The sequence below is a fragment of the Excalfactoria chinensis genome, chromosome 6 (assembly GCF_039878825.1).
Source record: "Excalfactoria chinensis isolate bCotChi1 chromosome 6, bCotChi1.hap2, whole genome shotgun sequence".
NCBI lineage: Eukaryota > Metazoa > Chordata > Aves > Galliformes > Phasianidae > Excalfactoria > Excalfactoria chinensis.
This window is the reverse complement of record NC_092830.1, coordinates 28,741,136-28,803,024: the sequence shown is the minus strand read 5'-3', so window position 1 is coordinate 28,803,024 and position 61,889 is coordinate 28,741,136. Positions and strand designations below refer to the sequence as shown.

At 46.7% G+C, this 61,889-nt stretch overlaps 1 protein-coding gene across 3 annotated transcripts; it reads right to left on the bottom strand.

The window, feature by feature from the left end:
- Positions 1–5,275: 5,275 nt before the first annotated feature.
- MXI1 (MAX interactor 1, dimerization protein) lies at positions 5,276–56,576 on the bottom strand. 3 transcript variants are annotated; one of them, XM_072339789.1, is made up of 6 exons: positions 48,479–48,774; positions 48,098–48,230; positions 31,127–31,156; positions 10,608–10,722; positions 9,233–9,404; positions 5,276–7,466 (listed from the first exon to the last, which is right to left on the bottom strand). In XM_072339789.1, the coding sequence occupies exons 1-6, from the start codon at positions 48,597–48,599 to the stop codon at positions 7,303–7,305; spliced, it is 735 nt and encodes a 244-aa protein (XP_072195890.1). In that variant the 5' UTR covers positions 48,600–48,774; the 3' UTR covers positions 5,276–7,302. The 3 variants fall into 3 exon arrangements, with proteins under 3 accessions (XP_072195890.1, XP_072195889.1, XP_072195891.1); XM_072339788.1 differs by lacking the exon at positions 48,479–48,774 and adding an exon at positions 56,253–56,576 and having other exon boundaries at positions 5,280–7,466; XM_072339790.1 differs by lacking the exon at positions 48,479–48,774 and adding an exon at positions 48,856–49,233 and having other exon boundaries at positions 5,286–7,466.
- Positions 56,577–61,889: the final 5,313 nt, after the last annotated feature.

Sequence of the window (61,889 nt, the reverse complement as noted above, 5' to 3'; positions counted from 1 at the left end):
GCACCTACCCCTGTGCTAGCAACTCCTAACACTGACACTACTGCAAAGATAGTGAAAGGAAGGAGGAAAGGTTTGTGTTAAGCAAAACAGATGCCATGGTAGAGACATGGTAGAAGAATATGTCAGCATATATATTTGTTTCTTTACTGCCCAAGACTAACACTGTAGGAGCTCCATCTCTTGCTCCAGAAAAGTTTATCCAGAACAGTTTCAGTCCTGTACAGACTGATCTGCTGAGGAAATTAAGACAGTATAAATCTGAGTCTCTTAATGCCGGCATTCAGAGCAGTCTTAAGAGTAACGATTTTAAATGCTGTGAATGTTGCCACTGTATCAGTTAAAGAGGTAATTACTGATTTTTACCAGCAGCTCAATACGTTCAACATAAAGAAGTAAGAGAATTTATACTGACCACTGCAAGTTTCATGGTCATGGCAATCCACTGTGACTGTTGTCTCACTTATTTCTGGAGCTGTTTGGTCTCCAAGCTGTTTGTAAATACAAAGAAGGAATCTGAACTTAAGCAATTACAATTCAACATGGGAGAAGCTTCGAAGGCAAAAAGATGGTAAGTTTCTACACTTCCTCTACCAGCCTGAGTTGGCATATTGGCAGTATTTTGTTAAACAGCCACCATTGTCTTTTGCAATAGTTACATTAAGAATGGGATTACTGAAAATGTTCTTGGGTCAGGCCCAAGGAAAGTACTGCTGCTGTGCAGGTGGGCACTGCTCTCTGCATTACATTAATTACATTACTTGTCCAGTCTTTATCTGCTCTTTAAAAAGCTTCATTTAAATCACACTGCAAAAGAGACAGAGATGTTTGCATCACCAGTATGGTAAACATCCACGCCATACAGCCAAGCTGGCTACATATGACCTGAGTGATTAAACAGTTTCTTATGACTTCAGAAGTTCTGAAGTTTCAGTGAAGGCAGCTAAACAAAAGCACTCTGTTTCCTGCTGTAAAGGAATGATCTTTCTAAGCTGAACTCACCTTGCTATGACTCCTTGGTCCATGCAGAAGTGCAGAGCTTTCCCATGATAAATGCTGATGGAAGATGTTTGGAAATGTCTCACTCTTGCCTAGATGGAAAGATGACACTGCTTCCCAGAGAGAAATTCTCACTGAGGAATCAAGTGATGTAGGCTTTAAGCCTTATGTTTTTAACAGACCTAGTGAACGTTCATGGGGAAATACTGTTCTGTACAGTTGACCACTACTCCAGAAGAGCAGGGAGCATTTCCCTACCAAACTTTCCAGGAGGAGATCCAAACCAATTCACTGTTTTGAGGCAAATTGCTCTGAAAACGGAATACATGGAAAGGATTTCCAAACCTCAGCAACACTAAGTACAAACTAGATCATTGGTAGCCCAAGTCAAGGAATGAAATACGTGCAAGTTCCGACCAGCAGCCACACTTAAAACCACCATACAGTGATTCATGTTCATTTGAGATCATCATTATTCGTTGCACAAACGCAGCCCTGCTGCAACATTCACAATCTCAATGGGACATTACAGAAGGGGCAGTCTGCCCACCGCTGACAGCACACACATGGAGTGCCATTCCAGCTCACTATGGATGCTACATCCAGCTTCTCCCAACCTACACCTGTAATTACCACCTTGTGGAGGAGGCACGTGAGAGCTATGGCTAGCTGGAAGGAAATAGGAAATGCCAGTGTCCTCCAGACCCATACACACAACAGTCAGATCCGTATGATGAAACATCCCAGAGAATCTCACTACTGAAAAATCCCAACCCGGGAACATCCCTGGAGGTGGGATTAGCACTATTAGCAGTCCTCAGACATATTCACTCATTATTCCTCTCTGCCCAATTTCTTAGCTTGGTTAACACCATATCTCCAGCATCCAAACACACCTCATGGCTCCACAAGTGCCGACCAGAACCATTCTTCACTCCCTAAAAATGTGCCCTCCCTCCACCAGCTGAAGCCTGATGTAAATCCAGTGTAGTGCTTTGATTCCTCTGAGTAAACGTCATATTAAAATGAAGCTTCTCTGCATGACCACAGCACAGCAGACTGTAATCCACGTTTTATGGGTGAAGACACAGAGGCAAACTAGGTGTCAAATGATTCATTAAAGGCCAAATTCATCAGCTCACCCCACCAGCTCACTCTGGAAATCAGGATGTTTGGAAGTGGATGTGTGGAAACGTCAGCTTGGTCCCACTGAAGTCAGCATCGAGCCCCCCTTAGGCAGCAGCATGGATTTTGGATTTACATTTGGCCTCATTACTTAACAGCAGAGGATCCCAACAGGCAAGTTCATGTGAGCTCCTTCCCAGTGGGCCAATGTGCACAGAACAGCACCCTGCATGTTGAGCCCAGCTGCCAGCCCTTCTATCACACACACACGTACACACAAGCACGACACTAAGGAGGGGTAAAAAAGGTGACCTGCAAAGCCCCAGCCTCTGTCCACATCCCAGAGAGCATCTGCCTCTTCCCAAGGCAACCCTTGGGCTTCATGTGGGTGCCACAACCAAAGGGGACAACTTCTTCCTGTGTGGTAGGATACTATTAACAAAATAATAATAATAATAATAATAATAAATAATCAAATATTACCCACAGCCCTAACAGCATGGTTAACATTGAAGTCATTTCTTAAAGAAAACACTTCACACCTTTGGCCTGCAGGGACATCTGTTACAGCCCCACACAGCCAAGTGCTGCAGGCAACGCGTGCATCACCTTTCCATCCAGCTCTCAGATGTCTTTCCTGTACCCCGAGGAGCACAAGCCTCTCTAGACCTCTAACAGCATCCTCCCTTTGGAGAGAATTCCTCAGCTTGGGTCAAACAGAGCATCATCACCACCAACAGAAACGCTAAATAATACATACTCTGTAGTATTCAGCACAGCCACAGCACCAAAACCCGCTGCCTCTGTATTCCTATTTCTGCCTAATAATTAAACACATCGGTCCTCTTTTCAGGAGGAAATGAGCAGCCAATCAGGGCTCAGCACAAACGTACCATCATCAGTTAAACATTTCTGTAACGTGTAGCTCCAAAGGGAGACACTGAGTATGCAGGCAGCCACTCTTCTGCCCCACGTTCATCCTCCCAGCCATCACTTAGATCTATTGGCCAATTTCAAACGCGTCCGACAGCACATCAGTATTTTCAACAGCATTAACTTCCTAGATACCTTGTGCAGACTGAAGAACACAGAGGAAGAGAGATGCACTCCTCTTCCCTGGGGGGCTGCGGGACAACTCAGAGCATTTATCTCGGATGCAGAGGAGTTTCAGTTGCTATCAGAGCACAGAATTAATCGCTCAACAGAGAATCTGTCCACAGGACAAAGCCCCGGGAAAAACAACAGAAAAACAGATTTTATTCTGTTATTTATGGACTTTTTCTGCCCCTCCCCACCTTTGTTAATATTATTAGCGCCCTCTCTAAATTCAGAACGAATTGCCTTAAATAAAACACAAAACCCCACGACCTTCCTGGAAGTCACCTGAATTTCTCATTGCGGTGACACAGAGCTGGTGCCAGAAAACATTTAGCAATCATAGTTTACAGTTCTGGGGAAAACAAGACTCTTCCAATTAGTGAACAAGGCGGTGAGACCAAATATTTCTTCAGTTTCAACAGAGCAACACGAAAACTGTGGGTTACAAACAAGGAGCAGCATGGAAAAGAGAACAAAGAGCAGCAAAGGAGAGAATGGAGCCCAGAGCCCAGTAACAGACACAAGCAAACAAATGGAATGAAAGCACAATGACAAAACCTGGAAAATGATCCATATGTGCAGTTAACCCCATTCCCGTTGACCTACAGATTTCTTCAGACAGACAGATTTGCGACCACCTTCCGTCAGTGACAGGCCTCTAATGGAACGGACATTAAAATGACCTTCAAGTGACAACTCATCACAGGATAAGCGTGACAAATGCAGCCAGATAGTCATCTCCACCTTGTGTGCAGACACAAGATGACATACTGTAATACGCTCGTGTCAAAAGAAGGAAAATGCTGGATGGTCTTTTTAATGGGTTTGTCCGTAGCAAAAGGACCCATCAGAGATGTAATTTGCAGAGGGAGGACATGGCAGAACGAGCTTACGAAGGAGCCGTGTGTGTGTGTATGGGTGCGTGTGCTGCCTGAGGAAAGCACATCTGATTCTGTTTCACGGGAAAAGGCACCGTATTCTTGTAAAATTACATAGGGAATAGATCCAGGGCTTCTGTTACACTCCTAACATAAAAGTAGGCCACAAAACAATAGCATACAAGAAGAAAACCATACAAAGACTGTCACTCCATTTCACAAATACAGAAGGGAAATGTGACTCCATGCCCACATTACGGCATTACTCCTGGTCAAAGCAATCCAGTGGGTAGACATCTAGGGCCAGTAAATCTCGCTCTATGGATTCTCTCAAAGTTATGCAGTACGAAGGACCATCTCAGCTTTCAAAAAGATGAGAAACTTGACCTTACAGAAGTCCAGGTAAATGTCATCAGTTGCCCTTATGTTGTCCACAGATGCCACCACACCACTTCAGAAGGCCACCAGACTGGTCAGGCATGATCTGCCTTAGGTAAAGTCATGATAAACTCATCTCTCCCTGTTACATTTTCCCCCAGTACCTGCAGCTGACACCAGACTCCTCCAAGCCAACAATGCTATAAAGGGTGGGTGATACTGGCCCTGTTGCATGCAAGCAAACATTTCAATCACATTTAATCCAACCACAGACACGTGACAGTTTTATACCAGCTAAGAGAACAGAGCAACTCTCGAACTTCAGTATTTCTCAGGTGTGATATTTCTTTCCCCCGTGGTCATTTAAAAGAAACAAGAATAACAGGAAGGAGGAGGTGCTGAGACAGCTAAAGAAAACGGCCATTAGTTAAGTAATTTCCATTGGAATTCAGCTGCTCAGCACCAGGGCTGCCAGTGATCAACACTTTCAAGTAGAGTAATAGTGAATAATGAATAAATGAAGCTGAAGATTTCTCTTCTTCATCACTACCCCAAACTGCTGTCATCCAGAGGTTATATGGACCCCAAACAAATCTGAGCAGCACATTCTTCTTCCAAAACCCTTGGGCCCTATTAATTAACCTAGCACTCATTTCAGTCTGCGACAGACTCCTGTTCCTTCCAGGTCACCTCCCAGAAGGAAGAACAGATGTACGGAGCCACTGCATTACATACACACAAGTGAAGACAGATTTAACAACAGCTACCTGATCCCCTGATCCAGAGATAATAAACAAAGTGAAAATACTTTAAAATTAAACAAAAACAAGTACACAGAACAAACAGAAATAGTTCAGCCATGGAAAGATTATTTCTCTACTCAAGTGTATGTGTTGTGCCTCTTACAGGGGATGACACGTTTTGAGAAGAGCGGGGAAAACAGCAGAATAGTTAAACAGGCAATTCATCGTAACGCGTAACTCGACAGCAGAATCACTCAAGATCTTCTGACCACAGGATCAAAGGGCACAAGAAGAACAAAGTGTCAGCTAAAGTGATACGAATGACCAAGATGGAAGAACACAACTCATTTCAGATACAGAAATGTTTAATGGCGTTAAAGTGCTACTTTAATGGGGACCATATGCTAACATTTAAACACAATTCCACTGCACTGCTAAATATGGTTGTTTTTTATTTTATTTTTTTTTTTATTTTATTTTACCTTTTTGCCCAACCCTACCTAAAACAATAAAATAAAGTCTAAAGGACTGAAAATTAACAACCCATTCAAATCAGCAATAAGTTATGAATTTTATAAAGCATTTTTTTTTTCCTCTTCTTCTCTTAGTAATGAGGGGTAGTTAAATTACTTAAGGATAATACAAAGTTTCAAACAATGCCATAGGTGAGAACTCTATTAAGGTTTTTTTTTTTAAACGTGGAAAATGAAATAATCCTGGCCATTAAAAAGACACAAAATAAAAAAGCAAAGCCCTCAAAGTGCAGGTTAGAACGCTCGTCTCTGAGAAAATTAGAAAACATTCGCTAGAACAGCTCTTAACAGCACCTGCACAGGTACGATGGCAAGGCCCTTGGGAAAAGGACGTGCAGTCAAAAACATTACATCAACGTGAGAGACGTGCTGAGCTTAACTAGGTTAACTACTGGACTGGAAGTTCAAAAGTCAGCAAAGGGAATGATTCTAAAAAGAAATTTGAAGAAACCCTCACCAAATCTGGCCTTCTGCAGCTAGCACAGCCTCCATCCACTGTGTGCATGACAAAAAGCATCTTTGCATTTCATTGGGTCAAGTGCTTCATCAAAACAGGGATCTTTTCATGGCATAAATTCATATAAAAGACATCTAAGGTTTTGTATGGACAAGCTCTAAAAAGACGCATCAGACTTGGGGTGTTTTCTCTCCCAACACATTTACAAATGTTTATCAAAAAATCTCATCAAATAAAAAGGTCATAGTGGCTCAGTATCTGGGCATGACTTTCTGGCATATCACCTCTTCTATGTGCTGGTTTCTTTCTGTCCTCAGCTGGCTGTGTGCCGGCGTATGGGCACGCATCTACCGGGAGATCTGCTGTTGGTGTCACAGCCTGAGGCGTGACACAGCCCATGAAGTGCTGGTAGATTACAAGTGTGTACCCCTTGCTTTAGCCACGCATTAGAGGTACTTGCTTTTTAAATGATGTCCAACAGAAAGCTGAGCTAAATGGTATTCTTTCCTGAACATCTCTTTGCTGCCCCTCTCTCTGGGCACAGAATGAGACCTTAATATTATTGTTGATGTTGTTATCCCTAGGCTACTTATGTCCTCAAAAATTTCCTAGTACATTACAACAGCATTGGATTGTGATAAATTGTAGGACATGGTCCTTTTAGGACCACAAAAGCTCTTCAGAAGGGCCTAAATTAGGTTGTTCAACCTGAATGCAACATACAAAATTCTGACATTTCCCAGATCTCATGACAGAAAGAGAGGGATGATTCTCTAGTATCCTCTTTCAAACAAATAAATTCAAAACAAAATGTTTTGTCACTAAGGTCTATATCCAGGTCCCACACAAACAAATGGTTATCGCTGACTTCAATGGGACTACAGTTTGGTCTAACTTTTTGCCAGCAGGAATTGGAATTGGTAACGTGACCGAATGAACATGTGGGTTTCTTCCTTTACCCAAAAGGTTTTATTTACAGGTCTCTTCAGGACTAGCTGTCAATATGTCGTTTCTGAAAGAGGATACTGGCATCTAGGACCCAGTTTGATCACCCCAGTGAAATCATTCACCCTGCACTGTCATCTCACTTGGTTCTAGGAAGCAAACGAGAGCTTGACACTGGCGCTGGAGTAACCCTCGTCACTCCCAATACTCTGCAAGCTGCTGTGATCATCAATGTCACTGATGCTGGTTGTGCTGATATTGTCCACTTCTCCATGGGAGAACTCTGTGCTTTCAACGTCCACTTCAATCTCTTCTAAAAAAAGGAAACAAGAGAAACACACAGATTAGCACCGCAAACACAACTGCTTTCAGGCCAGCAAGCTGCCAGGACTCCCTCGGCAGAGATGAGGCAACACTCTAGTAGGAAGACTTTCAGTGTTCCTCCTTGAAGCAGGATAGGCTATAGAAATGATTTATAAAGAGTAGCTACCAGCCTGGAGTTTTTCTTAGGGAGTTTGCAAAGGGAGTTGACTCCCCAAGCATGCAGACCACACTACCAGCATAGATGGGCCACCCCATGCACTAAGCTTGTTATTCTACCTCTGTTCTTTGGAACTGTATCAACCCAGGATTGGAAACAAAAGAAAAAAATAAAATAAAACAGAGGATAAGAGAGAAAACAGAGCATGAAGTTACCCTTGTTCCACACTACTTGCTTGACATCGCTTTCTGAAAGCTGGGATCACAAATAGAGGGCATTACCAGGAGGATTTGGGTTATTTTCTGATGGTGGAACTAAAAGCTTAAATCCCTTTTTTTTTTTTTCAAGAAGGAATTAGAAAGCAGGAATCGAGTCAGCCAGGCATCGCGGTTTAAAAACAGCATTTAAAAATTTTCCAGTTTCTTTTTTGTTTTTTTTTTCTCCCCTCAAACTGCAGATTCAGACACAAATTACACAGGATGCTTGGCTGTCAGTAAATATCGAAACATCTACTGTGCCTACCCAGGACCCACAGCTGAGATGCTTCAAAAAAGAAAATGATCCAAATTCATTTAGCTATTCAGATGATCTCTATCCAGTTTTAATTGAGATGAACCGATAGCAAGCTTAGAAAAGAAAGGGAGGTGGTGGTAGAATGATTCCTGGAATTTTAAGAGTCAATTTGCTTAGTTCTGTTTGTGCTTGGTTACGCCACAGTGGGCCCAAAAACAGGAAATACACGGGAGGGAATGAGATGTTAGATGCTGCCTTGCAGCATGCCTTTGTGATGCCAAAACATACAAAATAAAAGCACAATGGATATTCCATCTTCGACAAGTATTTGGCTACCACCTTGTGACTACAGCCATTTATGCTTTTTAAGTTATGCTTTCACTTTTTGGAGAGCTCTTCAGAGAACTGGTCACATTAAATGCCATAGGAATCCATATGAGTTGACAAAAACAGTGCTTCTTCCAAACTACTAACAGTTCATGCAAAAGACAAAAATTTTCACGTATGCTATAGAATCATAGAATCCTTAGATTTGGAAGGGACCTTTTTAGGTCATCTAGTCCAACTCCCCTGCTGTGAACAGGGACATCCACAGCTCAATCAGGTTGCTCAGAACCCCATTCAGCCTGATCTTGTCTCCAGGGATGGGCTTGCACCACATCTCTGTGCAATCTGTTCCTGTGCCTCACCATCATTCAATGTAAAAGACTTCTTCCTTATACCCAATCTAAATCTCTCCTCTTTTACTTTGAAACCATTTCCCCTTGTCCTGTCACCACAGACTATGCTTAAGAATCTGTCCCTTTCCTTCTTATAGCTCTCCTTTAGATACTGAAAGGCTGCTATCAGGTCACCTCAGAGCCTCCACTTCTGCAGGCTGAACAGCCTCGGTTCACTCAGCCTGCCCTCGTAGGAGAGGATATGTGTGTATGCGTATGCATGTGCATACATGTGTGAGCAAAATCAGTAGCCTAAATACCAAAGACCACAGAGCAGGGCATAACTGAGAGACAAGAAATAGATCTGTCTTCATGCTTCCTCCTCTCAGAGCCCTGGAGATTCAACACCAGTTCAGAGACACCCACCTCGCTCAGAGTCCGAACGATCAGAGGAAATGGTAGATCCAATGCTGTCCATTCGTATTCGCTCTATCTCCTGAGGACCCTGTAGTTGTTCCAGTCTTCTCTTTAGAAACCTTTGTTCTCGTTCCAGGTTCTCAAGCTGGTGTTGGCTTCTTCTCTCAACCTCTTCAAGTTTCTGACATGATCAAATACATCTCAGTAACAAGTTTCATCCTTTTATGCTTCCCTCCCACCTCTACTGTCCAGCCTTATTTAAGGCATTTCCAGATCCTAGAAGGATTTAAGCTGTAAGAGCACTGAAAGAAGCTGCCTTTCAGGTTCCAGAAGCCTCTCTTGGCAGTTTCCATGCTATTTCTTCACAACTTCTCCAGTTTCCAAACCCTGATAAATCATATACGCTGGAAAGGCTTTGAAGACAGAGCCTCTCTAAATGAAACTAATCTAAGTGTAGCAGTTCGTAGTCACTCCGCACGGGTTCTGCTACCTGCATTACCACGGATGTCCACAAAGGGGCCTCAATTCCCTTAACCAAACCAATCTACTATTTGTTATAATTCACTGTAACATAAAAACGTGCCCTGGGAGTTCCGCATTCCTTGCTGCAAGGTTTAGTAGGATTTCTCAAAAACAGTTTTCTATTTAGTGAGTGATTTACATAACCTACTACAGATTTCTTTGATCACAGCTGGGAAATCTACCAGGGCACTGTTCTTTGTTTCCTACAACAAGCACATTGCGTAAGGAGGAGTCATTTCAGGCTAACCCTGTCCCTCCAGCAGTGCTTTTTCTCCTTCACCACCCATCCTCCCTCCCACTATCCTGAGCTATGACAAAGGATTTCAGCTTTTTCCAGATACTGACAACGTTGTATTTTTCTTTTCATGCTTCACTCTGCCAGAAGTGAAACTAGAAAAGTGCTGGGCTAGCTGGCTGCTTCACGTATGAAACTTCAGTGAGCCAACCCTGTCTCACACTCTTGAGGTTTTGTGCTAATGCTTCAGCAATGGAAACTTACTAGCACATCATAAAAAAAACACACAACAAAAAACACATTTCCTATCGAAGTGGAGTTATTCAGCAGTAAGCATGTTTTTCTTTTAAGAGCTTCTGTTGTCAGTGGCTGATCGCAATACAAAACAAGACCCTCAGCCTAATCAAACGTTTTCATAGTTAATGGAGTTCATTATGGACATTCTGCACAATGTGGCTTGTAGTAGTGATTAATGATTTAACAAGGGGGCAGCACTTATTTAATACATCTATATATTAAACAAAGGTGCCAGTCAACACAAAACCATCTCTCAGCAGCAAGAGCGAGCAACTGAATTGCACTTCCAGACAGCCCAGATGGAAAGAAGCTGAGAAAAGCAGCCCTTACCTTGATATGTGCTTTGGCTTTGTTCAGCAGCCCAAGTGTCGTGTGCCTGGTGCAGTCTGGTCCGAGTGGTATCAGAACTTTTAAGCGCTCTAGACACAGGCGGAGGTGAGCTCGGCTGTAAGGGGAGAAGGGGATCAGGGGATCAGAGTTAGCTTGCAGAAATGCAATGTCATTTCCTTCTCTGCTTCCATTCTGTGAGCCACTTTCCATATTTCCTTCCCTTCATGCATCACAAGATTCTCCACAGGTGCCAGGACAAACTGCCACTAAGCTATTTACACTGCAAACAGCATCTGCTCACCAATACTTGCACGATTGCTAACCCCTGACAGACACTGTTTATTTTCTTGCTGTCTGAACTGATAATCTGATTCGGTGGATGAACTTTGTGCAGACACAAGGCACAGTCGGTACAAATATCTTAGGGGTTGCATTTCCCTCGGCTACTCGCTGTTGTGCTGAGAACTTTGTGAGAGCACTTTCAAATGACTGCTACTACTGCACACTTGTGCATTGTCAGTTCAGGGTCAGTTCAGGGACATTTGCTATGAACCAATCCAAGCAACATTTCTAACATTTCTTTGCACAAAATCTGAAAGAGCAATGAACAAAACCGGTTAGCTTAACACACCCAAACAATCCCTGCTGGCAATTAAATGGCCCAAGCACTGCACTGGGCCTAAGTCTGAAAGGCTGCTGGGGTGCAAGGTCAGTGGGAACAAGAGAGCTTGAACCCCTCCTCTGGGCAGCCTGCTGACCTTGGATCACATCTCCAAAGAGAGTCTCAAGCACGACAGCATCGCTGATGGTTTGAGCCATTTTCTGCAGAACATGAAATGTGGGCAGCAGAAGCAAAGCACGTCATCCTCAGGCTGCGTAGGAAAAGAAACCCTCCTGATCCTCCTCTGTATCATGTATGCAGGAACAAACAGCAAATTTATGGAAAACTATCAAGCAAGGGTTGCCTTTTTTCTCCCCTCCCTTTCCCTTTCTCAGACATTAATGATTTATGTCTAAACTTGTCATCTCAATCAATAACACAATGACATCAGCTTTGCCATTCACATGCAAGAAACACCGGTGCAAAAGAGTCCTGAAAGCCTATCCCAACCCCTGCTCATACACAAAGAAACTGAATCTTAGCCTGATCCACCTCAATACAGGGAGGAAAAATACTAAAGAGCATGGACAGTTCATTTCCATTTGTTTTTCAAATTCACTATTGCTCCCAGTTTGAAAGGGGTGGGGGAGAAGAGTCTGTAATCAGGCAATTATGTCAGTGACAAGCAAGGATGATTAAGGGTGGAAGGGTCAGGGGTTTTGCTGATGAACTGTCAGCACAGAGGAGTGTTTGCTAGCAGTGCCGTAGCTGTGAGCTCCTCAGTATTTCTATTATAAATCTCTTTACAAAGGGTCCAGCATTCTGTCTCAAGAACAGCCACAGGGCCGCGCATGACCAGCAAGGCCCTTGAAGAACACAAGTTTTTCATTAAACGTTAACAACAAGGAGGGCAAGAGCATCACAATCAGAAAAATCAACAGAAAAGAGATATATCGCATCAATCTCATCTCTTCCTTCCTTAGAATGCTCTAGGGCAAACTCTACTAATATTAAGCACATAGGGCTAACACGAGCTTTACCTTTTTGGGTTTTAGCTACCTAGAAGCTTATCTTCAACATACAGGCTGATCAACAGGAGCTGTGTGCACTCACTGCAGGTGCTTTGTCCAGTGTGGCCAGCAATGAAGCAGCAGTGCTGATTTGATGGCACTTGTCATCCCAAGTGACACCGGGCACTGACTGCTGGCTGGCAGAGCAGGGACTGAGGAGCAGGGCCAGCTCCACTTCATAGGGAAGTGGAAATAGGAAATAAGTTTGGGAAATCAACATCTGAGCAGTTTCGGGTGTAACACGATACACTCCTAAATGCAGAGGGAAAAGCACAGTGCATTCACAATCTGAGCCCCAACCACTGCGGGGAAGGCCCTGCACCAGGAACTGTGGTTCTAGGAACAGAGATCAGGGCTGAGTAGGAATAAGCACAGACAGGACTGCCCAGATGAAGTTAGATGGATGGCACCATGACCTGCTGTGTCAAAAGCTGGATTCTTTTTGCATTTGGCAAAATCAACCTTGTCAGGCATCTGAAAGCTGTGTGCAAAAATCCAACCATTTAAAGAGAACAAGTGCTGAAACTCCAACTGGATCGGTCTTGCTTCTGCCCCAGGACCACAGCAGACCAGAGAAAATAGCAGCACCCTGCAAGCAAGGGCTGAAAAGTGAGATTCAGAGCTCCCACACTGAGCCATCATGTGAGCACGTTGCTTTCCAAGTCTCAAAAGCATCAGAGCAAACTTAGCAGAGCCTGTTTCAGGGTGAGAGTAATTACAAGCCTATTAATCTTCCTTATCAAGTTGTGTAGCCATACCTGGACAGCCATAATCCCAGAGTCAGGCCACAATAGGAATGCCTCTCCTACTTGCTTACCTGGATCCCTACAGCACGGCTTTGACCCTGCTGTAGGCTCTCACACTCAATGAAAACGCCAGCATTGCGCAGGCTGCAGACAGAGCCTGCCGGCTTTCCATGTAAACCACTGGGTTATGCCAATATTTGATGCATCTGCCAATATCTGGGAAAACAAGTCTAAATGCCCGTATTGTTATGTAACAGAGAAACAACTCAGGCTGGGCACAGAGGGCTGCTGCCTCTCACTTCCTGATCCCAGAAAGAAAGAGAAGGACAGGAGAGCTTCAGTTCCAGTTCCTCAGCTAGAGGGAACCGACCCACAGCGAGCCATGGGGGGCTCCTGGTGGGAGAGAGGGTATCAGCCTTTGAAATAGCAGCTCTGTCGCTGTGTGCTGGGCACATGCTGCTCTCTCCTTTCCACCTTGTGCTGTGTGACAGCTCCAGACTGTATGTGAAGTATCTGCTTCCAATAGCGCCCTAGGTCTCCTCCAGCCTGAGCCCCTGGCCTCTCCCAGAGGAGACTAGCCATTGCTCCACATTGCCCCTGCTTGCACTTGGCTTTGCTTGGCTGCAGAGGGCTGTAATTTCACAGCCTGCTCTCCTCTCTGGCTCCCAATGACATCATCCCTTCTGATTATATAAGGTACTGGGAGGAAACCTTTATTTCTGCATGCTTTTTGCTCATAGATTCAGCTGTCTCACTGCACAACCCGCATCTAAATCCCACTGCGGAAACTGGGCTCCCCACTGCCTGAATCAAAACTGCAGTGCAGGAAGTGGTTTGGGTGCAAATACATAAACAATTAAATAATTAATCTCTGTTTCCTTCATCCTACTCTGCCGGGGACATTTCTGAGGGGTAGCAGTAAGAGTCCACCTCTGCACCACAGCCTCCTCCACACCTGGGGATAGTCCCTGCCCCAGAGAGCTGGGGACACAGCTCCAACCCTTGTACGTGCTGGTCACAGAGGGGCTGGGAGCCCACCTGCCCTCAGTGCCTGAGGAGCCCTTTTAGAGATAGCACTGCTCCTTGTGGCATGTTCCCTGATGAGCTCAGCCTCTCTGCTTGAGTTGTCTCTCTTCCCAGATTGCAGCAGTGACAGCACAGCCATTGGGTTCAAGGAGATACATGGCATCCCTTGAATCTGCTCCATACCCCTTGGAGAGCCCAGCCGAAGCTCACTGCAGCCAGATCTACCAAGAGATCTCAGTTCTAGCCAGATTTGGGCAAGTCCCTGAATATGAGAATCCTTGGAGAGACTGCAGCCATTCTGCTGATACAGGCCATTTTTTGTTGTTGTTTGTTGTTTTTTTTTTCCCCCTTTCCATCTTCTACCATTGGCAGATGCAATGGAAACTGAGAGAGAGAAGAAAGTATTTTCTGCCCAGAAGTCATTAAACCACGTACATGATCAGCTCTGAAGCAGCACTTTGCGGGACTCAGCACTACCCTGCAGCCAGGCACTGCTGAGAGACCGTGCTGAATCAAGGCTGGAACATCTGCAGAACACACACACGTGCACACTGACACAGACACTGCCCATCTTTAGAAGATCAAGCCTCTCTCCCAGCAGGAGATGACCAACAGCATTTCAAAGCGCTGAATTCCAGTTTCTCTATGTTGAAAGAAAGAGCATCTGAGGGAAAAGGAAAGCACTTCACAGACGTTTCTGTACTATGCCTGCAGGTCTATAGGGCTGAAATTCAACAATCAATTTCAGCTTGTGCTCAACATTAGGGATACCAAAGCTCAAGCCCCACTGAAGCTGGATCAGACACCTGATCTCCAAGAGAAGTTTATATATACACACTTATATAAAATAAACAATACAAAACCAAAAAAACCCAAGAAGCACTGAAAGCATCAGCACAAGGAAGATCCTAAGATGGAAAAGAATATGGTCATCCTTCCCCTGTGCTCTCTTCCTTCATCTTTTCAAAGTCGAGTCCAATTTAACTCTGAAATTAGAAACCACCAACTTTGTTTGGATTTCAGAGCTAATAGATGGCTTAAAAAATTCAGGAGGGATCACTGGTTAAAGAAAGCAATTCCTGGAGCGACGCAAGTGACCCCACATCAATAATTCATTGGACCAGAACGATTTTGAGATAAAAGTAATGAGAAACACATGCAGAAACCACAGGGCAGGGAAAATGGGGGAAAATACGGTTTCCTCCCATAAGCAATTCACAGGTCAGGGACTTGCTTATCTGTAACAGACATCACACAACAACGGGTCTTGCCTTGTGCTCATCTCTAATCCTTCCCCTGTCCGCAGAAGGATTTGAGCCCTGCCTTCATGTCTCCAGAGAAGGAAGAGATGCTGCCAAGTGCCTGAATAAGAAACTGAAAGCCAGGCAGGCGCTGGGGCAGAGCCTGCGCTGCTGCAGAACGTTATGTAAGCAGAGAGCGGTGTGCTCCCCCAGCCTGCAGCAGCACGCACTGCTCACTGCGCAGCACAGCCGGGCGCACGCTGGGAAGGAGATCTGGTGCACAACAGCACCGTTAAAGCTCATCTTCCCCACCTGCACTGTGCAATCATTCATTCTCTCTGATTTTCCATCAGGTCTCTTTACATGATTATTTATGTTTTGGTGCTCACCCCAAGCTGAACACAACACTCACTCATCCACTTCTCTTCCCTGCCCATTTCTACCCGTGGCTCCTCAGCACATACAAGCATTTGTATTGCAAATGTTAATAAACTGCATCATAAGAAAGTGATGGGGGGGGAGGGGGAAGCCTCCAGACACTTTTTTTTTTTAAGCCTATCATTTGGAAGAAACAAAGAAGTGAAACTTGAGGAATGACAATAAAAAGCCTTGACAACATGCTGTACGTAGGGATTCAAGGGGATGGAAACGTTCTGCAGGCAAAATGTTCTGCCTGATCTTAACCAGATCAGATCTGTGTGCAAATGCTGAGAACTAACACGCATCTAACTGTGCTCTCAAACCAAGGGCGGACAAAAAACAAACCACAAATTAAGAGACCTGTAATTAACAGCAGTAATAACAATAGCAATAATAAAACCAACAAATACATCAGGGCAATGCGGCTCTGCCACATAACACACTGCCTGACAGGCAGGTAACTGGTGGTGCATATCTTGAAGCTTTTCTCTTTAATCTGGAGGGCTGAAAAACAGATTATTCATTTAAATTAATACCATAATAAAGTGACCATCTGTAATCCCATGTCCCACAACTAGGATGCTGAAAGGAGTGGCAAAGAAAAGCAGTGTGCCCAGAGGAATAAAAACATGGCTCAGAAAGTATCCTTTCGGAAGGTGCCTCCTCCAAAATGAGCTCTCAGCTGTTCACTCGCTGACTGCTCATCCTTCCCTAACCTCTCTCATCTTCAGAGCGGCCGATGAGACAGGCTGCACAACTCAGTAGTAAAAGATCAAGTATAGCAGCCTGCACTTCGCAATGAGAAGGTGATGACAGCAGCAGAAGTGGCCATCTGCCCAGCAGAGGAACTGAGGTAAGCAATGCCTGGCATTTTCTCTCACTCCTTCATTTTCACCCAGCCTGAGCACTGCGCTCTCAGCGCCTCTTCATCAGTTTCTCCTCTTCCCTCACAGCTCCCCTACAGCTTTCTGCCTTCCTTTGGAAGGTAATGAAACTTGGGCAGTTGTTAAGAGACATCAAAGAGCAACAGATGGAGTAGAGTCTATTACAATTTATCAAAGTTAATCTCCCCCTAAAAATATATATCGAGGGTCTATTATTATTGATCTTGGCCATTACCCACAAAGTATTTTTAATCCCCGGTGAATCTAATTAACTGAACTTCAGCCTCACATAGCACAATACACAGCACTGCCAGCTAAATCCCTGTCGGGCTCAGCTGTGCTTCCAACTGTTCTATCTCCCTACAGCCACCGCAGACTATAAATGCTCCACGTCCCATTCACTTTCTGACCTATTTGCTGCCAGTACAGTCACATCCAGGAGTCTTTTGCAGGAGATCATTTGGCACCAACTTTCCTATTGTGCTTGTTCCCAGTGCTGCAAGTATCACAGTTCCACCACCTAGCAATAAGATATGGTCACAGTCCTGCATTTGTCTACTGAGGAACACACAAAGCAAGCCTTAAACATCAACATGCAGGCCAGTCCCATTAATTATAAATAGTCTGGTCTAATAAATCTCTGGCTTTCTTAAAAGGCAGTTAAAAATAGAGTCCTGCTCTTTAAATAGCCAATGGTGCCCTATGCCCCTGTTCTCACTAATACTGGTCTAATCACCGCCGGGGACACACAGCGTGCTCCTGCTCTGTGACACCACTCCAAGCAGAGCTGCGTGCCACCAATGCTCCCATGGAGCAGCTGCACTGGCCAGCAGCAGCCTCACTGCAGAGGAGGCAGTAACCTGCTTTGCTGCGACCTGCGGATTTTCAGCTTTACTGCTAGAATTAGGTCAGCGGCAAAGATAGCCGAGATTTGCCAAACTCGCCTGCTATTCTTGATGATTGTGTTTGGAGGTTTCCTGGCTAAGAACCACGCCTGTGGAAAGGATTGCTGAGGTACTTTGGGCTCCTGCTGGGGTTGCTGTAGTCAGTTGCTGGGAACAGGAGATGCTCACCCCCAGCTGCCTCCTCCAATGCCACACACCAAGCTCTCCTGGTGGGACCCACCCTGCCTTGCAGGTATGGCATGCCTGAAGGCACGCTGCTTGCACAAGGATAGGAAGAACCCGAGGTATCAGCTATTCCTAGCTAGACTTCTCATGGCTCCAGCAGAAAAGCCCTGTGGGGTCCACAGCAGCAAAGGCACTGACAGAACTCAAATCACAGCCTGTTTCTTCATAACACAGAAAAGACCCCAGATTTTGGTGCCTACTAAATATAGTCAGGCTTTAAGCTAATGACACCACTGCAACTGGTGTTACTAGCTGCGAGATGCAAGCACTTGTAAGATATACAGTTGTCCATCAGTGAGAGAGCAAAGGATGCTGCCAACTTACTATTTGGGAAAACACTTTTCTCCTTTCCAAAATGATGAGCAGGGAATGTGCCAGTGTCAAGAACACATTCTGTGTGGTGCCAGTTTTTATTAAGATAGGACAGAGCTTTTCCAGCCCATGCATTTCTTTTCTCATATTGTATTCTGGTTTCCTCACCTTGTGGAAGCAAAACAATCTTAATTTCTAACAAAAAACCCATTCCAAGAATATAACCGTGTGCAATATTTGTTTACACAAAATCCTTTACACCCGAAGGGAAGCATGTGCTGTTCATCTAATACCACTCTGCACTGTCAGAAATATTTAAGGAGTCATCAAACAGCCGCTGTACCTCTCAGGTACAGAGTGCATGCATCTGGAACAGAGGAAGCAGTGCATGTAATTTAACCTTGTAAAATTATTGTAAATTTAACCTCGGACTTCCCAGGGAAAAGGAATTAGCAGCCAAGGTCGTTATAGGATATGCAGTATGCACAGTAAGAAAGAAGGAGAATGAAAGAGACCCTAACACTGTTCTTCCTTTTGGATACATACTTTTGCACACAAACAGCAGTATTTCAGAAGCCCAGGAGTGAGCTGGCATTAAGCGCCAAGCAGCTGTAACTTAAATTAACTCCACGTGCTGCTCAGCAGGAGAGCCTGAACAGGGAAGGGCGGCTTCCAGCATTACTGCAGCAGGTGGGCTGCGTGCTGACCTCGCACTTACCAGGAAAGAAAGGAGGTTCTGAGAAGTGGTATCAGAGAGCACAGAACACACCTTGTTCCTGCTCACCCAGTGTCATGTGCGAGCAGAAACTCACCTGTCAATGCAGCTCTTCCAACAAGGAGCAGGGCTTATCAGCAGAAAATTACATCTATTGCTATCTGAGAATTATAACAATGTAAACTTCAGAAGAAAAAGCAAAACCAAACTAAACCTGCACCCTGCCCTTTCCCTTTACTACCTCTGATACCTTCCTTGCATTTACTTTCTCTTCTCTGGGCATGAAAGCAAAAGGATGCAGGACAGCTCAAATCTCGAACAAGGAAGAAGCACAAAGCTGGCCACTTGGAAACTATTTCCTTGGGCAAGAAGTAAAGCAGAATGCAGCTGTAAGAAATGAAAATCGCTTCAATGTTTGTTCAGCTCAACTACAAAACTCCTAATGCTTCCAAATGCTCAGAAAGTCACTCTCTTATATGCAGGACATTCTTCCTGGTCAGCTGGAGAAGATCAAAAGAACCCCTGCCTTGGTCAGCAATGCCACAAACAGATATAACTATTATTCCCCCCAGCCCAAGAACAGCTGCAGATGAGTAAACTAACATTTGTGGAAGGATTACTGCCTGGCGCTTGCTCACCCTGTGCTCTCCCAGCAGGAAAAGTTAGGATCCCACCTGGGAACAAATCAAACATTGGATGGTTTGTGGTTTGTTTTGGAAAGGAAAAAGGAAAAAAAAAAATTAAAAGAGGAGGAAGAACACCCAGTCCTCTGGTGCTGGGGGAACTGGTTTCCATTTGCTCAACTACCAGGCAAACATGAAAAACACAGCCACACAAGCTTATAGAAATACCTGCAAAGGCACTGCATTACTGTTGCAACCAGTAATGTTATGGAGAGCTTATGACCCTCGCAGGGCCTCCTGAGTTTAAGCATGAATTAGAACTCCATGGTCAGATATTTCCTACATGTTGTCCCATCCTGAGATCACTCCTTGTTTGTTTCAAAAATAAATCACTAACAACAACATAAAAAACGAAAACAAATCCACACAAAGAAAACCAAAAACAACTAACAGAATTTTCTACCAACCATTCACCTGGGAAGAGGCAGCAGTGGGCTGAGCATCAAGAGAAGCAAAAGGCATCTCAAAAAGCACAGACTGTTTGCTCTGCCCACTGCTGTGCTAGCCAGGAGTCTGCAGAACCTGCACACACTCTCAAAAAGGGCAAAGCAGCAACAAAAAGGGACCAACATTTCAGCCCTCCCCACACCCAGGGAAAGCTTTGCAGCAGGCAAGATGCTGAAGTGAGAGTTGGGAGACCTGTGTGCAGCCAGCCTGTGTGACCTCAGGTAAATCCCTCGAGGAACTGAAGCACGCACCACACATCCACAAAATGGAGCTAAGCCTAATTCCTTCACAGGGCATTGCTGAGCTAAATCCACTCTTGTTTTTCAGGTGCTCACATAGCTTGGAAATGACACTGACATTTGGAGACTTTGGAAAGCTAATTCATTCAGCTCTCCCTGCTAGTTAGCAATACCCAGAGCACGAGACAGCCATGTTTTTCAGAAAGAGTCAATAACCCCTCGCTGCTTCTCCCCAGTTAGGCAGCAAAAAGTCTCTTACAGCTGTCCCAAGGAATTCCTAGGAGGGAATTTCAACAGAGTTCAAAGCAGCCAAGTTTGAACCAGGAGTATAAGATGAAGGCTGTACTGCTAACTTTGCAATCAGACAGTCACAGAGCTTTTTATTTCTTTATAATATTTAGTCTGTTCATCAGACATGCCCAGATTATGACTTAGGCCCCATAAAATAAATAGATCAGAGTGGTTCAGACATTACATGATCATAAAAAGAAAATAAACCGCTCCTTCCTGTGTTTTAAATACAGATGTTGCACTACCTCATGCTTGGGATCCACGGTGGGGACAGAAGATACCTCACTCCCAGGTGCTGCGATTTGAAAGTCATAGAATGTCATCAAAATTGCACTGAAGAAACTCCAAGGGACACTCATGCCTCCAGAGGGCCTTAGCATGCTTTCCACAAGTACAGCACAACACAAATTTCCCTCCTCCTCCCTTAGCAACCCCTTCACTGAAACACATCCCCATATGTGCTTCTCCCAGTGAACACCAAGCCTGTAAGCTGCTTTTCCAAGCCAACAAAAGTTTAAAAGAGGTCATGCCGTACAGAACAGTATCTGCATTTTTTCTTGGAGAGTCGTATTACATAGAATATGCACTGGGAACAAAGAGTTCCCAGGCACTTTCCTACTTCTTTTGGCATTAAAGTTGCTCATCTGGGTAGATGAAGTGGCAAACACGTATACTGGGAAAAGGGAAGTGGGATGCTGGTGCTTTTTTCATATTCCCTTACTCAAACAGAATTCCCCAGCGTATTTCTGGGGTCTAATATTTATTCTTGCTGTGAAAACTGATGACTATATCCAGCATCCAGGACTCTCCCCTTCAAACACAGACACGCTCAACTTCAGGTGTTTTTTCATTCCCAGAACAATGCTGAAAACATTTTCATAATCAGACATTAGGAAAAGCTTTCCAGTGGTACCAGCGGTTGATTGACGCAATTTGGCTTCCCTAGGCAGCCCTGCTGTCAGAAGCTTTTAGCACCATGTTAGATAAACATCTGTCAGGTAAAGGTTTAGATGGAGCTTATCCTCCTCTGGGGCACCAAATGAACTGCGCAGGCCTCAACCCCATCTCTGACAATGCTGTGAGATGCTGTGTAAATTGGAAGGGTGCCCTCTTTTAGGAATAGGTCTGAGCCAGCTGCAGAGACACTGCACAGAGTCTCTGGAATGCAAAGAGGTATTTTGTCTCTCTGAGCTACAGCCCTGGTGAGAGAGTAAGACTTACTCTGCAATGGCAGCTCTTGCCGCTGCATGCAGCTGGGAAGGGGCAGTGATGCCACGTGTAGGCAAACAGGCAGCCAGAGGGAAAGGGAGAACCAGGAGACATCTGCAAGGCAGAATTTCCACTACCAGCATGCATCAAATCCCTGCCCTACAGGTTAGTGAGGATAGGACAGGAAAAAGCAAACACCAAGAGGCTCTGCAGATGCTGTGATAGCACTGTAACTTGTAATTTTCCAGATCGGGTTTGGCTGAGGAAGAATTAGCTGAAGAGAAACGTGCACTACAGCAGGTAGCAGGAAACAGGAGGGAGGTGTCAGGAAGCAGAAGTCACAGCAAGCAGTGGGTCATCAGCACAAACAAGCGTTCCAAGCTAGACGAGAAACAAGAGGAAGCAGGGGAACCTCAAAGATGCAGGAAGCAGTCTCAGCTGCCACTGCTCTCACTCGTTGCCTAGTGCAGTTTTTATTGCACAGGGAAGAGCAGAGATCCCCCCCCAGCCAATGGCAGAAACTAGCTATGCTGCAGATACCCCTGCTAGCCTCTCTGCATGCAGTTTAGCAGCTGCAAACAGGCAAAAGAGCAGCCAGCTCTGAGGAGTGCCAGGATCCAGGCTATGAGAACACTGGAAACACAGATCAAAGGGAAAAACCACGCTGTATACACAGCTGGAGCTCTGCCTTCCCTTTTTTAAAATAAATGGGCACATAGATTTTAACTGCAAGCTCTTTGTGTGTCCTTGCACGTAAACTGGGTGCATCTGTGCAAGTGTGAGTACTCACCCCGCATTTGGCCTCCTGACATTACTGAAGTGTAGCTAATGAATGGCATTCTCTGAGCTGTATGGAAGATTCCCACACAGCTGGGCAAACTGTGACTGGGCAATGCACAGCTCAACCTGCCCTGAGGAGCAAGGCCAAGTAGGTGGGAATTAAAAACAGGGAAGATACAAAGCAACCTCTTTTTAACCTCCAATTTCTGCTACACAGCTCCCCTTCTCAGAACTCATTTGAAGAATTCCCCCCAAGCTTCCAGAAGGAATAGAATCTTTCCTGTTGAAGAAATCATCTTCGGCCTTGAGAAGTCACAGTGAATAACCCCAAGTGTTCCACAGGTTGTGCCTTCAAGTAGCATTGGAAAGACCCTCCTGAGTGTATAAGGTGCAGGACACACCACTCTGAACCTCCAAGGTCACAGAGAGCCTCAGCAATCCCTCCTGCATAATCCAGCTTTGAGTAAAAAGAGAGAAAGAACACAGCGCTGCTGCAGATGAAGTGCTGGCAGCTGCCTGCACCCAGGTCCTGAAACACTCTGGGTTGACCAGAATCTTCACAGCTGAGGTCAGTCACAATGTCCTCAGGCTTCATCTCACCTCTGAGCCCTCCTACTCTGTTCCTTTTCTCTCCTGGGCTGCTCAGAGAGAGGTCTACCCATACACAAGCACCAAAATAGATTCTGACATCACTCTTGTCCACATACTCCTCTGATAGGTATGTGGTTTTGCTAGCCTTTACTCTTATAAAAATACATTTTCCCTTCCTCTAAAAATACATCCACTTACTCACATGCAGAGTGACACCCATCAACACCCTCCCTCCGTTGTAGTATCATGCATGCCTGGACAGCAAGGCGTTGAGTGTAGGAGCCCTTGGCACTGCTCTCAGAATGACCATGCACAGATACAGCACTTTAGGGACAAGCAGAGGGAGCACTATGTACCCAAGCAAAGGAGCAAGTATTTATTTGAAAGTCATTAAGAGCTGTGCTTCTAAATGATTCAGATGCTTTTAGATATTCCACCCTAGCTCAGCAACCAGTCGCCCCAGAGATAGCAGGCTGCACTTCACTTTATAAGCATGACTAAGTTTTGTGCAGCTGTTTACTACCTGCCATGATAAAACCACACCCTTATCATATGCAGCGTTATCAGCTTGGACCACACATGAACTCGCTGATACTATACGCAGCCTGCTGATGTAACACTGCGTTTCAAGCTCAAGTCCGGTTTCCAGTGGAGGTTTCAGTGCATGGGCTTTTTGTATCAATTTCTGCTGTGCCTCCACCTTTCCCTCAGCCCCTCAAGGGCAGGTTTTTTTCTGCATGCAGCTACAAGATTGCTAGATTGCTATGCAAGTGCTACATTCCCTCTCCTGCCTCAAGTTCTGCAATGCCCATTTGTGGAACCTCCCATTCATGACAATCCCTCCATCACCTTGAAAATTCTGGTTCACAAACTCCTGGGCAAAAAAAAAAAAAAAAACAAGTACAAAATGCGTCTGACAGGAGCTTTTCATTATTCTCTAAGTCACGCATGCTCCTTTCTGAACGCATTTCTCAAAGGTAAATAATTAACATGCAAGAGGGACAGAAAATCTTCTTACAAAGCTAATGGAAAGTGATGCTTAAGCAGCAGTGTATACATAAAGGGTACCCTCAAAAGACAGCCACTAATTTTTCTGATGGTCTATCAGGCAGAAGACCTGACTCATGCCACCATGCTGAGATCCAGCAGATCCTCAGCATTCCTCCTGACTCTGAGGAGTCCCAAACCTTTCTATGAGATTGTCTGCATCTGACAGATTAAATGCCTTTATAAAGGGGGATAGTCTCACTTTGCAAAGGCACAGCAAGGATTCACCAAAAAGCACAAAGAGTGCTAGACAGAGATAATCCGTATTTCTACACAAATTAAAGCTGTCAAGACACACGGGGAGGCAGGTTATGATTCCCTTGGGGCTCCATGGTGTCTCCCTAACGCAATGTTCTGTCATAGCCCTGGCTTGGCCCTGTCTATATTATCCAGTGGTTTTATGGGAGAGGAATTCCTGACCCTTGGTTGCACACTGCCCATTTAATTGTTTTATGGTTGTCATATGTGCTCTCTGGGAGGAAACCTGCCTGGTCTGTTTGCCCACAGCTATGCAAACTGCTCAGCACTGTTCGCAGCCAGGCAACAACCACAGCAACTGCCAGGCAAAGTCTTTTGCTTTCATTTCCCAGACGAGGCTGGGAAAGTTTGTTACACATCTGCTTCCAAATGAAGGGGCTAGATCATTCTGCATGGAGCACTGCCACTCCCCGACAACAGCAAAGGTACTTCACTTTGTGCCACTCTGCTCCTTCCAAATGCATGGAGCCTCAAGGGCAGCCAGACAGCATCACTCAGCATGTCCCAGCCCTGGGCAAGGGAGGGCAGAGGCAGTTGCCTTACTTTATCCCTCCCCTCATTGAAATATAATTAAAGGATACAGATTCTCAATGCCATAACATCCACAAGGAAGAATGCAGATGTTTCCACACCGAGTTTTCCTTTGCTTATCACCAGTAGTATGGGATATGTTGCTATAGTACCCTAAGCACACATATCAGAAACAGATACAGATAATCACATACACACAGCTGCAGGCAACTCTAGCTTCTACCCAATGAGTACAAAGTACTGAAACTTGCAGTTAACACATAATTTACCTCAAAAATTGTGTTCCTATTACCTCACCTTCTTGAAGACAGGAAGTCCCCAAGTGGTATTCACTAGTAATGCTTTCAGGCCCACGAGCAGCATTAGTCACTTGAACAAGACAAGTTGTTGCATCAGAATTTCTGGCTCTCGACACTTCAACAAACAGCACCCCATGAAAAAAATAATAATAATAAAAAAATAATAATAACAACAAAACAAACCTGAAAAGCTTCCGGAGGCACATTTGGGAGAGATATGGCAAGTACCTGTGACAAGTGCCCTGATGTGACTGAAAACTGAGTTCAGAAAGCTGAATGTTTGACTTACTACTTAAGACCAGACCTGCCTGGTTCAAGCTCAGTGGTTACAGGGCGGATTTGCCTGGCCTTTATTTTTTGAGAACATCCATAAACAAACAAAAACAGAGTTGGTTCAGCATGAAAAAAACCAAACAAACAACAAAAACCCAACAACCGTGGCAACAGCCCCAAAGAAAATGTGAAGAATGCATATTTGGGAAGAGATTGAAGAACCAGAGCTGCTATGACAGACTCCAAATTAGGTATTTTCTAACTACATCTGACTGCTTTTATTACACATCTACAGGAGTGACAAGACCCCCTCCTGAAGATCTAAAACAGTAAAAAGCCCGTAAAGCACCACATGATTCCTCTTCTATTCACTGCTCTGGAGATTGTGGGTACAGGATGCTGAATGCCAGAACTCAGCCTGCAAGCAGGGAGGCCCTGTCATAAGAGAGATGCTTCTTCTGAGAGTGGGGTCTCCATTCTGGGAAACAAAAGGACAAATGAGTTCTCAGCATCAAACCACTGCAGCCAAGGCCAAGCAGGCTGTGCTAACATTCCTTTCTATACTCTGGGAGGAAAACACACCAGAAAGTGTCCCTATGACACACCCTAGTTGAGATGAGTTCTGTGATAAATGCTGTTTGAGAGCTGGCATATGACAGTGATTTTATTGTGCAACATGGCTGAAACAGTTTGCTTTGAGATAGTTAATTCAAAATAGCAGTACTGTTCTTTTTCCTCTTCCTTCTCCATCTGCTGATTCACGGGGTAGTGGAAAGACCTGGGAGCAGAAAGGAAGCCGTGCAGGCATCTATTCCTCAGTTCATCACTTGGAGTTTAAAAAAACAAACAAACAGACAACAAAACAAATAAGCAAACAAACACTGAAACTTGAAATTCTAATTCCAACAGTGCTGAAGAACTTTCCAACAAAATGAAGATTGTTTTGTTTCCTTTGAATTTTTGCATGGAAACTAACTTTCCCTTTTCAGCAGCTTTACTTAGTTCAAGATGTTCCGCTGTTTGGCAAATATGAAACAAAGCCTTTGCAGAGTTTTGACTCTAAGTGAAACATCGCTTTTGCACAAGGGGACACTCTGCATGAACAAGTGTGGGGGTCAAAGAGATCAGATCCCAGTATCACAGCATCTGACTGCTGAGTTCCTGGAGCAATGCACTGTAAGTAAGAGCACTGTAGCAAAAGACAAACTGACACTAAACAACCATGACTGCACTTGAATGTATGCAGAACGAACACCTCCCTGATAACCTCACTCCACAAACTAGACTTCCCCTTCTGAAGGTTAAACCAAAACAGGCAAGGTAGCATAAGTTAGACAAACCTCCTCAGAGAGTGGAGCATCTTTCAGCTCATTGAAAATTGTTGGTCCCAGCTGAAAATGAATGCATCTGTCATCCAAACAGCAGCTGAAGACAGCTAGCTACCTCCAGCTCTTGTTCCGTGCTAGCCATGGAGACAGCAGGGCTTAGCCTCAGTTCCCACAAGGAGCAAATCGGATTGTGGCACGCTCCAACCTTTGGATGTTGTGTCAAAAACAAAGATGTATGTCCAGCTGCCTTGGCCACTTTTTGACTGCAGGGAACATCACAGGTTCCAAACTTTATAAATGAGAAAAATAATATGCACCATCAACGTATGCTAACATGAAAACAAAGACCACTCCAGAGAACAAATGAAATTTACCGGATTAGTTTCTTGTTCCAGCTCTCCTGGATAAATAGCAGTGAATTCAACACCACTTTGATTAGTTACTTCAAGACAAACACTGATCAGATTGCCTTGGCAAGCATATATAGCACAACAAAAGCACAATCATCCCTGTTTACTCAGAGCAGCAAGGATTCACTGCACTTTCATTTCCTTCCCTCCATCTTCCAGCCTAAACAGCACATCCCCACTATTTAATACCCAGGCTATTTAAATGCAGTGGTGCACTCTGTTCTGTAGTTAAATGCTTTCCCCCCCTCTTGCTAATACGGACACACTCAAGCAAGCCCCTGTTCTGCAGAAAGAGAATCAGATTGTGCCATTGCTGGGGACCCCAGAAAGCCCCATGTTTCAGTGCAAACTGACCCAGGTAATGGTTTTGTCCTCAAAATTCAGTAGGTTTTTTCCTTTATCTCATTTGCTACCTCAACTATGCAACATACCATAACTGTCAGCTCCACACGAGAGACCAACTTGGATAAAGGCTCTGCATTTAACAGTCTGTCTCATGTTTAAAATGAGAATGCGTGGGGAAATCACAGAAGACAGAAGGGAGATCCAGATAAGAGTCAGAACATCTAAAAACTACAGTACTCGAACACTGCACAGCACGTGTGTCTTCTCTGCTTTGTTTCTGATCATTTCAAAAGAGAGGATCTTACGGCACTTTACTCTGTGCTTTCTCAATAAGCTCACAACACTTCAACTTGACTTCGAAGCAGATCTTCACTTTGCTCTTGTTTTGTTTTAAACAAGTTACCTTTTGCAGAGACAAAATCTCTGATATCTCCACAAAATTGACTGTTGTTCCAATGCCTCTTTACCTCCTCAGATCTATCTTCCAAGCTACATTGTTGTTACCAGAAGCAAACTCTGCCCTAATAACTTGCTCCTCACCCAGTTACTCAGGTTCGTTTCACTTCTTTTTACTGTATTATAACACCACCATCACTAAAACAAATAGGCCAATCTACAATATATAGAAAAAGGTTAAAAAAAAAAAAAAGTAGTCAGATCAATAGCGTTATAAACATCTCTCATTCCACCAGAAGATGCAACTTGTCTATCGGGCATCCCCACGTTGGTCTACCAGAACTGCCACTTCACAGAAGTGCAGGAAAGCCATCTCTGTGCTGTGCACCTTCTCATCGCACCACACTGACCACATCCTTCCAAAACTGGCTTGGCCCTGAAATGTTCACAAACAGCAGCTCATTCTGCTGGAAGACATATGCACACGCAGATTAACTTAAGACTGAAGTTTGTTTTTTATATCTTTTTGAGAAAATTACACTACCGCGGTTTGTATTTCACTCGCCTGCTTTATTGTGTTTTCTCTCAGAAAATGATGGGGGTTTTGCTTAGGAATCAGTTTTTGGTAGGTGTGTTAAAATACTAAGAAATATTGTTTTAGTTACGACTTGCAGCATATGAGAAACACAACTCCGGCTCCTTGCTTAAATGCAAGCTATGACTCATCCTGGGCAGAGGGAAACTGTAACGCATACCCATTAAATAAAAAACACAAACAATTTTCCAACATGAGGATTAATGACAGATAATAACTATAAATTAACTTTAATCTTTCATAAATCAAACAAAGTCCCTTATATAAACATCACTGCAATCTCTTCAGACAAAAAAAAAAACAACCAACCCAGTAACATATCAAAGCAGAGAGAGAAGCCACTTCAATATTACAGTTAGCATTCGGTACCAAATCAAGCACCTTCTTAGCAGAACCACTCCAGCACTCATGAAACATTTCCATACTTAAGGGGCAGCTTAAGACTTTGTTTTAGGTTTTGAAAACATATTGTTAGTTACTTTCAGACACCAGGAGGTACACGATTCTTAAACCTGATACACTGAAGCTTCTTAGCTCTGCAGAATCGAGTCCAAGTTATAATTGCTTATTCAAAAAGGAAGAGAAGAGCATTTTGGTTTTGTACTCATTTTCTGCTACTGCTTGAAAGAAACTATTTGTTGAAGGGGTTAAAACACAACTTAACTGAATAGAAAGCGGCTGCTGTTCACAGACAGGAGGGGGAAAAAAAAACAACAGAGTCAGAGACCTAATAGTGGACAATTTTGAAAATTACAGTGTGTCAATAATGGAGATAACAGTGAGACTCAAAAGGAATAATCTCAAATAATAGGGAAAATGAGCACCTGCCAGCCACAAAGCCATTAGTATCTGGGCTTTTATCTTTGCCACAGTTAAGTCTGGAGACACTGACAAACTTAAGAATGCTGCAAATAAAACATGGTGAAAATCTAACTGGGAAGCAATCTCACTGACTGGGAAAACACTGCCACGGAGTTTGAAAATAAATGCTTCTAATATGAAACTCACTGCCAAGTTGTTGATAATAAACAGTGTAAAACCCAGTGCAGCCACTTTGGGCTCTGGCTGAGTTTGCCCATGCTACAGCCTGATCAGCTGCACACACCTGCATTAAAAGATCTCACCCACAGAGTTTGAAGCTCACTGCCTGCCCCGCAAGCCTGAGAACAGAAAAAGATGGTCACAGTTCCGCACAAACTGGGTCTATGCAAGAAGACCAGGTTGGTACAAGTGAAGACTGGGACAACTCTGCTCTAAAGCTCTGCTCAGGGCAAGCAGCGTTTGCTGTAACAATTAGATATGCAAATAAGCACACTGAAAATTAGTGACGGTTTACTGTTGTCATGGAGAAGAAAGCAATCTCCATTCTGGGTCCAACCCATTTTCTTTCTCTCACTGGTGACTAAAGCTGCAGAGAGCACTAAAAAATCCATGGGCCAGCACTTTTTAGCAGAGCCCTACCTGGGATCAGAGAGGTCAAGGCTCAAGGGAAAGCAACATAACCAAAAAGAAAACCTCCCTGCATCACTGTGGAAAGGCAGGGCTGTGAAAAACTCTGCAGGACACCTTCTGTAGGAGGTACAACCACAGTCAGGGAGCTACATAGAGGGCCTAGATAAGGCATGGGAAGCAGAGGACAACATGGCACACAGAGTACTCAGCTCCAACTTTCTTGATGCTACATGGGAAGATCCTGCCTGAATTGAAATGCACAGCTGACCATATTTATAATGCCCCCATCCCATCATATGAGGGCTGCTAAAAGGAAAGAAGAGGCAATCAACTTATTTAGACTCAGCTTTCCCACCCTGGGGGCTTCTTCACAGGAGCAGCTGGCCAGAACGCTGTCTTTGTTCCAACAGCCACAAAAAACACAACCCTTTCCCCCCCCCCCCCCAAATCCCTCAGAAGAGCCACGATAAGTTTATAATGGAAACCCTGACACAACCTTAACTATAGCATCCTGAATGGAAGGCGATAATCTGATCTGTGTGTGAATTAGCTCCCCTTGTCTCAATGGTATTTATCTTACTTTAACTCCTGTTACAAAAGGGTTGAGTCATATAGCAAAGCTGGCCAAGTAACAAAAGTGCAAGCTTTGCTAAAACTCCAGATTCAAGGATAAACAGGCTCAATCCTAAAACAGGTTAGAGGAAAGACTCTCCACAGGCACAGTGCTCACCAGACCTCATAGCCTCTGGACAATGGCATTCGCTTCTGCGCTGCAGAGATTACTACAGCCCAGCAGAGGGGTGGGAGGGAGAGGGTGCAGAGTAAATGGGCTCTGCCCTTCACTTCATGGTAACACGTATTATCCTGGGCCCAAGAAACCTGATCCCGTAGCAACCTCATGTATGGAAAGTGCCCCAATCAGATTTCACTGTGTCAGGAGAAGAACAGTATTTACTCTGCATACAGATTAGTCACAAAACTGGGTCACTTCTTGCCTTTTCAGATAGCAAAAAGAAATAAAAACAAGGCTCCTTTTTCAAATTCTTTTTGTGTCTTCCTCTCAGTTTTAGAACTATGTGATGCACAGTGGTCATTCACAGCTGCCTAAGCTGATCAAACAACACCTGCATGTGGTAAGGTTAAAGCACACTGCACTCACCAGGCTTGCATTTCTTAGAATTGGGCTCATTAGCTACTTACCGGTTCTTTTCTAGTTCGTTGTGCGTAGACCTGGAAGATAAACAAAAATCTGCATTAGCCACCTTTGAACTATGGTGCTGAGAATTCAATCACTGAAAGCTGCACACATCCCCAGTGGTGTATCTTAGCAATAAAGCCAAACAGCCTCCTACATTAAAGCCCATAGGTATCACCCTCAGGTATCACCCTCACTCCCTGCTGACAAGATTTCTCCCATCCTAAGTCTGTATTTACCTGATACGTACAAGTCTGTTGCTATAGAAAATGCATCTGAGAGTCTAAAAAGCACACAGAATTTCACAGAAAAGCAGTGATCAGAATAGAGGCCCAAAAACAGTCATTTCCAAATTATTCTGCCTCTGCTACCAGCTCAGACCAGGACAGCAGTTACATACCTTTGTTCAGCTTCCCTATCTATCCTGTAAAAATACTGCCATCATCTGCTAACACAGGAGCTAGTGGTGCGTTCATTTATGCACATTAAATACTTGGGGACCTTCCAACAGCATTGGCCCCGTAAGGACAACCCCCGGAGACCTTCAGCAGTCACATGCTGGATTTATCAAGCTTAGTAGAACTCCAGATATGGTCAGCATTTGGGCATGAAATAGGATGACCAGCAGTGCCATGTTTGCAAACATCAGCAGTGCTGAGTGGCACTTTCAGGATGCCTGGAAACCCCTGTGGGAGGCAAACAGCACTGTCACAGCAGCAGCCTGCAGCAAAGTGAGTGACCCTTCACATGGCACTGAGACCATCTGACAAAGGAGGGGGCTTGGTCTGTATACCTGCTTACGACTTCCCCATTTACAGCTCACAGCTTGAAACCGAGACCAAGTGGAAACAAAATGGAAACGGGCAAGTCCGTTCTCCTGTCTGCAATGACTGCAGGAATAGCAAAAACAAACCTAACCAAAAATACCTAAACTTAAAGCCTTCTAGGACTTCTAACCTAATGGTTTTATTAGAAATCTAGGTGAAGTTGTTGAGGATGATTTAAAATAGCCATTTACCCTGCATTTCCCTTTAACAGACAGTCACCTTAAAATAAAGAGTAAAAGAAGCCCAAGAGCTTAATAAAAAGGATCTATTTTCTGTAATTTGGCATCACATTTCTTCCGGAGCTCTGAGAAGATTATCCTCTATCCCCCATCTGGAGAATCCCACAGAGAATTCTACAATTAGGGAACTGAATGGAGGATGTGATCCAAGGGAAACCCTGTCATAATTAAATGCTCCTCCAAAACCAGGAAGGAGGAGCACCTAACAGGTGCCAGAACCTTAGTGAGGATGACGTGTAAGTGTGGATGCCTGCAAAAACCAACGCAGTTGAGTCTCAGCTTGCTGAGCCTGAGAGCTGGGGGTGGATGGAAAAATAAAGAAAAAATAAAACAACCACTAGAGCTCAACTGTAGGACAGAAAAAAAAACACAACAACTCAAATTAATGGTACAGCTGAGCAATGTACCCTGTACAGCAGGATACAGGGTGTCCCTAAGGCAAGACTTGCCACAGCCAAATCCCTAAAGTAAAGGAAACTCCCAAAGCAACCGCTTTCACCTGACCCCGCTGAAAACAGAGGGTCCTTTAGGAGTGGCTCCCCAACAAAACGTAACACAAATTCAGCCCAGAAATTCATCCAAACCTGCATTTCCCATAGGGGCTAAGCCACCACTTGTCCACACATCTTGGATACAAATCTACTCACTGGTGGCTGAGCTGAGGCCACCAGGGCCCACACGTTCTTTGGAACACGTTTATGGATCTTATTTACCGCATGCTCCTGCAGGAGACTTTGCAGCCTTCTTGGCTATGACATTAGCAGTTATAAAGCCAGAGATACGCAATGGCTTGAATTCCTATATTATTTCGAGCCAATTATCAAGGCCAGCACTGAAAGAACAAAGTTTGGCCCACTGCTGTGAACAAAATTAAAACAGCAGGTTCTCCATACTCCTCTCACATATGAGACTCTTTATTACCTATCTGCCTTCTGATGAACAACACCACTGAGAGGGGTCACAGGCTTTTCACCAAGTTGGGAAATTTATGCCGTGACTTTTAACCATATCAGTGACAGGGAAAAAACAAAAACGTTAAAAAAATCAGTTCCCCCAAATGCAGCCACTACTCCAGCTGAATGCATAGAAAAGAATCTCAGCTACACTGAAGGAATCCTGTGGGAATGCTGCCTCTCACCTGCCTATGCGTTACTTAGTTTTACTGGGGACACTCGGAACATTTTAATCTTTCCTTTCATCTAAAATTAGGGGAAAAAAAAATTATAAAAACCAGCACTGCTCCCCAGCACCACCACCACGATTCACTGCCTCTTGTTCTCTGTGCCAGTTTCCCTTTGCTCAGACGACAGATACAGAAAAACCCTCTCTCCTCTCTGTTCATAATTCATTTTCTGTAGCTCCTGATCGAGATTAATCTTCTCCCCGTCTTTGGGCTGCACACGTTACTAAGATTTATTTGGAGTTAAACAAGGACAGCATTGACTGCAAAGCGGGAAAAAGCATGGGAACTTCTATTGCTACTGCATTAGAAAACTACTCAAATAGGTACAGAAACGAACATAGCTGGACCTCTAGCTGAGAATGTCTCATCAACCAGGAGCCCAGAGAGCATCACTGCACTGAAATCAAAGCTCTGTCCTTGTAGGCCACCACCAGCTCTCTGAGCTGCTCTGTCCACAGCATGGCTGTGAGCCATTGCAACATGCACGAAACATTCAGGGTCACTCTTACAACAGCAAGGAAACTGCGTGCGCAGTGCAACGTTGCTCTGCTGCTGATGGTTGGGCAGTGTTTGTGTCACACAGTAAAATGAGGTCACTGCTGTTGAGCATGGAGTAGAACAGGGCAAGCAGGTCCTTGCCCCACCTGCAAAGCTGAAGCCAAAGCCATGCAGGAACAGACAGGAAAACAAAAGCCCACACATATACACAAAGCAGCATTACCCCCAGTCTGTCCCAGTCCAAAAACTGCTGCATTTTAGAAGGAGCTCAAGCACAAACTGCCCACAGGGTTTTCATTTAAAAGCAGGCTTTTACAGCAGTCAGTTCTTTAATAATAAATTCAAACCATCTACATTGGTAACTCTCCCTAAAAACTCAAGAGTGTTACACGAGGAAGAGCCAGCTGAACGCATTTTGAAACCAGCTCAGGAAGAGATCATGAAAGAGTTTCAGAAGCTGAACATGAAGGGGCCAAGAAAACAACAAAAATAGCAGCGTAGTTCCCACTGTGCTTTAAATGACAAAAGTTGTAAGAGAAGAAACTGAAGTTTATCCATCTCTACCCCAGATACCTTAAAGTGCACACAAAATAGCAAGCAAAAGGGAAGTACTTGTCAGTCACACCAGTTCAAGGTCCCCACGAACTAACCTCTTTGCATCAGTTACTGTGATTCTCCCTGCAACACCACTAACCAATCTTGTAGCAAGGTGCTGCTGAAACACTGAACTACCTCAACCTCCACACTGAAGAGGCATTGCAAATCACTGAATGCTTTACTTCATTGTCCTTACTTAAACAGAATCCCTCCTGCCAGAGTACAGGCATTTGAAATTTCCCCCAGCACAGGTAAGGCAGCAGAGCAGCGTCAGGGAAGAACAGGCTCGAAAGAGCAATGAATTAATTTGTCACTTCTCTACTGTAATTAAAATCATAAAGCTGCCACATGGCATTAAACACAGCTGACCTTTGTGTTTTACACATTTGATATTGATAAACAGCCCAACAAATGCAGCATATCTGCATTTTGTTTTGATTTCTCAGTGAGGTAACTCTCCTATAGGGAAAACACAGCAACAAGGAGTCCTGCAGGGATGGCACTGAGACCCAAACCCTTCTCTGTGCTTACACCCAGCTGTGCTCTGCCTGTGCCTGGCTCCAGGCCAGCTCAGGGCTCCCACAGCTGCATTTCCACCACCCAGAGCCCACCCAGCGGCCCCTCCAATGCACGTCCTTAATCCAACACAGAACCAACACTCATCTTCCAAGTCAGATCGAACTCACTCCACCCCACTCTGCTTTAGCAAGAGGTCGATCAGTAAATAAATACTCCAGCCATTTGTGAAAACTAATACACAGTTACCTGAATCACATTTAGCAAAATAGCGAGAACATCCAGAGCAGCCAACCACTTATTCTTACTTCATTCTGCCCATGCAGACATCTCTGCATCATCATTAAAAAAATCCCCACAATCTCCTCCTTCATTCTCCAGGCTTTTCCCACATTCTGCTTCTGTTGACCCCATTCACTTGGTCACCAACTTCCCCCTCCAAGAAATGTCTTCTACCATTCTTCAAGCCAAAAATCAAACTAATTCTTCTAGAACCAATGAACTAAGGTACTGCCCTTTCTTGCAAGCCTTTTCACAGAAATGACTGTTATTAGCAGCATCAGATGACAGAACAAAACAAACAAAAAGGAAGGCTGATCAATTGCTTTGTTCTTTTCCACATCTACCTGTGTCCACAAAAGCAAACCTGGCTGAAGAATCCCGGTGTTCTGCCAGGGTTTCAAACAGCAGTGGATCAACAGTGTGAGCCATCTATGAAATTAAATGCACAAGTTGCAGGCTGAGAAGCCTGCAGAAAAGCTCTGAGAGCCGCACAGGATAAGGCTTTCAGCCCAATGTTAGGGTAACTGATAGACAGGTTCACAGCTGCTGCAGGAGTCAAATCTTCCTGACAAAGCAGAGATGTGCAAGGGCTGTACCTGAGGGAGCTGTGAGTCCACCTCGCCTCTAAAAGTAACCCACCGCAAGTACCAGCCACAAGCCCAACAAGTCCCACCTCAGCCTCACTTAGCAGCAAATCTAACAAAACATTTCTTTGCAAGCGACACAAAGACAAAAAGTATCTCAAGTCACTGCTATTCCATGATCCTTCTACGCTATCTGGCCTTGATGTCCAGAGAAAAAGCTTCTCCACAAGAAGCTGAAATGAGGAGACAGAACAGGCTGTTTCACCTTCTCACTGACGTCAGTGGAGATGCACCAGATTAACCTGGCCCCAAATTCTGGCTAGTCTTTCTGTCGCTCTTAGACTGACATGGTATCAGATTCCTCCCAAGGCTCTGATCAAAGCTGTTTTCTCAGGATCAAGTCAGACAGTTTCCAAAGTTCACATTCTCAGTCTCCAGCAGAGAAGGGGACACAGCCATCCTGGCATCTGTTTTTGTTTCTTCATCTTTGGAAAAGGAGAAATGGCCCCACAGCGTTTGCATCCCAACAAGGAGAAAAGAGCTCCTTCACATGGCTCACAACCGCTGCAGAAAGTTGCCCACCCTTCTGCTTCTAAAGAGTCCTGAAAGCCTCTGCAACACTGTCAAGAGTGATACACAATTTAAGAGATATGCAGCACATGCTCCTGGAAGAAGTGAAATCTACACAGCCTTTCTCAGTTTGGGACCTACTCCTATAATCACTGTTTCTGTTTGCAACACTTTGGGAATTAACTCTTCCCTGATGCTTTCTGTGCAGGAGGGAGATACAACATGAAATAATGTCCCCAAGGCCACCCAAGAAACCAGTGGCAGGGCACTTAACCTCATTCTCTAAATGCCAGGGTGCAGCATTGGGTTGCTGTTCTCAGGCTGTCCCGGTGGCCCCTATCAAGGACATCAGTGCCCTCTGAGTCTTGGGTCAAAGTAAAAACCTGACATAACCATCGTGTACTACAAGTAGGAAAGTAGAAAAATCCCCACATAAATCAAACCTAAACAAGCCCTCATGTCTTACTCACCACCTGCCAAGTGAACCGGCCCTACTCTCAAACACCACTGGATAAAGTGACAGAGAATCCCCAGCAGAACCTGTGCTGTCCTACTGTTGTTTATTCTGCTGCCTCAGCACAAGGAAGGAGTGTCAGCTCCCTCTTGCTGAGCACCACAAGCTTCTCTCAGACCCAAAGCTGGGCTCACCGGACTCCAGCAACATCCCAGTTTAGCAAGACAAGGTGGCTCACTGCAGCAGATGGCTCTGCCAAGCCAGGCTACCAAACAAGAATGTTGTTTTGCATTCACTGCTGCAGCGTGGGGCCAACAGAGATGTTCCTGCTTGCTTCCTTCTCAACTCTACAGGCTGGGAGCCAAGTGCTGTCATGGCCCTTCTCCTCTGCCACCTGAGACCTGAGGTGCAGAACCCAGGCAGGAAAACTGCCCCATCGCATATACTCCCTCATGCAGCACCCTGCGTGGCCAAAAGGAACTGAGTTTGCTGAACAAGCAGCTATTCAGTATTTTGTTTTCTCCTCATTGTTCAATGCGTGGCCCCAAGCCAAGCCTTGCTCTGAATACAGAACCGGTGGTTTTCTTACAGGCTTTACAACAGTCTCACCAAGAGCAGCTCGCAAACGTGTTTACTGCTATGCATCCTCACTTTCCAAATGGAAAGCCAAGAAATGGGGAAACGAGAGTTGCAGATTCTCATTCTCTCCGGTGCCTTTAAGAAGACCCTCAAGAGCTTTTTTTCTTTGAGATACTTTGTAAATTCAAAGCACAGCTCCCCTTGATGCTCCCTGTAGCTGTGCACCATCAGCGCTTCTGAAGCTCAGCTCCCAGACTCGTACCTTAGAAAAAAACCACTACATGACGAATACACTCTTTGGAGGTCTCCCTTGAAAAGGCAGGTTTCAAGTGACTTGCTGAATGTACACAGAACCGCTGACAGGGGTTGGGAGGGGAATAAGTTCTATGTGCTATTCACTGCTTTGTTTGCCTGCCATCTAACTTCAACGACAAGTGAATAAAGTTCTACAGAAACCACCTCCTTCCCTTCTCAGCCCACAGTTAACCACATCAGAAGGGGCTGGTGCACGCATATCAGACACAAAGGCTGACACATGACCCCTATGAGCCATTTCAGTAGGGAAACCCTCGTCCACCTCCCTTGCACATGTGACAGCTGACAACTTCTGTAAAGACTTAAAATTTGGTCATGTTACAGTAGATTCCCACAGTTCAGGAAAAATCAATCTCCTTGTTCTCACCAAGGCAAAATTATTCACTGTGATCCGTGACGCAAAGGAGCATGAACAGAAAAGCAGTCTCTTGACTTTAAAAGCACTGACAAGATTATGTTTTTCAGGACACAACAAGGAGAAATATCAAGTAGCCTCACCACTGCACCTCCAGGCTCCACTGTGGACAGAGAAGAGTAAGGCACTGAGTGAGGGCAATGGAACAGACACTTCCTCACACCAGTGCCAGCCCCCAGGTGCTACCAGGGACAGCATCCCTACATGCTTGATCACCATCAACAGATTACAAAGCAAAATGCCTTATTTAAGTAGAATGATGAACAGACTTCAACAAAGCAAAGACTTCATCCAGCTCCCACCAGCACCTTAATATCTCTGCTAACGTTTTCTCTGTTGAATATTCAAGCGTATTGGAGGGTAGGATAAGAAATCACAATGATTTACAGAGAGAGGACAACAACACCAGGGCAGTTTTCAAATCCACCTAGAAGACTCAGGATCCTAAGTTTTACATTCTTTCAAATAGTCACAAGCTCCAAGATACCGATGCTACCTCCTGAGAACAAGATCAAAAAAGCGTGTGCATTACCCCAATGTACAGATGGTGGGAACCATGGAGGGTACAGATGGTAGGAGCCATGCAGGTTACCTGACGTGCTCAGATCTTGCAGTGTTTCAGTGGCAGACTCAGGAATGGATCCAAGGGCCCAGCATGCCAGCCCTTTGCCTTGTACCATGCTTCTTCCCACACACAATGCTACCCTTTTGAGGAAGATGATCACGTCCAGAAATTGCTTCAGTAATGTCATTTGCAGTGCTAAAGTCTGAGGCACACATTCTTCTCTGCAACCTCTCCCGACCTAAAGAAACTGCCTTCAGATGTACTGGGGAAAATGAGGCTTTTGGACTAAAATGTTACCTGACTGAAACTGACATTGCTTGAAAAGAAACTGATGACATTTGCATAGCTCTAGGCCAAGCCAGACTTTCAGACTTGTTAGTTATCGCCCATGTTACAATGACAATGCTGCAACACAGTTCCTGGAGATGAAGGCAGGGAGCAGAATACTCAAAAACAGGAAATACAATAACTCTACTGTTAGCCATAGGTTGTCTTCAGGAAACTGAAGCACAAAGACTAAGGCTGCAGGAAAACCAGCAAGAGAACTCCAATGTTCAGGCTTATGTCCTGTCAACAAGCATGCTCATCTACTGTCCAGGAGATTCACCAAGGAAGGCTGATAAAATGGAAGAGCTTGTTTTTCCTTCTGTTCTTCCAGTCCTGGCTCACAAACAGCAGAAACTCACAAGAAAGCTGGTACCTGCAGCTGCTCTCAGATGGCCCAACTGCTTGTGAAAAAGATCAAACTGCTGCAATTTGCAACATAACAGTTGAAGGCAACCCAGAGCTGGTGTCATTTCACCTTACACCATGGTCCTTCACATCATGTCCATGCCCAAGCAGCAGAGAATGACCACTGGGGTAAATAGTCAGTTCCAGTGTCACTTGTTCCTTCCCACAAATTCTAGCACTTGGTTAATCCCTTCTTGATGGTGTAAAAGATGGAAGGAGATGAACAAAAAGTGTTTATAAACAAATCAATATTTCATGCAGATGAACTTTAATCAAAACCAAGGCAAAAGTGCAGCTCTTAATCCACACTCCTACTTGCCACAAAGGAAACAGTGAAGTACGGGCAAGTAATTAAGATAATGTTGAAAACCATCAAGTCTTCTTCAAACTGGATTCATAAAGCAACAGAATTGAAGTGAGATCACATTCCTATCAGAGAATGGAAGTACAGTAGGCAGCACAGATATGAGAGATGGGAACATATCCAGCAAGATGGAAAAAGCAGGACTGTTCCCTCCAAGCTGAGTAAAGGCAGTGTCTCACAGACAAGAGACCCAGGCAACAACCAGCCAAGTGCACAGCCCCAGTCTCTGGTCAAGAAAGCCCAAAACCGTCAACAAAAACAAATCCTATCTTTGTTGGTTCAAAGCAGGCAGGGAGCAGCAGCCAACTCTCTCGAGAACAAGCAAAAGTCGGTTTTTGAATTTGGGCAGAAGTTTGTCAGGAAGGATCAGGAGATAATCAACAGCGGGAACTCCAACAAACAAGACAATTAACTTAGCAGCATGAGATGAAAAGATGTACTGAACTGCCTGGGTCAGAGAACGAAAATGATTTCAAAGCTCCACTAGGAGTAAGGAAAGAAAAAGCTACTCTTACCTACAGTGAGGGAGCAGATGGGAACAACACTACAGGTGACAACCAAGTCATTGTCACGTAAAGGATCGGGTCAAGTGAAACACCTGACACATGAGGAATGCTACCTGAAGTAGGGAACTGACTGTACACTAAATGCAGACTCTAGAAACAAATGGCCAAGTATGGACCAAACCTCCTCCGTCATCATCCTCGGGCACCAAATCTCATTAGAAGCTGGAACTAACAACCTCATGTTTCAAAAGACCATAAGCACCAAAATCTGCAGTTCCTTGTCACTGCATCAGAACTGCCATCAGTAATGCAAATCATCCCACGCTGACTGCAGCACAGCTCTACCTGGGTAGAATGCTGCAACATGAACAGCACGAGCCCTGAGTAACAGTCCTGCTGCTCCAAAACAGCACACTCCTGCAGAGACTTCCCTTAAACCTGGGAGGACAAAGGGATCATGAACCTTCAGCCACAGACAATTCAGAGCAGACAGATGCTGGAGCAGTAAACTACAGCTAGGATGCAGATAACATCAACAACTGGGCCTGCTTCTGGTTTACACAAAGGCCTCCTTGCACAACTTTGACAGTTTAAAGAACAAATTACATTTTATACCTACTGAAGGTATCAAAAGTCTAAATTCAGCCCAGAATCATGGACTTCTGCATGGAGTCCCTACAACACAGACCTTTCTCTGCATGGCTATATTACTAATAAACAAAGGAAAGTAGAAACTGAAACTCCATGGGATCTTCCCACTTGGAGGGCATTAAAATACACAGAGTACCAAAGGAAAACACAGTGGGCTCCACAATGGGAGCTGTTCTATCAGCCCTACTACTGATACTGCTGATTCAGAGGCCCCTTTCCACAGTAAGGAACAGGACTGATATTTCTCAAGTTATTTGCAGTACTTTCTGGAAAACTGTCAGCTGTAGCACTGTAGAGGCAAACATCAGTGAGAAGAAACTGCATGCAGAGCCTCACCTACACTGCATAATTTTTGTCTACATCAGTGGCAGAATCTCAGCTTCTGATGTAGATTGACAAAGACAAGGAAAAGCACAATGTAATGCCAGCAGGTTCAGAAGCTCCAGTATCACCATGACTTGCCTGCCTGTACTTGCAAACTCCATGGGTGCAAATTACATCAATTGGGCAGATGGGATGGGGCTGAGGCCTAAATGAGCTATGCGTGAGTACAGCCCTCCTTGCCAGCCAGCTCCAAACAACTACAGCCTGGTAAAAACCCAGAGAAATAAGAAGATTTTAAGGGGTGATTTGCCTCTCGTGCATTCAGTGTTGCTGCGCTGTCACACAGGCTCCTCTTTGACAAACAAATTTTAGGCTGCAGCATGCACAGATGCTGCAGTCAAATCACACTCCAAAAGGCCATTCCTCTGTGTGTGCTACATGCAGGTAACAGTGGGGGACCTGAGCACAGCTTATCTTGCCAAATGAACTAATGAAACAGAACGGACCTGCAATCCGCTTTCCCAGCCTTACAAACTATTATTATGCTTTCCCAAAGAGAAGTCATGCTTATGCCTAACTGTTGGTTAATTCCTCTTACTATCTCTATCAGAGAAGCATACCTCAACAGCTCAGCCCTGTCCGGTTTTCCTTCCTTAAAAATCTAACATAAATATATACTCTCTACTAGAAGGCAAGACACTCCCCCCCTCCACTATTACTAGACAAAATTTCAACAGAACCATGAAGATTCCAGAGAATAATCTCACTGTTGGTACATTAACAAAATGTGGCATAAACCAAAACATGGCACAATGAATCTCATCTATCCTCTGTATCACACATGTAGACTCGTACCACACAAAGACAGCCAAGTCCTGAGCCATGCACGGAGCTCCCTGGCATAGGCTTGAGGCAGTCCCTGTCTCCAGCATCTTAAAGGCCAGATTCTAACCTACCTACATACAGCGAGTCAAACTCCTGCTAGCTGTGGAGTAAGGTGTGATCCAATGTGAGAATAAGCAGATTTAAAAATGTACCCAAATAAATATCTGGAAACAAAGCACCGATAGAGGCTAGGAAGAAGGGGCAGTGAATCTCCTCTAACAGAAAAGATATAACGTATTTAAAGCTATGCCTATGCAAGTGTCCACCAGCCCCCCTGCTCCTTCCCTGCACAGCACTGTATAGTTGCACAGCACAGCTGTTCTGGTAAATCAGGCTTTCCTGTGCACCAGACAACCAAGGCTGACTTGCAGCTACATATGCCACGTCCTTTTAGCTTCTGCACCCATGTTTGTGAACCTGTGGCACATCAAGTCATCACCTGAGGCACATGAGGTACCCTCTGCACACCATCCTTCTGCAGGGATGCTGTGTTGTGCATAAAGCTTAAAGCCAGGAGTACACAAGGGTTTAAATAGCTACAAACCCCAACCCTACCCTCAAAAATCAGCTTCAAAGGTTATGAGAGCAGATAGGGTTACAAAGATTCAGCACAAAACCAAGCGATGGGATTTAGAAGCATGAAAAAAGCTGTTTTTTAATAGGGTAGTGAAAAGCAACAATACAGAAAATGAGGAATTACATCACTAGAACAGTCAACAGGCCCTTAAGACCTAGAGGCCACCACATTCAAAACCCCTTTGCATACAAGCCCTTCCAGTTGCAGATCTCAGGCTCCTCATGCAACCTGCCACTGTAGGTATCACAAGGACCCTTGGGAAACAGCCTTAGACAACAGGAGAGGATAACAGGAAAGAGGAAAATGAAAGGAAAAAGAAACTGGGCAGAGATCAAACCCTCCCCATGGAGCTGAGCAATAGATTATTTGAGTGCCCTTAACCACACAAGCCTCCTGAGGGAGCTGAGGGTTCCTCACATGACTGGAAGGGGCTTAGCATTTCCCCAGGATCAGACCAAAAAGTAACAGGCTTCTCCATACATCTGAGAGTCTAAAAAGAAGGTGCAAAGAACAATATGATATTGCAACGCAACTTCAGATTCTCTTACAATCCTTAACTTCATTAAACCATTTATATTTTGAGTGGAGAGAAAAACAAACCAAAACCTTTGGCATCCACTTAATTATTTTTCAAGAAGTGTATCAAACCAGCCGAATCATAACTATAACAAACTTACTAATAACTGTCTATTTAGGACCGCATAAGGAAGAGTCTGAAAGAGCAGTTTTCAGTAACACTGAATGTAAGTTGATGTACCCACAGAGTTGTACTCCCAGAATGGACGACTTAACTTTTCTGGCTTTTAGAACCCAGCTTCTGTCCCAGAAATGTCTTCAGACAGAAGAAAACCAAACAATCGACACCATATGTTAAAATAAGTCACTACTGATTTTTACCCCATTCCAAAAACCATCAGATATTCTTTTCAAGACGCAAAGTAAATTGAAAAAACAATAATTCTAATGTAATACAGGTTGGCTGTTTGGCTCATCTTTTGTCGTTGTTGCTGTTGTTTGCCTATAGCTGTGTTTTAAATGGGATATTCTTAAAGAGGTTTCCCTTGTTTATTAAAGACTCCAGATCACAATAGCTGTAGTTGATCACATATTCTTGCAGGTGGGTCACTTCAAGTACCGAAATACCTCCAACCAAAGCCAAGACTGCACACCCATAAACACATTCAGGTTTTAAAATCATAGCACAGTCACTAATCCCCAAAATGTATTTAAAATGTGCACCCAAAACACTGTGCATATATATAAGAAATGCTACAGGATGGCAGAGGGGAACCCCCTTGCAGGGATCAGTTACACAACTGGAACAAACAAGAGGAAAGTAGCAAGAACCTGAAACAAAATCATTTTATTTTAAAAATGCAGTTATATGAACTAGAAATAATGAAGCAGTACTTTCTTAGTTATACCCTTCTGCTTGGGTAGAACTACAATCATTTTTGAAAGCACTGGGGGACCATCCTTATTTCTTTAAGAATAACATCTGCTCTATCAGTGCCATCCAAAGGTAGGCTGCCTGCTCCTCAGAACTCTGCAGGTACTTATGCCATGACAACACAGGGCCTCCTAGGAAGAAATAGCTGTCATTGCACAGAGCAAAGGGAGATATTTGGATTTAATCTAACAGAGCACTTGGAGTCTCATATTCATTGCTTATTTGGTTGAATAAAAGACCAGCAGTGACGCTCAGGTGTCTCAACTTCAGTTTGCCTAGGTTGCTCAAGAGACATTTTCTAAGGGAGACTTAAATCCTGTGCATATTTTTTCATTTAGGAGGATCATTTTTCTGTGCTAATTAAACATTCTGAAATAAAAGTAATCTAAGAAAAGTCACAGACCTAGGCTTGAAGTTCAAGTTTTGTCCCTCATCAAAGGCTTGATGTTATTTCAAAGTCCATTCAAACTTTACTGGACAGACCTTCCTAAGAAGGGATGATTATTTCAGAAAACTATCTTATAGTTGCAGTGGGCCATCAGGGAGGCCTGCATCTACAGAGGATGGTGTGCCTGTGAATATAACATCCTCTACTGCCTGTTTGTGCCTGAGGCCTCCCCATCAGGGCACACATTCCACTTGGGGCTGGGCAATGTGGAGGAGATACCACCAAGAAGTTCTGCCTGCATGTGGAGCTGGAGTGCACCTGCATGAGGCAGTGGCTGCTGGGGGATGTGCTGTGCTTCCTCCATCACATCCAGAATGAACTGAAACGGAAAGAGGAGCCCACCCTCCTAGATACCTTCTGTGAGGGCTCCTACCTACATGTGGAGAAAAACACCTGCTGGTTCCAGAGCCAGTGAAAGTAGCTTAGAGGCATCTGATTGTGCTGCCCTCCCACAACTCCTGTAAGATCAAGATAACCAACTCCACATGTGCTTGGAGCAGAGCTCCATGACTCACAGACCTTCCCGAACACCAGGTAGGCTGACTTACTCAACCTCTTCCAGAGCCTGGTGTAGAAGCCAGCCACCCATGTCCAGGTGCTGGGCAAATCCAAGGAGCTGTGAGATCTACTCACAAGAAGGCTGACCCTGGAAGAAGTCTCCACTGGCACTAGAAGAGGCCTTCTCATGCAGTGCTGCATTGATGGGATTCAGCTGGTGGCAGAGAAGCAATATCCTTTTTGGGACGGTCTCCCCAGCACAGCAGTCAGTGCTGCAGCCAGTGAAATCATCAGTTTTCACCTTCCCTTCTCCATCCATGGACTGGCACAGCCCAGGTGGCCATTTCATATAGAACCTGGCATTATCCCTCTCAGCTGTGGCTGTGCAGGGATCGTGCAAGAGGGGCCTTGGCATGCTCATCAAGGGCAGGGTGGAGAATCTGCCCATCCCAGACACACCCCACATACTGGTGCCACACAGCTGAGCATAGCGGATCCGCAGCAGACACTGCTCAACAGGCAGTAGGAATGTCTGCACAGAACTTTGAGAGGGAACACGGGGATAGAGTGCTGAGTGCACCACTGCCACAGAACCAGGGAGCACTTCCAGAAAAACACAGTCTGACAGAAGGGACCTCTGGAAGCTAAACTGGGGGGCTGTAAGAAAGAAGAGGACAGACTCTTTAGCAGGGTCTGTCGTGACAGGACAAGGGGAAATGATTTCAAACCAAAAGACGGGAGACTTGAATTGGATATAAGAAAATAAGTTTTTACAATAGGGGTAGTGAGACACTGGAGCAGGTTGCCCAGAGAGATGATGGATGCCCTGTCCCAAAGACAGTCAAGGTCACGCTGGAGGGGGCTCTGAGTAACCCGACTGAGCTGTAGATGTCCCTGTCCACTGCAGGGAAGTTGGACCAGACAATCTTCAAAGGCCCCTTCCAACTCAAACAATTTATGATTCTGTGACACAAAGCCTTCTTTAAACAAGGCTGATGCTCTACTCAGCATCACACAAAACACACTGCAGTGAATTTGGAGGCATCCTGAACTTCACAGTTGTCACTTCCCAGCACTGCAGCCATCTGGAAGGCCTGCCATCTCTTACAGCAAGTGCAAGCTGCTACGACTTGCGCTAACAAAAACTTCCATTCCCAACTATCTATGTAAGATCCAAGCTCTACAAAAAGAACCACTCAGATCTCTGCCTGGAGCAGACCTTCCTCAAGCCAGACGACGGTGCCTACAACTCTTACACTAAAGGTTTCATTTGGTGCTCAACACTCCTTGAATAATGAAGGTTTTAAATAAGGCCGGAAAGCATAATTTCTGCCTGTTACCTTACTCTTTCCCCCACCCCCCCCTTCAACAGATTCAGTAGAAAGGTGCCCCAAGAGAGCTGTGCCTGGGGGCCCTGTGCTGGCATGCCTGGGAGCTCTGTGCCAGCAGGGCACACTGTACACCCACACCCCAGAGACAGGGAATGCTCTGCATCCCTTGCTAGTCCCAAGGCAGCAGGATTCAGTGCTAGGAAGCTCCTGAGGGGAATGTGCTTCCAGCCCTCCTCTGGAGAAGGGCAGGTTGCCATGACAAAGGCCTTTGAGAAAAAGAGGTGTGGGATGGATAATAACATGCAAGAAACCTATGAGGGAAAAACACACATCTCAATTCAGCATTCGCTGTCATTTCTCAATACAGAGTGATTGGGATTTGGGTTCATGGGAAATAGGAAATGACTACAACTGCCCTCAGATCAGGAGAGGGTGGGTGAATGAGGCAGGCAACACAAACATGCAGCACAGAGTGAGCCCAGGATGTGACCATCCTGAGGTAGAAAACTTCCTGCAGCAAGGTGTCCTAACATCAATTCAAACAACCTTTATTATCAAATGCTGCCAAAGCAGAATCACTGTAAGCTAAGACACCTTTGTCCATGGCCTCTATGGGTCTCTTTTCAATGGCCTTAAGAAAGCTTTAATCACCTGAGCCATCTGCCACCATTTTAGGGACTGTACGAGCCCCACTGCAGTAAACAGAAGCTTGCAATTGCCTGTTCCAGCATCATACTTTGTTTCTAAAGTTTCCCTGTACCAGAAATCCTCAGCACTGTCCAAATAATTTCACAGAACAGAGTCAAAAAAAACAAACAACCACCACCACCAAAGACACCACAAAATAAATAAACAGAGTATAGCAACTAGAGGGGAATAGCAGATCCTTCCACAGCACTGAGTGATAGGCCTAATCTGGTTGTCTCTTCTTGATTTAACAAACCAAGAAATATGGCATTGTTTAATAAGCAATGTGTCAAAACCACGAAGTTCTATAATTACCAAGCTATCAGAAAGCTGGGAAATCCCACTGCCCTGAAAGCCAGAGTGAAAGACAGCTCCAATTTCCTGAACTGAATTTTTAACACATTGCATGTAGCAGCCAGTCATCTCCCTCTCTCCCATTTGTTGTAGGGGATCCATTTCAAAACATCATTTCCTTGCTTCAAGTCATGCCTGTCATTACAACCCCAAAGCACTCAGGTTGCATGCATGCTATCCCTTAAGAGCAGTGACTTCTGGGTTAGAAAAACATTACTGTACATAATAGGAATAGCTATTGCCTATCTCCTCCCTGCATCCTCTGAACAGATCTCCCTATTTCTCTTCTCTCTGCAGCATCTGAGCATTGGCACAGAGTCAGCTGGCAGTACTGCAGATACAGCTCCCCTGTGTCCCTCTACTTTAAGTGCAACACATCCAGAAGGGACGTTGTGCCTGTGTGCCCCAGCTCCGAATCCCCCTGCATTCACATTATCCCTGTTCTCCTGGGGGAAAAATTTCTCACCTCTTATCACCAGTTTTCCTTTTCAGCTCCATCCTCCCACCCAGCTCTACACCCGCACTTTCTTCTGCCCATGTCATACCTGTTGGCAATACTTGCATTGCTGCCACTGCCGCTGTGTTTCCTTGCCCGGCTCAGCCTCCGCGTGGGCTTTGGGTCTTGTAGTCCAGGGCTTGGAGCTGAGGGGAAGGTCGAGGCATAGCCATGTTCGCACTCTGCACAAGAATCAACAGGCAGGGCGTAAAAAAGGGGTCAGGAAAAAAAAGTATATAATAATAATTTTAAAAGTCAGCTGGCAGGCCTCACCACTGACCCGTCAGCCTAAGTGGGAAGTCCGTAAGCACAACAGCACAGGGAAACAACTGCTGATGTATTCAGAGGGAAGTGGACCAAGAGATGGAGAAAAGAGAGGGAATGCAAAAGCTCTGCCAACCTCACAAGAAGACCAGCACATCTCAAATACCTGAAAGCGTCAAAAGAAGCCAGGACAGCCCAGAGAGTGTCTCATCTCTCCTCCTGCTCAAGCTCCGTACCGAGCAAATCAGGCACATCTTGTTCTGCAGTGCCAGGACCTCCCACCCCATCCTTCCTGTCCAGTGGGAAACTTCCCAGCCAGCCCTGGTTTTCCTTCCAGAAATCACATCCACCTCACCCTTCCCTTCCTGCCAACCCCCCACCTCACCCACACCCCAGCCCCGACCCTCCCTTCAACCCCTGCTCGAGCATCAACCACCAGCTCCGATCCCCTTCGTCTCTCTCACCCCTCCGTGGGGACTCCTGACCCCAACCCCGCTCCCACCACCGCGGCAGGCGGTCAGCCCGGCTCCTCCCTCCCATTACCTCTCTCCCTCCGCTCCAGATACTCGGCCGCCTCCAGCAGCCGCTGGATGTTGATCAGCTGCACCTGCTCCATGGCCCCCGGGGCTCCGGCCCGCCCGGGCCCCCCTCGGCCCCCAGCGGGGCAGGGGGGGCTACGGGGCGAGGTAGTTGCCGGCTTCCCCCTAACCCCAGACCCCTCACATCGACCCCTCTTTCCTCAGGACGGCTTTCCACAGAGAAGCACGGAGATGGCGAGGACGCCCGCCCCTGAGGAGGCAACGAAGCGAGGCCTTTCCGACCGTCCCTAACGCCCAGCCTGCCGTCTGCCCGCTCCTCGCTTCGCCCCCCAGCCCGCCCACACCCCCTGCCGGGCTCGGCCGCTGCAGCCCCGACCTGGGCTTACAGCTTACCACCCCCCCCACCCGCCGCCCGGCTCTACCCCGCGGCCCCGCCGGGACCGGCCCCTCCGTTCGCCCCGCCCGCCTCCCCCAACGCCTCGCACCACTTTGTTTACCTCCGCCGGGCGCTCACGGGAAGGGGCGGGGGAGCGCCGCGCCGCGGGGCTGCACGGGAAATGTAGTTCCGGGGCACCGTGGGACGGCGGCTGTCCCCGCGGGTAGGAAAATGGGCACGGACAGCCGGCCGCCCTCGAGAGGCCTGCAGCCACTTCATGCCTCTCCTTGAGGCTTCCACACGTGGGAGAGCCAAGAACAGGGCGATAAAAGAGCCAAGAGAGGCTGCAAAAGGAAAAACTGCGGCTGCATCTTAGAGACACTAATAAAGTGAAGCTGTGGTGTGTCCTGGGCTTCTGATGGCACCCTGCGGTGCACAATCCATGCCCCAACCCGAACAGGCTCTGCAGACAAGAGATAGTCTGCGTGCCTGTGAAAGCCTGTGGGCTGCCTGAAGCACCACACAAATAGGTCACAATTCACCCTGACACTGTCACACCTACAGCGTGCATCCCCGCTCTTCCCAGTCCCCCAGGAAAGCACTTTACATCCCAGCTTCCACACAGGCCCAGCCTCTCACCACCACCTCTGTGATCTGATGTGATCTTGAGGAAAGGACACAGGTGCTCTGCACCAGTGGGGTCAGAGCAATGGCATTTCTGGGCTCTAGCTCAACTTCCTGCTTCCAAAACAAGGCAGTCGTTTGCCTTCCAGGATTAGTGATACTAAACATTAAACAAAACAAGAAATACCCGCCATGAAGCTCAGAATCGCCGTACTGCAACCACCACTGCTAGCTTTTAGGTGGTACATGTGGAGATACGTGTTTCCTTAAAAAGAAAGGAAAGCCGTGGCTGGGATACAAAGGGGTCATTTAGGAGTACATCCGTGAGTCAGCCTCCAGGAGCCAACGTCCAAGACACAAAATAGAAGAGTACAGAGAGGGATACATGCATATGGTGCATTAAATCAGCACCAGAATGAAGCAACAGCCGGATCAGTTCTACGTGAGATAATGTAGGATCAACTCCTCCACGCACACATCAGCTCAGCTTCCACGTCTTTGTTTCTTAAGTAAATAGCGCACAATTACAAAAACCTGTGTGAAACAAATTGGAGAGCAAACTGTGGGATGTCTTTCCAAAGAAGGAGCCCCACAGAGATCAGGCAACCGAGCACAGAGCCACAGCTTATCTGTAAAAAATCTGTCAGTTGTCATCCCAAGTGGCAGCACAGGCAGGTCAGCCTGCAAAGCACCAGAGTTGTGTGTGACAGAAACAAAAGTGGGTGGAAAGTGAATGGCACGAAGACGCCTGGTGCTATTCAACTACCGAGCAAAAAGAAACCCCCCAAAGTCACATTTGAAATGGGGTTGAGCAATACACGGGCTATGCTGGGGAGGGGCTTAAGGAAAAAGTAGTTTAGGGGAGAATGAGATCATTTAATTTAGTGGCTCCGAATGATCTGTAAGTACAGTTTTCTGATTATAAGTGCTTGCTGCTTGGCATCCCTTCTGGCAGCTGTGATTCACTTTCATTGTGTGTTCTGCTGCTTTGCCCTTTAGAAAGGGGCTTTTTACATTTTATTAAATGGCACTTCGGCAGCCCTCCATTTCCAGCCTTAATAATGGATTTGTTAATCTCCCTGATAGCCTTTCCCTCCTCCTTAGCAACAATTTAAATATCCAGGAAGAAATCTGCAGTGCAGAAATCAATTAATATTTACATCTGAAATGCTGCTGTTATTTTATTCGAGTAAAACAGATGTGGCCTGTTTGGTTTTTGTTTTTAATTGTTAGTATTATTATTTTTTACATCAGTACCACAATCGCTTGCACTAAAGTAGCTGCTTCCATCAGGGGAATCTTCTAGGAGCTTTCCAGAGTAGTAATGTTTTAAGCTTCTCAAAACTGAAATGACTTGAAGTTTCTTTTCTTTCCACTCTGCAGGAAGGGAAACTGAGGTGTAAGCAGCATAATTGCTCGCATGAAGACGACCTCAGCTAGAGGTAGAACAAGAATACAGCTCACCCATCAAGATGCCCAACCCACTGCTTTGGGCACAAGGCTTAGAAATAACATGGTGCTTTGCAACCTGAAAGTTATTTTCAGTAAGGGCAATACCTTTAGTTAAACTGCCTGGTTTTCCATCCCTTCTGTGGCTAGTCAAACTGTCCTATCTCCAGCTCTTTGTAACCTATGGGAGGAACATGAACATGGCAACAGTTGCAGGGGTTGCTTGAAGGTGGGCAAAGGAAACTCTTGCAAACTCTTAATCTTGCTTTCAAATCCTTCAAAATTAACACCTCTGCAACCAAAGGCACAAACAGAAGCATCCATTAGGGACCATTTTCTGTTGATCTCAAATCAGTAAAAAAGAAAATTCACAGCAGTGTCGGATGAGAACATTTTTGGTGACAACAGATCCACAAAACTTGTTTTCAGACATACATGAATATTCCACCTACCAGCACACACTGCGACAACCCAGTCTCCATTCCCTTACTTGACACTCTTCCAATACCTTTTGCAAGGGTCCTACAGCACCTACAGGATATGGCCTCATTTCTCACTGAGGAGCCTCGCTCTTTTGCAAGGCACCAGATAATCCCTTCCAGCTCTCCCACTGGCACCTGGAGCCCATCCAATGGGGAGGACAGAAATTTTTCACAGCCAAACCACCTGGACATCCAAGAGTTGGACTGCGAATAAAGCACGTGCTGTACACTCTGATCCAAAGACTACCCTCTGCCAATGGGTAAAGCAAAAGCCAGGGATGTACTATTCCTTGGGCTGCCTGCTCCCAGCCTCTGGGAGACGTGCTGCTCTGTTTTCAGACCTGCCCTGTGCCCCAGTTCATTCCGAGTCAGTGACTCACTCAAGTCACTCGACTGATCCACCTACAAAATTAAGTAATAGGGCCACCCTCAAGAAAAACAATAAATAAACAGCAAGACAACGCACACAGGATGGGGTGCCTCAGTGAAAAAGGTAGGATTTTCCAGACAACAGCAGAAGACATTTCTCTGCTGGCCCTGAGGATGCCCTGCTGCCAAGGACATGATCAGTTCTCAGCAGTGCTCCTGGCACGGCCCTGCAGCTCTTGCTCTACCCTATCATTTCTCCTGCTGTGGCTTCCTTCTGAATTTCATGATGATGTACAAACAGCACGAGTCAAAATAACACAACCTGGAAGTAGCTGACACATGAATCACTGTGGCCAGGTTATGAACCAGGAGGAAGGAAGGGAGTGTACTGTAAGCTGGGAGAAAAATATATAAGTGAATGAGCTCTGTACTGCACCGTATCGCATCACCATATGATCCAAGACCATCCATACCGACCTTGAGCCATGTGTTCAGCTCTCATTGACCTTCTGGGAACCATCCTTTGGCTTGTCAGAAAAAGACCCTCAAAAAAAAATGCATAAACAGTGGAAGGAGCCATAAGCTGAATATAGCATCGACTCACCCACAAGGTTCAGTTTTCCTCCCCTTCAGACAGATTTATTGAAGAGCAAAGGACGAATCTTCAGTCACCCATTTGTTATTCTTGGTCAGAAGGTCACTAAACATAGGCAGCACTTTGCAAGGAAAATCTGGCTGTCTTTTTGCAGGGATCAAAGTCCACTGTCCTGCACACACACACCTGTGCTGAACTGTGAATAAGGACACCGCTGTCACGTTGGTTTGCTTGCCATCATGCTTTTGGAAGAGGATATGACAGCATGTCTGCCTCTGCAGTGAGCTCAGCACATAATACATACCACATCTATTATAGATAAGGCAGCACATCCAAAGAGTTAATCATGTGCTTATGCAACTTGTACTGACATAAGCAGGAGCCTGTAAGCACACAGGTAATGCTTGGCACATACCAACCGCAACTGAATTTACTTCAAGTCCCTCTAATAACACCTTCCCAACTCCTGCATTTCAGCAGCTTCTACATGCTGCTATGCAGGCCTCACTGTGAGGTGGTATTGCAGAGGTGATAGATACACCACCAGGGCTGCCCTCAGCAGGGCTTTCATTTCTGAAAACAGGCGATGTAATTTTTCATGTGCTGTTTCTATTCCTTTGATACCAAGCTCAGATTTCTGGAAACAGGTCATTTGGAAACCTGTACATGTCAGTTAGCAACGTGTGGTGGGATTGGGTTCCACAGTCTAGGCATGGGAGCTGCTTCAAGTAGGCAGCAGCACTGCTCCCCATTTCCAGCAATGAAACTGGAAAAAGGATTCAGCATCATCTCCATAGATAAATACTCCATTTTACCCAAGCATTATGACAGTGGGACTCCATTCTACCCAGACTCTGTACTACAACCCAGTACACTATAATGCACTTCCACTGCCACGCCACCCAGCCACACGGGCATGGTGGTGATGAGTCAATGGCTGGACTAGATGATTTTCTGAGGTCTTTTCCAACCTTAACAACTCTACAATTCTACAATCTGAGTGACAAGCAGAGCTATCCCATGGGGTCATCACTGCCTGCAGCTTTCCCAAAGCTGCCATACCAATCCCAGACAGCACCCCAGTACTTCGCTGCCCTGTTCCCATCACGTGTACAAGTCAGGTGGGGCCAGACACCTCTCTGCCAGTCCTGTTTTCTTCAGGCTACATTTCCTGGGGGCAGGCACTGTCACTCCTCACGTGTACAGCACCAATCAGGGCTGTAACTCAGTGGTCACACCAAAACGTAGCAAAGCCTTGCCCAGCAGCAGCCAGAACCAGCACGCAGCAGGAAGCATGTGTGCAGCTCAGCTCCAAGCTTTTGGGGCTGCTTTCCTTTCTCGTTGCTAATTGCCAGGTAGGAGCCTGTAAAGATAAGCACGGAGCCATTATCCCCATCTGGCAGCTGGTATGGAGCACATGGAGCCATCGGTGCTGCTCCAGCAGCCAAAGGGCAGTGGATCCCAGTGCAATAATTGGAGTTGAGCACACAGCTCTCCCCCCAGCGAGACCAGGTATGCACACAGGACATCATCCCCCCCCCCCCCCCCCCCCCCCCAACACACACACACACACACTCTCCTGCAGCTCTTTCTCCCTTTGACTTGGTCCCGTGGTGCTCAGGGATTGTTTTCCAATCCCAGCAGCAGTTTTCTTTGTTTGGGAGGCAACACGTCAAAAGCCGCCCGCTCACCGCCGTCACGTACAGCACTGCACTGCATTGCACGCTCCATAGTGAGCCCTGAGCCAGCCGGGACTGTCCAACCCAAAACACCAGCTTGCAAATAAACACTGAGACGTTGTGCAGCATCTCCTGATGGAGGCAAGGAGTTCCCTGCTATGAGCACGGTTCTCTTAAGCGAAAGATGCAGCAAAAACAAGTGCTGGGGAAGGGAGCTGGTTGGATAGTACTGCTTCTTTTCAATATTTGGCAACAAAACCCGCACATCCCCACGTGCTGCTCACAGAAGGGCGCACCATTCTCCACCTCCAAGCACCGAACCCCATGAAATCGCGCATTTTTGAATAAAACACATGAAACGTCAGATACTGTTGCAAGACAAGAGCGGAACAATTCAGTTGGCAATCCCGCCCCCCCAACGCGATTCTGACACTTCCCCTTCAAGCTCAAAGAAGAAAAGGGAAAAGGGAATAAGAAGACAAATAACAACCGGCGTTCCCACAGAGCTCCCCAAAGCACCGCCGCTCTCTCAGGCGCAGCGCTGAGCTCCGCCCGCTCCTCCATCATCTCCGTGCTCGCAACGCCCGGCCGCTGCGCTCCGCTCCGCTCCCCCGATTCGAGGCTCTGCGGGCTCATTACGAAACACCGATTCGCACGTGAGGGGGGGGGAAAAGAAATAAACCAACCCAACAACAAACCAACACTACAGCGCTGTTTCTACTTCTGAGAGCAGAAAAACAGCCTGGAGTTGATGGTGGTGGAGAATAAGGGCTCGCGGTCCTCCACCACCGCGGTTGTGGGGTCCTTGCGGGCGCAGCCGCTCCTGCACCACGGGGGCAGCGCATGGGAACTGTGAGAGAGGGGGGAAAGGGTGAGCTATGGGGGGAACGGGAACGCGGTGGGAGCTGTGCGTGCGTCGGGAAGAAGGGCAAAAAAATAAGGGAAAAGAGGACAATAAATAAACAAATGGGAGAAAAATAAAAGAGTAGAAATAGGGAAAAAGAAATAGAGTGAAATAGGGAAAAAAGAACAACAAAGAAAAGAAAAAACAAGAAGAAGAAGAAGAAAAGGAAGGCAAGGAAGGCAGCCTGCGTGTGACCCGGGGACACAACGGCAGCAGCAGCCCGGGCTCACCCCGCCGGGCCGCCCCGCACAGCAACGCGTGACGTCAGGGGGGACCCCGGCGTCGCTTATTGGCGGAGCGAACACTCGCGGCCACGCCCCGCTGGAGGTCTCCGCCAATCAGTGCCGAGGGTTGCCTCCATGTGCGAACCATGTGGCTGCGCGGGGGGCGGGGCGCCGACTCGGGGCGCAGCGCAGCGGGGCCGCTCCGCGCAGCTCCGCGGTCCGCGCAGCGCTCGGCGCACGGTGCCCGCTTTGTTCCCGGCGCGAAGCGGCAACCCCCGTCCCGTCTCTTGTCAACCCCCTCTTTCGCTGCGCTCACCGCTTCGTAAAAGGCAACGCGCATCCTGCGCGCCCGCGGAGCAGGAGGCCGGCGGTAAGGCCGGCTGCTGCCCCCCACCGCCGCTCGGCCCGCGTGGCCGGCCCTGTCCTCTCCGCGGCGACGTGGCGAGCGCGGCCGTTTGCCTACGTGACTGCGCCCATGCCCCGGCGGGGGGAGCGCGGCGGTGACACCGCCTCCTTCCCGCGGACCCGAGCGGAGACCCCTTCCCGTCCACCGCCTGCGGCCCCGCCGCCGCTCTCGAACTTTACACGGCGGTCCCACGACTGTCCGCCGCTCGAGCCGGTGGGGGGGTCCGCAGCCGGCCCGAAGTTTGCGCGGTTATTTATTTCCCCCCTCCCGCAGAGCCGCCCGCGCGCACTCACTTTTATTTTCCTTCTCGATCCGCTCCAGGTAGCTGGCGGCCTCCAGCAGCACCTGCACGTTGTGCAGGAAGGTATCCATCCCCGGCCCCGTGTTAAAAATGTCCCCCAGGGGACACCGGGCCCCGCCGGCCTCCCCCGCCGCTCCCCGCGGTTCTCTCCGCGGCCGCCCGCGTTTCCCCATGCCCCGCCGCAGCCCTCCGGCCCGGCGTGTGCGGCGGAGCGTGCGGCCGTGCCCGTGTGCGGCGGAGCCCGAGCCCGGCGCCGCCGCGGTCCTAGCGCTGCCGCCGCCGCCTCCTGCCGCTTGTGCGCTGTTTTCGTCCCGAGGGCGGCTGCCGCCGTCCCGCCCCCCCCACACCCCCCCCTCCCCGCCCCACGCTCCCCGTCGGGGCGGCCTGGCCCGTCCGCGCCTGCGGAGTGAGAGCGGCGGCCGCCGCGCTGCTTTGAGAGCGGCTGCCGGGCTCGGAGCGGGGCTGGGGTGCCGGAGCGGCCACCTCGCGTCCCTGCTGTCCCCCCTGCACCTGCAGAGCCTGCAGTGCCCCGTGTAACCCCGTGTCACCCTTGTCACACCGTGTCACCTCTTGTCATCCCACGTTACCCCCTTGTCACCTCTTGTCACCCCATGTCACTTCCCACCTCCTCATCCAGGGATCAGTATCCTTCCCACTCAGGGACACAGGGACTGTCACAGCCCCGTGCAAAGCTCTCGGTGCCACCACATCCCCAGGGACTCCCGTGGATCCCATCAAGAGGCAACAACAGCGATGTGACATCACGTCACTCTGAATGTGGCCCCGTGGTTCCCAGCTGCTGTCCCAGCAGTGCATCCATCCACGCACCTTACTGAGCACTAACAGACACTGTGCAGTCACAGGGACCTGAGTCACTCCAGACAAACAAACCCCTTGGGCTCCCAATGGCAGGGCTATTTTTAGGAGGCTTGGCCACAGCATTTCTTTGGCTACACGCGTGTCCTGGGGCACGTGCTGGAGCCAGGTCAGCTCCCAGGCAGTGCAGCGTGGCTGTGACGCTGTGCCAACCACTTTGGCCCTCCCATGCCACTTACTGGTGCCTCATTAAAGCAGGGCTTTCCATGCCGTGGGCAGCTGCTTCTCCCCACATGACAACTCCAGGTTCAAAGCCGGAACAATCAGAATTTTTATTCCCTTTCCTTTTAGCTCAGTTCAAGCCGCCTTTTGCCCCCAAAAACCATGGCGGGTCTGGCCAGCTCTGAGCCCCAGCTGCTGCCTCACACCCTCAGTACTCCAACTTTCTTGGAGTCTGTTCTTGGCTGCTGGATGCAGGATGCTGAACTGCCTGAGCACGCTCTGCTCCATGCACCTTTAACGGCCCAAAGTCAGTCCCCACATGGAAAGCCCGGGAAGAGGTGGGTCTTCGGTGGGACCTGGACACCTGCTGGGACCCGGGCTGCCCAGAAGGATGGGATGCCAAGGTTCCAAGGCAACCGACCCAGGAGAAATGGTGTCTCCAGGGGATCTGTGCTGGGAGGCACAGAGGGGCATTTGCACAGAAGTCCTCCCTTCCCAGCATCACCCACCTCGCACCTCAGCTCGCCACATTCCCTCTCTCTGTTCCTGCTGCAAACAAGAAGGATAAGACAATCAAGAATTGAGGACATCTTGCTATTTCCCCCAGTATCACACACCCAGCAGTTGTGGTCCAGCAGCCTAAATGCAGCCAGCTACATTGCACTGTCTGCACCATCTGTGTTTACCTTCTCGTTAACATTGTTCAACCTTTGAGCTCACCCTGAAGTTTCCTTGCCACCTCCTCAGCTGGGTGTCCCCACCCTCAGACACTGCAGAGCACAGTGCAGGGTCTAGGGACCAGAACAGCTCAAGATTAGTGAGCAAAGGCCCCATGTTGCACCTGTTCTCCCTTTTATGGCCGAGGCCGTTGTAATCCTTCTATAAAATCCCACCTGCTGCATGCTGCTGCCCTTTGGAAGGATGAACCTGTTTCCCATGTGGTAACCATGCTGCCCATCTGTCAAGGGCAGACATTCCTCACTGCTCAATGGCAATACAGAGATATAAAAACAAAACCTGCTCGGAGGGCTCTCACATGTCTCACTTTATTTTGCCGTGGTTGCTGTGCTCACAGATAGCAAAGCAGAGCTCTGGAGGATCTGGAGTGACTGACCCCTAAAGGGTGCGCCTTGCTGCTGGACTGCCCACACCAGGACAGGGGAAGGCTCAGTCTGTGCTAAGGAGCATGGCTACCAGGAACAACATTTCACTTGATAAATCTTTCTTTTGCCACCCTGACGCTGACCTTTTCACTTACACATTGCACTTTTACCCCTGTTTGCCATCCTCTCAGGGCTTTTGAATGTGGTTTCCTGCAGGATCCCAGGTGCTGGGGCTCAGCCACAGCTTCCATCCACCTGTCCTGGGGTCACTCTGTCCCTGTCCCCACCCCAACTCCAGGGCAGGAGCAAGCCAGACAAACACAGATGATGAGCTCCCAGCCCCAAGCAATGGAGAATGAGGCATTTATCAGGGTGCCCAGTGTCAGCCATGGGGTTACTGCTTTTCCAGACACTGGCATGGTTCGCTTTTGGTTGCACCCGGGCAGACGGGCAGGGCAGAGCCTGACGTAGCAAGGTTCCTAAGTTCCTCCCCAGCTGCCATGCAGATTACAGCTGTTTCACCCTAGTTGTGCTGGCTGCACGACTCGTTCGGTCGGTATTTAATTGCCTCTCCTTCACAACGCATTGCACAGGGTGCAATTTGCCACGGCTGGGCAAACAATACAGATAAACGTGCTTTGCACGAAAAGGCCGCAGAGCAGGGAAACGTCGCTATCTGGTCCTGCTTTGCTCCACAGCCGGCGGCTCCAGACATGGGCGGAGTGAGAAGCCACGTCCCGGCCCTTCAGCGCCCGGCGGGGTGAGGGAGCTCGGAGCCAAGGAGCAGGCTGTGCCCTGCCTCGGCCCGGCTTAACCTGCATTTATGGCTGTGTGTAACGTAGCCATGCGTTATAAAAATAGGCAGGAATAGATAATGCTCAATATTGATACAGCCAGAAAGGCAGTTAGATAGAGAACTGGGCGGATTTTAGTGTTCCTTAAATATTGACACAAACCAAGCTATCAGTCAGCATCGCTTTTACAGACCTGCAAATGCCCAGACCATAGCAAGCAGATAACTGCGTCCAGCCTGGCACCAAGAGCAGAGAATGAACCGTATGAGTTCTGTTTTCCAGATCTGAGGCATTGGTGTGTGCCTTGACAGCAGGGAGGCATCCCTGCTCCGTGCCCATGCAGTCAGTGTAGTTCTGGTGCCATCCACATGGCTATGAGCAGCGCAGCATCTTCACAGGTGTCCAGTTGACTTTTCCTTGCAACAAAGATTTCTCCAATTATCTTCTTAAATTATCGTTATTATTTTTCCTGTATACCCAGTAAACAAGCCATAACAAAGGCCTGACCCTTGTCAGCACAGGGCACAGCTGGGGCAGATGCCACCGTGAGCACTGTGCAGCTGTGTTGGTACAGCTCTGACTCTGTGGAATTCTGACCTTTGACTCCCATTACCTTTGACATTTAGGATCTTGTGACCTCTGACCTGCCAACCCTTGACACAATGATCTTTTGACCCCTGATCTTTGAATACCCAATGACCTTTTGATCTTGGATCCTGGGGCTGTAAGCCCTGTGAGCTTTGACCTTGAGGAGTCTGTGCTGGAGGTGCCCAAGATGCAAGGGTGAAGCATGTTAACTCAAGCACCTGATTTTAGGTAATGGAGGAAATGGCTCAGCGATGTGCCCGATGAGGTCTGAGAGGGTCTCCGCAGTCACATGCATCACTGGGTCATGTCCGCACAACGTGGATGCACAAATATCACACTGAAGCAGGGAGAAAAGAAATCTTCATCTGCCTCACTTGTAAGCTTGAGCCGTTGGGTTTTCTCTCCCTGAGTTTGACCCTGTGCAAACGTTGATCAGGGGCAGGAAGGAGAAACTGCAGAAACCAGGCCAGACAAACTGGAAAGGAAGTTCTGCTAAACACGTGTGGAAAAAAAACAAACCCTTGCAGCCACCATTTCTGGTTTATGTGACTTCATTTACAGGCAAACCTCAAGTACTAAACATCTGACAACAACACTTTTTTAGGAGTCAATCACATTTTCTTCTCTCCTGAAGACAACATGGGACATCTGCCTCTTTGACCACTGTCTATCTACCTACCCCTACCCTTGTTTGATCTTCCCTGCACAACAGCAACAACATAAACAGCCTTTCCCTTCCCAAGGCTGGCCAACACAGAAGCACAACTGTAACAAATCTGCACAGAAGTCTGACGTACCCAGGGCCCTGTTTGCCACAGAGATGTAAGGAAGCCATGTGGAGAGAAGCATAAGAATGCAGAGAGTACACAGTGATGTTCAACACCTTACCCTCAGCCTCTGACAGTCTACAGTTTGTTCTCTGTGCACATGTCCATGACTGAACCCCCAGATGAAGGGCATCAGCAAAGCTCTGCCCCAAGCACCCAGAGCTGCATGCTTCCAATCACGTGGCCCTGTGCACTTTCATGGTGCCTTACTGCTTCCACCCCATCTGGAACACTGAGAGCCCCCAGCCCGTGGGTGAGGTTGCTAGAGAGAAAACATTGGGCAGCAGGATATTCTTCTGTGCAGCAAGTTTGCACATGCAAATACGTGCACATTTTCAGCTGCAAAAACACTGGGCTAAGAGGAGAAGCCCTGCCTCCAAGTTACATCTCCTTCCATTTGTGGATTTTGAAATGAATCAATCAAAAACAACCAGTCCAGCAGACAGATGTCAGCTTTCATCTTGCTGCGTTGGAACTGGAATAATGCCCACCAAATCCCCACCAAAATACTTTTCTTTGAAAGCTCTTTTGTTAACAGCTTTCCAACTGCAGGGAACGGATGCAGCAAACGCGACGATCTGATGCCACCTAATGGCCATTCGAACGTTCGGTTTTCGAAGGTCGCGTTTGACTTCGGGAACCAACCCTTCATTACACATTGCTCCTGCAGATGCAGAAAGACAAATGGAGGAGTGATTAACCGCAAAGGGCCTTGGAGAACTCAGCAACAAGTAAAGGTAACGCGCTTAAGCATTGCCACAGAACAAGGCTGCAGGAAAATCCAACTTTCTCAGCCTTATACTCTTGCAGTCTCCAACTGCTGCTGGCTTTGCAACAGAGATGAGGAATTTTGGCAAGGCACTCTGCGACTTTCATGTTACTGAAGTGCTTTTGACTTTTGCTGTGAAAATTTGGCTGGTCCATGAGTCAGAAGGTTACATATGCTGAGAACCAGCCGTGCTAAGGGGTTGTTACCTTTTCTGGATGACCTGTTCCACTGAGCAGCACACAGTGTTTTAGAAGCTTGCAATGGCCAAAACAGTGACAAACTCAACTTCTGCTAACTGAGCACCCAGAGAACGCAGCAACTTATACTGCGTGCTCAACACTGCGCAGTAACCCAGCTAGCAAGGCAGGAAAATATCGGTCAGAATGGCCTTAACCACAACTTGTCCTGTCTCCTTGCAGCAGACTTATTTAAATGCTGAACCAGAATTATCCTCCCCCATGGGAAGCCTGAGTTCATGCAACTGTCACCGGATGCAGAGGACTGGAGTTT

Coding starts and splice junctions, on each gene's coding strand:
- MXI1 (XM_072339788.1), bottom strand. CDS start 56,433: ATGGGGAAACGCGGGCGGCCGCGGAGAGAACCGCGGGGAGCGGCGGGG. Junction 48,231..56,252: donor GATCGAGAAGGAAAATAAAA/GTGAGTGCGCGC, acceptor ATTCTTGTGCAG/AGTGCGAACATGGCTATGCC. Junction 31,157..48,097: donor AATGCAAGTATTGCCAACAG/GTATGACATGGG, acceptor TTTATCTTCCAG/GTCTACGCACAACGAACTAG.